Raw genomic sequence first — 72,089 nt, 5'->3', positions numbered from 1 at the left:
CAGGTGTGGCTGTAACAGCCGAATCCAGTAATTTAAAGGGGTGTCCGCATACTTTTGTATATATAGTGTACTATCATCAATAGGTGCTAAAGCAGTTCGCATCTATGAATGGGTTAACAAAAAACTATTTCCAGCAAAGATGCTGGGAAATTCCTGATGTCCGGCAGCTAAGATTGCAAGAAACCTCCTTCCGCTGTACAAAAAGTTTTACTATCTTGGAGTTCTCTCTGGTGTTTGTAGAATTACCTGCAACTGGACACAGACATTTTACGGTGCCTTCAGAATAAAAAATAGATTGAAAATATATATTTTTTCCTCACCCACAATACCCCATGACAAAATGCAAATGTATTGAAAATTAAATACAGAAATCTAATTTACATAAGTAATCACACCCCCTTGCAATGACACTACAAATTGACCTCAGGTGCATCCTGTTTCCATTGATCATGTTACTACAACTTGATTGGAGTCCACCTGTGGCCAATTCAATTCTTTGGACATGATTTAGAAAAAAACACACCTGTCTATGTAAAGTCCCACAGTTGACAGTGCATGTCAAAGCAGAAACCATACCATCGAAGGAACTGTCCGTGTGCAAAGCTGTAAAGGCAAAGGGTGGCTACCTTGAAGAATCAAATATAAAATACATTTTGATTTGTTTAACACTTTTTTGGTTACTACATGATTCCATATGTATTATTTCATAGTTTCGATGTCTTCACTATTATTCTACAATGTAGAAAATAGTAAAAATAAAGAAAAACCCTGGAATGAGTAGGTGTGTCCAAACTTTTAATTGGTACTGTATATCAAAGTTTTACATAAACACACACTTCAATAACTTGTGCAAAAATTACTTCTTTAAGTCACAAAATACACATTCATGAAGTAATTCACTTTGGTTATTTCCGTCAACCAATAAAATGTTCCTTGATGACTCGTAGACTAATTTGCACCATGCATAATGCACACCAGCTCTTCAACAAACACAGCAGGTAGGTTAAATTAAATGACTATTTTCTACCAACACTTCAATCGTTATTCAAATAATATATTTCACATTGTTAGAGCTTGTATGTTTAAATGGGCTGCTTTATACACGGTTGAAACATGGTTATGAAGTTTCATTGTTTTAATAACTGGCGTGCAAAACAAACACTAAACTTTGGCACCTCATGTCAAAGTATCATTGGCAAACGGATTTTGCAACTCTATCCAACATATGTGACCGACCACCTTGATTCGGTCTTAAAACCTGTTGTGGATAGGGGGCAGTATTTTCACAGCCGGATAAAAAAACGTACCCAATTTAATCTGGTTACTACTCTTGCCCAGAAACTAGAATATGCATATAAAAAGTAGATTTGGATAGAAAACACTCTGACGTTTCTAAAACTGTTTGAATGGTGTCTGTGAGTATAACAGAACTCATATGGCAGGCAAAAACCTGAGATTCCAGGCAGGAAGTGGCCTGTCTGACAATTTGTAGTCCAACTGTTGCATCTCTATCGAAATTACAGCATCTGTGCTGTTACGTGACAGTTTCTAAGGCTTCCATTGGCTCTCTAAAGCCTTTAGAAAAAATAGCATGAAAATTGATTTTAAACAGCGTTTGACATGCTTCTAAGTACGGTAATGGAATATTTTGAAATTTGTCACGAAATGCGCTCGCGCGTTACCCTACGGATAGTGACCTGAACGCACGAACAAAACGGAGGTATTTGGATATAACTATGGATTATTTGGAACCAAAACAACATTTGTTGTTGAAGTAGAAGTCCTGGGAGTGCATTCTGACAAAGAACAGCAAAGGTAATCCAATTTGCATTTATGGAACAATGGGAAAGTAATTCTGCTTTGAAAGATGATAAACGTGTAACCTCATTTTTCAGAAAATGTGAATGTTTTGGTCTTTGAATGTTTTGGTACCTACTGGAGAGCTCTTCTTTGTCTACACCCATTCAGCATCGTTCACACCCTCTTAAGCTTTAGCCCCACCTATCTCTTTAAGGGTTGATCCAAGCATTCTGTCCTAACAACTGCAGTCAAGCACCCAAGCTAACGTTGGCTAGTTTGCTAGACACAAATGAGAGAACAGCTCACAGATCATTTTACTCACCCTAGTATAGCTGGTTAGGCTGCTTTTATGATATCCAGAGCGTTGGTGACTGCAACTGTGCTGCTGGCAACATTTATTTATTTTTGCCAATGTTTACTGACACCAGTCATATCAACGGGTGTTAAGCGTTCGTAAATTCGTCAGATATTCTGCGCTCTGGCACACTCAGACGAGAGTGCTCTGAAATCGAAGTAGACAGCCAGAGAGAATTTACCAGCTACGTCTATCAACAGTTCTATTGAAATGGTTACTTGCGTAGTGGAGTCTTTTGTTAAGACATGTAGCTGGCTAGCTAGGTAAACAATGAACCATAATTCCAACTCATGACGTTACTACCCTACATGAATCTGCAGGTACCTAACCAACCAGGTTCAAATGTTAGCTAGCTAACATTAGGCTATAACTAGCAAAGCAAATGGCTCTGAGATACGAATAAGATCATACACGTACCATTAGCTAGCTAGTTAACAGTACACTTTGAAATGAAAACTGTAATATCTGAAAATGCAGCTAGCTAGATTATCATGGATGGACGCTTCTCTCTGTCATGGATGCTATGGTTGAAGATGTAATCCAGAGACAGGTGTTCTCTTAGCTATCACTCTAATTCCACTGATTTCAAAACTCGTCCTCCAGAAAGTGGAGAACAACACTTACGCAGTTCTACTACGAGATATATTTTTTAAAGCTGCAAGATTACCTACACTTACTGACCATCTCAAATAGACAGAAGCGTGCTATATGGCAGACCAATCCAAACTCATCTCTCGGCATGTCCAGCGCACTCATTATCTCAGCCAATAATGGCTAGTGAGAAGGTTGCTGACTTTTTGTGGCTAAACCAACTAGGCTTGTAATTTAACAATTGTATTCGTATTTACAGATGGCATACAAGTTTGTTAATAAAGCACATGAAAGTTCACGTTCCAGAAGACATTTCTGCCCCCCAAAAAAACAAATTTTAATAAAAATAAAAAAAGGTTTACATTCAAAATGGCTCTCCTGTGAAGTAGTGACCCGCGACATATGCCTAGTTTCATGAAACGAGTCACATTCTCTATTCTTTCAGTATTATTGGTTATACCTTGAAGAGATACAATAGTCTTTCTCCAACCAATAATTTGTTTCAGTGTCATTGTCTAGAAGTCAGGGACATGCGCTCCATGACACCCACCCAGACTTGAATCCCATTGAAAATCTGTGGAAAGACTTGAAGGTTGCTGTTCGCCGCTGCTCCCCATCTAGCTTAAAGTAACTTCTGATTTTTTTTTTGCATCAAAAACAAATGTTTTAGGCTTAGTTATAGTGAAACACTGCAATTCAGGTCTTAATTTTGACAATTCATTGCAAAAGTGATATTTTGGTCCTAGTTGTAAATCTAGCTCTTTTTGCCCCTAGGTGCCTCTACGTCATCTCAAGAGAGGGGTTTTGAAAAAAATTAAGAAAAACCCTTGAATGAGTAGGTGTCCAAACTTTGACTGGTACTGTACATCTGAAAGTACACCCTTAGGATGCTTGTTTAGCTCAAAGATGCTCTCTATTGCTGTACTCACAGGGCTATTGGGAAATTCAGATTTGTTAGCTCTAACAAAGTTCCAAGTCTGGAGACAGCGTAAGAAGTGGGATAGGGGATGCACTTTTCCTGTAGCTGAACAAAAGAGGCAAATTTATCAAAGAATAATTGGAGTACAGTATATTCATAATGTGTCTAATATTGAAAACACAAATGCCTATTTCTCATAAAGCCAGTCTGGTCAGAGTGTATTACTTGGTGCAGCGAGCCTTCGATACGGATGGCTAAGATTTTGTCATCCCAGTTTATAAGCAAGATTGGGCGATAAGATCCACATTCCAGGGGGACCTCATTGGTCTTCAAATAGTAATAAAATTGAAGCCTGATAAAGACTTGGGGGGGGGGGGGGGGGGGGCAGCATTGATGTATTAAGGCACTCCGCAAATAATCGAGACAGTAATGGGCAAAGTAGACCAGAAAACATCCTGTAAAATTTGATTGGAAAACCGTCTGGACCCGGTGATTTACCACTTTTTATTGTGGACACTGCAGTTGCAATCTCCTCAGGTGTAAATTCTTCTTCTAAACCATCATGGGAGTCTATCAATTGAAGGCATATTCAGACCAAAGAACAAATCAATCAACAAAGGGTCTTGAGGAGATTGACTCCTGTATAGCGCTGAATAAAAAACTGTTCTCTTTATGTATAACTGTGGTAGCACCAGACAGGGTCCTTATGTGGGATTAAACGTGAGGCCTCAGATTTACGGATCTAATGTGGAAGGAGTTTATTGGCCTTGTCGCCTTGCTCAAAACACTGTATCGAGCTCGTAAGAGTAATTGTTCAGCTTCTCTGGTAGAGAGCTCGTCAAATTCAGATTTGAGTAGCTGGCGTTCTTTATATAGATCAGAGGAAGGATCTGTAGCATACTTCTCATCCAATGTAGCTATGGCTTTGCTCAGGTCTCAAAGAGCGAGAGAGCGAGATTTGTTTTTGTTGGCTGTATAATTTGACCACGTAGGTATGCTTTGAGGGACTCCCATGTGGAAGAGCAGGATATACCTGGGGTTGAATTCATTTCTAGGAATAAGGTGATTTCAGAAGAAATGAAATGGACAAACTCTTTATCTGAGAGTAAAATTCAGTTAAGACGCCATTGAGAACACATACGAGGTTGCCCTTTAAATGTCTCAGCACCCTCCAACATTTCACATGGTTGTTAGCCCCTTTGATGTTCAACAAAATATACTTGAATTATTTTGGCCACCATGAGCACTCCCGTTATACAACCCTGTCATTAGAGCACAGAGTGGAAAAGCAATGAATACCCAAAAACCCCAGGATAAATTGTCTCGGTAATAATGTACGGTGTAAGGCACTTGGGGAAAAAGACAGAATGACAACATCAGAACTGAACAATTCAACCTCCTTCCTCCCCCCCATCCCAGACAATATCTCCCCAATGAGGTACAAGACTAAATAGAACATATTTTCTTCGCACAGAATGTCTGAGAGTGTGGTGATAAACCCACAGTACCGCCTTTTAAAGTAGAGTTTTTTGTTAGAGAAACAAGCAGCAAATACATTAAAAAAAAGTAAATCCCATGTGCAAACGAAATTAGAAAAGCACCACTTGTAGATGTATAAAATTATATTCCCAGTCTTATAACTTGTATTGAGAGAAAATAAAAACATATCAACGCTCTCAGCCAAAAACCTCTCATTTGAAGTAAGAAGAACATAGTAAAATGACCCAAAACAATTCATTAAAACAGAGTCTAGTTGGACGATGTGACAACGTACATTCAAGACCACAAAACTACGTCTGTACAACGTTGAAAGTTTGCTGCGTATAAATGACGTTCAAAATCTTCAACATTGAAGTGAAGAACCCCCAAAAACGTGTAGCCTCGGAACATTTACTGTTTACTCGGTCAAGACAAACGGATGCGGTAAACAAACAACCAAAAATATTTTTGGGTCAATGAGACAATACGTAAAACAAAGGAATTACGTAAACCCTTAATACAATGAAATAAAAATGACAATGTTAAGGCAAGCACACTAGATGATCAAAACATTAGATCACATCAAATAAGCCTGAGTGGGTTCGCCAACTCTCAAACAGGAATATTACAGTTATAACTAAAAATAGTTGTACCACAGGTAGGCTACTTACTTACTATCCACAGTTAGCAAGCAACAGTTGCTGATCAATGAGCAAGTTCAAGACTTCTTGATGTGGAGTTGAATGGGACCCGTAGCCTCTTCCGGAGAATCAAAGGTGTAGTCTTTTCCATCATGAGAAAGCCTTAGACGAGCCGGGAATATCGGTCCCTACTTCACACCTGGATGGTCCCGTAGTAGTCGTTTGGCCTGTCCGAAAGCTGCGCGCTGCCTGGACACAGTGGGGGAGTAGTCCTGGTAGATAAAGAAGCTCTGTCCTTGAAAGCTCAGAGTGGTATTGCGGGCTCCTTGGAGAATCTCCTTCTCATGGAAAAAGTGCACTCGAAGAATGATGTCACTGGGCCTCTCACTGTACCGGGGCTTCTCACCCATGGCAAGAACATCCTTCAGTAGCCCAGAGATTATACCCGTGGCGCGAGGCATTTCCGCTTACTCTGGGACCGATACAAGTCTCAGGTTATTGCGGTGAGAAAATCCCTCTAAGCTCACACAGCTCTCCTGTACCTTTTTCAGATCCACAGCCAGGCGTTCGCGTCAGCCTCCAGGTTGGTAGTCAGGTCGGAGACACTGGTAGCGGAGGTCTCCAGTGCTGCAATCGTCATGGTGTGCAACTCTGTTGTTGTTTTGTGTGATGTGATAGCTGGCACCGTCTCGTTCCACAGGATAGTTAAATCTGCTTTTAAAGTATCAGAAACCTCTTGTATCCAGGCCTCAATCGTAGCAACTACCTCCGTTTTCATGATGGCCTCGAGAATGTTAATTTCAGCGCCGCCAGGCAAAGCCGCACCCCCGGGTAAAGTGCGAGTATCTGGGCCCTTAGACTCAGGAACGGGCGGTGATATAAATGGGTCTTATAGGCCGGGTTCTCTCAAAGTCGTGTTTTGTCGACATGCTGACATTTGAAAGCAAGTAGTCTTGGGTATTACGTAAAGGGATCACCAAACTAATATTTGAAAATAAATATGATTTTGCTGCAAAATTCCCATAAACTTTAAGAATACTGCGGGAGCAAACGGAAAACACGTCAGTTGCACATGGCGCCCCATTTCAATGATTTTTGTGTCCTATGGAGGATTCAAACTTACACCACAAGTGGCGATAGATGTCAGGAACTTGGTGCCATACCACTGTGAGCAAACTGTCCAGAGCCATATTTGCTCGAGAGGCACATAATTGTATTATCAGAACATACCAGTGGTAAGTATCGTTTAGTGAGAAAGTGTTGGGATGAGGTACAAATATATGTTTACCCACCCCCAAAATGAATATTTATGAGCCACCCCCTTCTCACTTGAATGCATTTTTCAGAAAATTTGAAGGAGTTGGGCAAAGGCTGAAATTGGGGTTGAAACTTACCCTTTAATAGTGCTTGAGAAAATCCGTAAGGAAGAATGGGAGAAAATCCCCAAATCCAGATGTGCAAAGTTGATACAGACATACCCAAGACCACTCAAAGCTGTAGTCGCTGCAAGGGGTGTGAATACTTATGTAAATTAGTTATTTCTGCATTTCATTTTCAATACATTTGCTAAAGTTTCTAAAAACATGTTTTCACTTTGTCATTATGGGGTATTGTGTGTGAATGGGTGAGAAAACCTTTAATTTAACCATTTTGAATTCAGGCTCTAACTATAAAATTTGGAATAAGTCTATGGGTATGAATACATTCTGAAGGCAGTCGATAAGATAACTGTTTTCCAGAATTGAGAACGAAGAGAGTATAGCCAATAACAGGTTAGTTGACAAATCTATGGCTGCTTTTATATTGGTAAACCTGTAAAATCAGTAATGATATCAAAAATCTTTGGTTATATTACATTAACTGGTGTACAATCTGTAACTAAATTGAAGTAGGATGCAGAGCGCCCTGCCTCTATCCTTATCCTAGCTGTTGTAATTTCTTCATTTCAAGCTCATCAACTACAATCCTTTGCAGTGATGATTTCTTTGATTTATTCTTCTCTCACTTTTGTCTCCCATGATCTAGTCAGCTCTCCTCTCCTGTGTCCTGTTCCCAGAGATCAACCAAGTGCTATTCACCAAGCATTGGCTTAGCTGATTCACTCACCTGTGAGGAGAACCATCCTACTGCAGTTTGAACTAGCCCTGCTGTCACTATTAGACATTGAGACCACATGCATTTGTCTGTCTTTTTTCATTTAATTGTATTTATTTAACTAGGCTAGTCAGTTAACCTGTTGGGGCTAGGGGGCAGTATTTTCACGGCCGGATAAAAAAACGTACCCGATTTAAACTGGTTACTACTCTTACCCAGAAACGAGAATACGCATATAATTAGTAGATCTGGATAGAAAACACTCTAAAGTTTCTAAAACTGTTTGAATGGTGTCTGAGTATAACAGAACTCATATGGCAGGCCAAAACCTGAGAAGAGTTTGCAGTGGGTATGCTAGTTCTGAACATCACATGCTAATGTAAGAAGCTGTTTTTTGATATAAATATGAACTTGATTGAACAAAACATGCATGTATTGTATAACATAATGTCCTAGGAGTGTCATCTGATGCAGATCATCAAAGGTTACTCAAGCCCAGAAGCTAGGATATGCATATAATTGGTAGTATTGGATAGAAAACACTCTAAAGTTTCAAAAACTGTTACAATAATAATAATAATAATAATAATAATGTCTGAGTATAACAGAACTGATATAGCAGGCGAAAACCCGAGGAGAATCCATCCGGAAATGTGTTTTGGAAGGTGACACCATTTAAAATACCTGTCTATGGGGAAATCAATGGAATACCTCCCAGATTGCAGTTCCTAGGGCTTCCAGTAGATGTCAACAGTCTTTAGAAAGCATTTCAGGCTTGTTTTTTGAAAAATGAGCTAGAATTTGTAGTTTTTCTAAGTGGCTCCCATTTTGGCTGTAGTGTTGTGACACGAGTGGATGAGGGCGCGCACTTCATCGATAATGAACATAATATTCTCCATCTTAAATTTGATCTTTTATTTACATATTAACTATTTATCTGTACATGGAATTGTATTTGTTGTTTTGTTTACAATTTTTTTCCTACTCTTTACAGGAAAATGCCACAGGGACTATCTGATATGTGGAGACATTTCAATGCAGCTAATGTAGAAGGAAAAGCTGTGTACATTTGCATATACTGTGCCAAATCATATGTGAAGAATGCAACAAAGATGCAGAATCACCTGGCCAAGTGCATAAAGTTCCCTCAGCGCTCACAACAAGCAACCTTTCAATAGAAGTAGAGGGATTTTTGTAGAGGTGAAAATGATGAATCAGACACCTTATCGATAGCAGCAGCTCATGGTCCTCCTGGAATCATACGTTTTTTTTTACTCAATGGAGGAACGTAGTCAGAGAAATGCTGATGAATGTCTTGCTCGAGCTGTGTATGCAACTGGTTAACCTCTGACGCTCATAGGAAGTGTATTGGAAGAGATTTCTGAATGTTTTTCGCCCAGCATACACCCCTTCAACCAGACATGCTTTATCTACTCATTTGCTGGATGCAGAGTTCAGAGTTCAAGTGACGGTCAAGAAAATCAGAGAAAGCAGACTGTATTGCAATCATCTCTGATGGGTGGTCGAATGATCGTGGGCAAGGAATAATTAATTACATCATCTCCACCCCTCAACCAGTATTCTACAAGAGCACAGACACACCGGTGTCTACATTGAAGATGAGCTGAAGGCAGTCATCAATGACCTTGGACCACAGAAAGTATTTGCACTGGTGACAGATAATGCTGCGAACATGATGGCTGCATGGTCTAAAGTGGAGGAGTCCTATCCTCACATCACACCAATTGGCTGTGCTGCTCATGCATTGAATCTGCTCCTCAAGGACATCACGGCACTGAAAACAATGGATACACTCTACAAGAGAGCAAGTGAAATGGTTAGGTATGTGAAGGGTCATCAAGTTATAGTAGCAATCTACCTCACCAAGCAAAGTGAGAAGAATAAGAGCACCACATTGAAGCTGCCCAGCAAAACCCAATGGGGTGGTGTTGTCATCATGTTTGACAGTCTCCTGGAGGGGACGGAGTCTCTCCAAGAAATGGCCATATGACAGTCTGCCGATATTGACAGCCCCATCAAGAGGATCCTCCTGAATGATGTATTTGGGGAGAGAGTGGTAAGCAGCCTGAAACCTATAGCAGTAGCCATTGCACGGATTGAGGGAGACAATGCCATCCTGTCTGATGTTCAGAGTCTGCTTGCAGATGCAGGAGAAGAAATACATACTGCCCTGCCCACTTCATTGTTGCTCCAAACAGAGGAAACTGCAGTTCTGAAATACATCAAAAAACGTGAAGACTTCTGCCTGAAGCCCATACATGCTGCAGCGTGCATGTTGGACACCAAGTATGCTGGCAAGATCATCCTGTCTGGGGCAGAGATCAACAAGCCCTATGGTGTCATCACTACTGTGTCTCGCCACCTTGGCCTGGATGAGGGCAAGGTTCTTGGCAGTCTGGCAAAGTACACTTCCAAGCAAGGGCTTTGGGATGGAGATGCAATATGGCAGTCGTGCCAATATATCTCAGCCACCTGGTGGAAGGGACTTTGTGGATCTGAGGCTCTTTCCCCTGTTGCCTCCATCATCCTCCAAATCCCACCAACATCAGCCGCCTCAGAGCTCAGCTGGTCCTTGTTTGGGAACACACACACACACACCAAAGCACGCAACAGGCTGACCAATACAAGGGTTGAAAAATTGATGGCCTTTTGATCCTGACAACGAGCCACCCTCAACAAGGTTGGAAAGTGACAGTAAAGATGATGCCTCAGAGTATGATGTTCAAGAGGTGGACATTGAGGAGGTCCAGGGAGAAGACATGGAAGCCTGAGAGGAAGACAACCAAAGCTTTAGTTTCTAGAGTATCATTTTACAGATGTATGTTAAAAACGTTTTGGGTAGATGCGATGGATCATTGGGGATCATTCAATATTCCCTTTTTGGTTGTTTAGTGAAATCATCCCATGGTAAGAGTCAACTCATTTAATTAAAGTTCAATTCATAACTAAATTGTTTTTTTTTATTTCTATTGGAAGGATTTAATAATTTGCAATTACACTATCATTCAAAAGTTTGGGGTCACTTAGAAATTCCCTTGTTTTGAAAGAAAAGCACATTTCTTGTCCATTAAAATCAAATTGATCCGAAATACAGTGTAGCCATTGTTAATGTTGTAAATGACTACTGTAGCTGGAAACGGAATTTTTTTTTGTGGAACATCTACATAGGCGTACAGAGGCCCATTATCAGCAACCATCACTCCTGTGTTCCAATGGCACATTGTGTTAGCTAATCCAAGATTATCATTTTAACCTGTCTGGGCTAGGGGGCAGTATTTTCACGGCCGGATAAAAAACGTACCCGATTTAAACTGTTTACTACTCTTGCCCAGAAACGAGAAAATGCATATTATTAGTAGATTTGGATAGAAAACACTCTGAAGTTTCTAAAACTGTTTGAATGGTGTCTGTGAGTATAACAGAAGTCATATGGCAGGTAAAAACCAGAGACAATTCCAAGCAGGAAGTGGCCTGTCTGAGAATTTGTAGTTCTTTTGATTCTCTATCAAAACTACAGTATCTGTGGGGTTACGTTGCACTTTCTAAGGCTTCCATTGGCTCTCTAAAGCCTTCAGAAAGCTGATTGAGGCGTCTTCTGTCTCTGGGCAGTATAGTAGCTCAGTTTCTCAGTGGTCTGCCTGGTGACAAAGAGATTGGATATGCGCATTCACGCGTCCACGCTGTTTTTTCCTTTTCCTCTTTGAATGAATACACTATTGTTCGGTTGGAATATTATCGCTATTTTACGCGAAAAATACCATAAACATTTATTTTAAACAGCGTTTGACATGCTTCTAAGTACGGTAATGGAACATTTTGAATTTTTTGGTCTCGAAATGCACTGGCGTTACCCTTTGGATAGTGACCTGAACGCACAAACAAAACGGTGGTATTTGGACATAACTATGGATTATTTGGAGCAAAAACAACATTTCTTGTGGAAGTAGCAGTCCTGGGAGTGCATTCTGACGAAGAACAGCAAAGGTAATCCTATTTTTCTAATACTAATTCTGAGTTTAGTGTTCCCCGAACTTGGCGGGTGTCAAAATAGCTAGCCTGTGATGGCTGAGCTATGTACTCAGAATATTGAAAAATGTGCTTTCGCCGAAAAGCTATTTTAAAATCTGACATAGCGATTGCATAAAGGAGTTCTGTATCTATAATTCTTAAAATAATTGTTATGTATTTTGTCAACGTTTATGATGAGTAATTTAGTAAATTCAACAGAAGTTTTTGGTGGGAATGCATGTTCTGAACATCACACGCCAATGTAAAAAGCTGTTTGTGGATATAAATATGAACTTGATTGAACAAAACATACATGTATTGTATAACATAATGTCCTAGGAGTGTCATCTGATGAAGATCATCAAAGGTTAGTGCTTCATTTAGCTGTGTTTTGTGTTTTTGTGACATATATGCCTGCTTGGAAAATGGCTGTGTGATTATTTTGTACTCTCTTAACATAATCTAATGTTTTGCTTTCGCTGTAAAGCCTTTTTGAAATCGGACAATGAAGTTAGACTAACGAGAGTCTTATCTTTAAAATGGTGTAAAATAGTCGTATGTTTGAAAAATTGAAATTATTGCATTTTTTTTGGTTTTTGTATTTTGCGCCACGCTGTTCCACTGGCTGTTGAATAGAGTGGGACAGTCACGTCCTTTTAACCTCATTCTAAGCAGAGTTCCTCTGTCCAGTGTCTGTTCTTTTGCCCATCTTAATCTTTTCTTTTTATTGGACAGTCTGAGATAAGGCTTTTTCTTTGCAACTCTGCCTAGAAGGCCAGCATCCCGGAGTCGCCTCTTCATTGTTGACGTTGAGACTGGTGTTTTGCGGGTACTATTTAATGAAGCTGCCAGTTGAGGACTTGTGAGGCTTCTGTTTCTCAAACTAGACACTCTAATGTACTTGTCCTCTTGCTCAGTTGTGCAACTGGGGCCTCCCACTCCTCTTTCTATTCTGGTTAGAGCCAGTTTGCGCTGTTCTGTGAAGGGAGTAGTATACAGCATTGTACGAGATCTTCAGTTTCTTGGCAATTTCTCACATGGAAAAGCCTTCATTTCTCAGAACAAGAACAGACTGACGAGTTTCAGAAGAAATTGCTTTGTTTCTGGCCATTTTGAGCCTGTAACCGAACCCACAAATGCTGATGCTCTAGATACTTAACGAGTCTAAAGATTGCCAGTTGTATTGCTTCTTTAAAAAGCCCAACAAGTTTTCAGCTGTGCTAACATAATTGCAAAAGGGTTTTCTAATGATCAATTAGAAATGTCCTTGTTTCTGAAAGAAAAGCATTTTTTTTGTCAATTTAAAATAACATCAAATTGATCAGAAATACAGTGTGGACATTGTTAATGTTGTAAATGACTATTGTAGCTGGAAACGGCAGATTTGTAATGGAGTATCTACATAGGCGTACAGAGGCCCATTATCAGCAACCATTACTCCTGTGTTCCAATGGCACGTTGTGTTAGCTAATCCAAGTTTATCATTTTAAAAGGCTAAGTGACCCCAAACTTTTGAACGGTAGTGTAGGTCTACTTATAACAAGGTAAAAGGTTTATTTTTCTATCCACATATGATATGGTAAATATATCCAATGCAGAAAAACATTACATTTAAATGGTATCAATATCAATTTCCGTTAATTCCCATATATTCCCGTTAATTACCACCTCTGAATATTCCCCAAAATGTGGAACCCTATACACTGAACAAAGATATAAAATGCAACATGTAAAGTGTTGGTCCCATGTTTCATGAGCTGAAATCAAAAATCCCTGAAATGTTCCATACGCACCAAAAGCTTATTTCTCTCAAATATTTTGCACAAATTTGTTTATGTCACTGTTGGTGATCATTTCTTATCTGCCAAAATAATCCATCCACCTGACAGGTGTGGCATATCAAGAAGCTGATTAAACAGCATGATCATTACACAGGTGCACCTTGTGCTGGGGACAATAAAAGGCCACTTTAAAATGTGCAGTTTTGTCACACAACACAACACCACAGATGTCTCAAATTTTGAGGGAGAATGCATGCTGACTGCAGGAATGTCTACCAGAGCAGTTGCCTGAGAATTTAATGTTAATTTGGCAGTACGTCCAACCGGCCTCACAACCCAGCCCAGGACCTCTACATCCGGCTTCGTCACCTGCGGGAGGGGGGGGGGGCTTATTCTCATTAGCTGGGCCTGGCTCCCCAGTGGGTGGGCCTATGCCCTCCAAGGCCCAACCATGGCTGCACCCCTGCCCAGTCATGTGACATCCATAGATTAGGGCCTTATGAATTTATTTCAATTGACAGATTTTTGAAATTGTTGCATGTTGCGTTTATATTTTTGTTCAGTATACACAGATTGGTATGTTACACTATACTTAGATACTTAAAATACTGCCTGATACATGTTCGCCATGTCTCCGTTCTCAATAAATGGTGAAACACTAAATGTGATGTGTTCTTTGTTTGAAGGTATATGCATAAAACGTGCACATTATGGAAAACATGTCTCACACTCATAGTTAGTAGCAGAATAATGGATTGGCAAGAACTTGCCACTGTCAACTTTTACAAGGTTAGTTACAAAGTTAGGCTAATCATTTAAACCACCTAAATATAGTCACATTCACTGAACATGTAGTATTTGAAACGCAAACATTAATTTCCCAACTGATTTTACTATAATCCTGCAGACAATTAATCCTTCTCATACTTTATATTCCAATGCATCCAACATCACGCATGCCGACCATGATATTGTGCAGCTGCTTACATTTGTGAACTCATCTGGTTTAGAAATCAAACAGTACAAAAACCAAACGGTTACAGATTGTCATCACTATCCAGGATTAGGATTTAGGAAAAAAACAATTATATTAAAGTCAGGTAAATTATTACTCCTCTGAAACCACAGTACAATACAGCATAAGTGTGTGTGAGTTTTGTTAAATCCAGACGCTCCATCTGAACATTAACACGCATGGCTTGCGATACGGTTTTGATAGCATAAGGACCTTATCGTTCATATCAGCGATTAAAAAAAACGTTAAAATTGATACACACCTTTTATAGGGTTAGTGTTCCCACACGGCCCTATCTCCATGTTACAGAACTTTACAGAAGACAGACCAAGGGATCACCTGTGTTAATTACCTTGCTATCTAGCATGCTCCAGAAACTTCGTCACTGAAAAATAATATCGGCTGCAACTGTGATAAAGCCAGATGAAACAGTGTCCAGCACAGGAAGTTGGTGGCACCTTAATTGGGGAGGACGGGCTCGTGATAATGACTGGATAGGAATATTGGAATCAAATACATCAAACACATGGTTTCCATGTGTTGATGCGCCGTTCCAGCAGCCTCCACTGGTGACAGTAAGTGCATTTTTTTTCATTTGTACAATTATTTTTGATATGATAAGAAAGTAAAGGGCTTTATGTTTCTAAAATCATATCGCAATTGAGAATAGATGCACGTTTAGATGGAGTACTTGGCTGTTTACCTCTGAAAATAACAAGGAGCTCGCTACTTGGTGGCTACGCTTACTACCCTGTTATTGACGATGACATAACATAAACACAGCACGAACAATTTCACAGCCAAGAACACGCTTGGTGAAGATAGCTACAACTTCAACAGTAGTCCCTGCATGACAAAATACATGTTTTTTCCCACATCTTTGTTGTGCTACTAGTCGCTAACTTAGCTAGCCATTTAGCTAGCTAACAGCTACAGTAGAGTTTGCAAAAATATATATCTTAAATTTGTAAACTAATATTACACTCTTACCTTAGTTACCTTTTTCAGATGACAAAAACGACACCCAGCAACCCGAGAATTTAGTAAAAATAACACCATGAACCGAAGCCCTTTGCAGAAATGTCAGTCGAGTCGAGCCAGGGCCAAAATTGAGACAGCCAGAGACCAGGCAGAGGTCTGTTGCTGAGAGGCAGGAGTCAGAAATAAGGTTTTAGCATATCCCAAATACCATGCCCTGCATTTAAATAGTCCACATTTAGCTTTTAAGGATTATGTGTTGAAATAAGTCTACGTTCAGGTTAGCTATTCCTTTGAAAATCAAGATTAAAGCGCTCCCACGTACAAGTGCCACTGCTCGATTTCTATCGAGCTTGTTGGGAATAGAAATATGGGAGAGATACATTGCGCATGCGCCGCAGCTGGAGCCTGGAAAAAGGTGTCCCACCATGCAACACAATGTAAATGGTACGCAAGCAAGGTTTAGAGAAAGGGTCAGTGCTATTCGGGATCCTTGGGACGTCCATATGCCATTGAAGTTTAAATGTAGTTATTTAGCAGGAGACATGTAGAAACATTCTTGTATCTTCGAAAGTATTATGGTGCATGCATTCCTTAATGCAGGCATATTCTGATTATTGAATAAATTGTGATTATTTTGTACTTATAGTACACCACTGCCAGACAGCTGTTCATAATGCATCCATTGAATGCATTTTGTTTGAAAGATTTTCCCCACAACGTTCTATCACAATGTATGGCCTTATTGTAGCTTCTATAGGTAGTGTAGATTATAATGTGCGTACATATTTAGTGTATCAGGCCCAGGATGTTCAATTCATGTTCATGCATCCCAAGGTGTGACAAAGGGAATCTGAGATGCAATGGGCTTTGCTACCATCTAGTGATCAGATGGAGCTCTCCAGCTCCCTAGGGCGCTGAGATCTACCAAACCACATTCATACTGTACTTCAGCACTGCATCAAAAATTCTGCCAGCTTGGTAGATGAGGGACTGCACGAATCATCCTATTCTCACAATCTATCCTAAATCAGCAGCACAGTTGTAACATTCATTCACAGCCATATGCACATTAATGGGTTTACACAGGTGGTGGGTAAACATTGGATGAATGTTGCTGCCTCTTCTTCAATGCTCCCAGGATAGTGTAGTCTCCGAAATCCCAGACCTCGGGCTGGAACATTGTTAACTCTTAAGGATCTGCCCCTTTTTTTTTCAATTTTCGCCTAAAATGACATACCCAAATCTGACTGCCTGTAGCAAGGATATGCATATTCTTGGTACCATTTGAAAGGAAACACTGAAGTTTGTGGAAATGTGAAAGGAATGTAGGAGAATATAACACATTAGATCTGGTAAAAGATAATACAAGAAAAAAAATGTTTTTTGTCTTTTTTTGAACCATCATCTTTGAAATGCAAGAGAAAGGTCATAATGTATTATTCCAGCCAAGGTGCAATTTAAATTTTGGCCACTAGATGGCAGCAGTGTATGTACAAAGTTTTAGAATGATACAATGAACCATTGCATTTCTGTTCAAAATTTTGTATCAAGACTGCCCAAATGTGACTAATTTGTAAATTAGTCAACTTTTCATGTTCAAAACTGTGCACTCTCCTCAAACAATAGCATGGTATTCTTTCACTGTAATAGCTACTGTAAATTGGACAGTGTAGTTAGATTAACAAGAATTTAAGCTTTCTGCCAATATCAGATATGTCTATGTCCTGGGAAATTGTCTTTTTACTTACAACCTCATGCTAATCGTATTAGCCTACGTTAGCTCAACCGTCCCACAGGGGACCCACCGATCCTGAAGGTTTTAACATTGTGGGAGGCAACCTGTCTGCCTCGGAATATATATATATAAAAAAAATGTATATATATATATATTTCTTTATTTAACCTTTTGTTTAACTAGGTAAGCCAGTTAAGAACAAATTCTTATTTACAATGACGGCCCACCCCAGCCAAACCTAACCCGGACGACGCTGGGCCAATTGTGCGCCGCCCTATGGGTCTCCCAATCACGGCCGGTTGTGATACAGCCTGGAATCGAACCAGGGTCTGTAGTCACGCCTCTAGCACTGAGATGCAGTGCCTTAGACAGCTGCGCCTCTCGGGAGTAAATGCACCTGCGTTTTCATACTCAGAACCCCAAAAACAGACAGTGCACATTGTTCAGAGCAGTCACTATACTTTATTTTAGTGGGAGAAATAGCATACAATTTATTCTGTACAATATTTAACAATCACTTTCAACCAAGCCCTGAAACTGTTTGTTAAATACTTGCAAAACAAAGGAAAAGATGGCATGTTTATTTTGATTGTAGGATGGCCATTTATGCTTATGGTGAGAATATCGGCAGAAAACACAAACCTCAGTTAAGTGACACCATTTCTATTGTGTGATGACAAAGTAATGTCAACGTAACATAGAAAATAAAAACGCCATAGCTGATCAAATCTCAGCTCATATTCCCACAACATTGTTAATTATACAAGTCTATGGTTGCACCATACAACTCGCCTTCAACACTGATCAATGTTGTGGGAACGTTGAGTGACAGCTAGGATGTCTGTCTGAGGTAAATTATGAGCCAATCCAGGGATTCTTTACTAGCATAAAGATATATAATAACAATACTTCTTCTTCTGAAAGAGAAGTTAGCATTGTCTGGGCCTTGACATAAATTAATAAAACCATTTTTAAAATACAATTACATATAAAATAAACAACAAAAATATTTTTGGGGAATATTATTAACAATAGAAAGGATTTTTTTATTCATTTTTTGCCTTGAGACCATATAAAACAACATCATGCTAAAATCACAATCTAAAACAATATTCATATGTACATACTGTGCATTTTCCATCCAGTCATCTACTAATGTCAGAGGGGTTTGGCTTTTAAGGGGGTATAATGTAGGCTAAATGTAATGTGTGCCTCCTTAGAAACATAACGGTGTCATAGAAACAAGTAATGTACTATTGTTTTACATCAAATAAACCTAGGAACCTTCTGAGGCAGGAGGGAGAGCATCTGTTTAGTGAGATGGAGCATTTGCACAGCAGCAGTGTTTTTAAAAAGTATGGAAAATATGGAAACATAAAGATTGGATTTGACTTTCCTCCTTGGCATCAGTGCTACAGATAATACAGTAAGTATATACCAAAATGGCAGCAGTAGCAAATCTGTCTCCCCTGCTTTTGAAGATTGCTCTGTTGTTGGCTCCCCATATCTACACTCCTGAATCAGTGGCTCAGGTTAGAGAGGAATAGCAAGAGTAGCATAGATGTCGGTGAGTGAGAGAATAATAAACCCTCCGAGCTACAGGCTTAGTCCTACAGATGCAGTGACCACTTTAAATCCATAACTTACATATCATTGTACTATTGAGATGGCATACAGTTATTGCCAGAGAGGATGTGCGGGTTTATAGTCAGAGAATAAACAAAAAACAGCTGATTTCATTGATTAAAAAACAAACGCTACATAGAGATTGAAAGTTGGTGCCATGGCAAGAAGCCACTGTCAGCCTCAACTTTGATTGCATACAGTTAACTGAGTAAAAGCGTAGTGTTACTATATCCCTGAATGTTATGTGGTAGGCTATAACAAAATAAGTCTGATGGAGAGAAGCATATAATTGAGTCACCAATGTTTGAGTACAATAGGACTACTAACATAACATATTCCGGGTTAGAATCTGAAAGCTGCAATTGGCCATTTGAATCTTTTTATGTCTTGTCTAAGGAGCACATAGCCAAAGTGGTGGACATGCTGTTAGTGTTGGGGAATACAAGATTGGAGGGGAACATATAGATTTGATCATGATGGCTACTTTAGTAATGTAGAACACCTGACATGATCTGAATAACCCCTCTATATGGACATCTACCTGAAAACCACACCAGCTGTAAAGGGTATGCACCCCTTGACTAAGTTGTCTCCAAAATAATGGCACGAGAATCAGTCAGCGCCTAAAAGCAGAGAGGACGGGGTCATAGAGTAACGTGTGCTTCCTGAGACGTATGTAAATATCAGACTACAAACAGAAAATACTACAACTAGGCCAGGGAGAAAGAGCATTACCGTTACAGCGGATTGTAGACATTTTACAGCGGATTGTAGAACACCTGACACCAGTGTCACACACTTTTACATAGAAAAAAAGGGGGGGGCATGCTTTTTAAATATTTTGTGGACACCGCAAATCTAATAAGGGAAATGCTTTTTAAATATTTTTTCTCTAATGTATTCATATTTTCAGGGATTTTCTTCTCAACATGTTTAAACGGTCTAAAAATGTTGGTAAAACAACAACGCTCACAGTCACATTTGAATAGCTGGGGCAACATATAAAATACACAAACAAAGGACTTAACAAGGCAAAAACACTGATTTGTGAATGGCCATTTTTGTTGGCATACTCCAGAATTTGAAAAAGCTTCAATACCAAACATGTCATCTGAATGTCGATGTCCTGTAGTGGTTTTAGTGTTACGAAGGAAAACATCATTTGTAGGATGTGAAACTGAGGTATACCTTGTTAAGAGACTCAAGAGGTTGATGGTTATTTTTATAGAAATGCTGTGAGGCAGGTCCGGATAAATAACCTTGATTACGCTATTTTCTCTCTTTCTCTGTTGATATATGTACAGCAGCGATACACAGACATTCAGAAGCTGTTTCTTATTGGCATTACAATAGTCATTCATAGAAACACAAAGAGCAAATGTGTTTAAAAACCAAGTTGCCCTTTTTTATACTGAAATTAAATTAACTGTGTTTGTGTCGGGATTCTTCTTCTCCCCTGTTCCTCCTTTTCTTAGAGAAAAAACTGAAGTCATTCCAGGAAGTACGTTTTCCTTTCTTTTACAAAAAAATTGTAATATAGGCCAAAAGGTCAACTTTAAAATGACTTTGTCCATTGTCAAGGTGTGTCCAGTGAGGGATCTAGATGATTGCTAGTTTGTTTTCCCATCACGCCCTCCCATTTTAAAATGACCCAGGCATGAGGAAGTCTTTAGGCACACATGTAGCTAAACGCAATAGGAACCAATTCAGACCTGGATAGTTCTCCATGAACCTAGGTCCACTGAGTGATTTTTGCCGCCACCTTGTGTACAATCACAGCGACGGATGTGGAACGAGTCTTGACCCTCTGCTCAGGGAGGTGAGTCTCTGTGGGGTCTGTTCTCCTGTCATTTGTTAACTCATACGCCTAGTCATAGGCTGGATTCTTTAGGGGGGTAGTCCACGTTGGTCACCATGGTGACAACTGTGACAATCTCCTCGGGCGCAGTGACGTTGTTGAGGCGCTGCATCTGCACGACGCGCTCCTCCACGCACCCCGCCGACAGGCGCGCCTCTGCCTCGTGGTCCCAGCACTCCTCGATGGTCTCACACAGCATGGTCAGACCCTGGGAGGGACAAAGCACACACATTAGCACACACACGTTTACCCTCTGCGACACAAGGGCACAATGACACACAGCAAACGAGGCCCGTGTGGCAGCATGGTGGACAGAGAGAACAGACGCCATTAGCTTAACTAATCTACTGTTACAGATCCACAGATTCGATAGGAGACACTAATAGTGCAGAAACTGTGAGAAGGAGGCTACTCAGCAGACATTTCAGAAATGTCCGCTATCTTCTAGACTGGGGGGGAGAGAAATCAGGCCACAAAGATGGTATCATTCTCCGATCAATAAGTGTCTGCGTTGGGTTCGAGTTAGGATGCTCTGCAGACAGTAGGGATTCCGACAAACCGTCTTAGCTAACCGTAGTCAAGACATAAACAGATGAGGTAAGCAGTGGCCTGGGCCATGGCAGGAAGAGACAGGTTTATACAGGGAAATTAACATGGAGCTATATTTAGCTATAATAGCCCATTGTAATGTTAATGTCAAAAGCTGTTCAGTATTTGTACTATTTTTTATGCTCTGCAGAGCTTCTCTGTACTCGATGTCCTTACTGTTCCATGATGATGGGTTTTGGTAGTCACTGTACTGCTCCTTCAGTCACATTATAGATTAAGATACATGGTGTATATATGATCTACTCACTGCGTGTTTCTGCCAGCACTCCCTGAGCGTGGGCCTCAGCTTTTTGTGGACCACTACCTCCTGCATGTCCTCCAGGGACGGGTGCTGGCCAATCTCCTCCTCAAACGGCAGCATGTACTCATCCACTGGGCCTGAACATACACACAGCACAATGTTACACACACATCTCAACACCACAGTGACCCATTCACAAAACAAAATGCAATCAATATAACAATAGTTTCTTTGAGCTAATAAAGAACATAAATCAGTGGTCAACTCAATCAGTGCTCTGAGTTTCTCATAAGGAATTCAGAGCTGATGCTTTCTGTGGTCTAATTAAGCAATAAGGCACGAGGGGGTGTGGTATATGGCCAGTATACCACGGCTAAGGGCTGTTCTTACACACGACGCAACGCAGAGTGCCTGGATACAGCCCTTAGCCGTGGTATATTGGCCATATACCACAAATCCTCAAGGTGCCTTATTGCTATTATAAACTGGTTACCAACGTAATTAGAGCAGTAAAAATACACGTTTTGTCATACCTATGGTATATGGTCTGATATACCACGGCTGTCAGCCAATCAGCATTCAGGGCTCGAACCACCCAGTCTATAACAGCTCTTGACCAGTGGAGGTCTCCCTCTGAGCCGGTGAGTTTCTCTGACCAAGCTCTAACTCCGAGTTGACCTCCAGTGATAACCACAGAGTGTTCCACATGCTGACCACAGACACTACCCAGGCTATGCCAGGTCACTACTGCTCCATGGAACCAGACAGACATAATCTATAACAACCGACTGGCCCCTGCTTAGACAGTGGTGGCCCTTGACCAGGACTATGCTAGTACTATGGCATTAAAGGACAATCCTCCTGGAGAGCTACTGGGTATACAGGCTTCTGCTTCAGCCCTACACTTGCACACCTGATTCAGCTAATCAAGGTGCCGAGTAAAGTTAGAACTAAATCCTGCGTTAGGGTAGCTCGCCTGAGAGTAGGGTTGGAAGATAATCGTGCTATCCAGGAGAAGGATTGGTCACCCCTAATGTATGGTCCTTCAAGGGAGTGTGCTCTTACCGTCGGCAGCCTTGCAGCGTGCGGCCAGCTCCCACAGCACCAGTCCCAGAGCATACATGTCTATCCTCAGGAATGAGTCCCGCTGGAAGTTGATCGCCCCCTCCAGGACCTCAGGGGCCATGTACCTCCGGGTGCCCACCTGGAAATGATAGTCAAACACACACTGATTTGTTCGATATCAATCTAAATCAATGGTCATGCTTGTTTTGGACAGTTTACAGTCAATTGTGGAATACGGTGTCTATTTTGGCATCAGGCAATACAAAGCTCAACTATTGACAAGCGGATTCTATGATGTAGAATGATCCAGTCATTTTGACATCATGGAACCATCAGACAGTCTCTCCACAACCTACATCCCATCACTCACCTGTCCGTGCGTGTCCCCAGCTGATTTCCCAGCCTCAAACCTCAGGGCCAGGCCAAAGTCGGCAATGCAGGCCGTCAGGTTGGACTTCAGAAGGATATTCTTACTCTTGATGTCCCTGTGGCTCACAGAAGAACAGAAACACACCAATGAGACAACAGACAGCGTGGGAGAGGAAAGCTACCCATCACTTACCATAATATTGTATAATATCTGGAAGCAGAGACATTTTGTTTGTGGAGGAAGGACGTGGATATAATACAATATATTTATTGGAAGACAAAAACATGGAGGATAGATAGGATAGGTGACCGGGGAAGATAGGAGAGCAGGGAGCTGACCTGTGGGCGATGGCAGGCTTGTGTCCATCCTTCAGACCAGGAATGTCTTCATGGAGGTAAGCCAGGCCTCGGGACATGGTCTGGGCTATGTGACACAACTCGTTCCATGACAACACATTGGCCTTCAGATAGTCTGTCAATGAGCCCTGGAAATGGAGGCAAGGTACAGCCAGTTAATATAACATAATTGTTAAATTCTAGCATGAGAACGTTGAATGAGTTCGGCTGAATGTGCTGTGGTCCTTTGGCCAGCAGGGGGGGGGCTGTACCTTCTCGTGGTAGGCTGTAATCAGCCACAGCTCTATGTCCATGTGGGTTCCCCTCTTCTCCGCTCCGAGGAAGTGGAGAAGGTTCTCATGCCTCATCCCGCTAAGATTGTAGATTTCATACTCATTGTGCCATGACTGCTTGTCCTGAGGATGACAAACAAGGCCACAGATTCACTACAAAGTCAAATGTATAACAACTAGTGAGTATTGGCTTTCCCCCCATTATTAGATTGCAAAGTATTTGGTAGGGTAAACAAATTGTCAAAGACACCAAAAAAACATTTCTTTAACTGGTTAAAACAGTATAATATACAGTCAGGTCCAAAATTATTGGCCCCGTTGATAAAGATGAGCAAAAAAGAGAAGCGAGCGTTGCGACTTTTCCTTTTCAATTATGATTGCATTTTTTAGTTACACCTCGATTCAAGTTGGTTCAGTGCCCTCCACTTCTTTCCAAAAATGACAGTATAAATAAATAATTCAAATAGTGAGCTATATTGTATGCTCAATTATTTTTGAAAATTATATAGTTTTATCCTAATACAATTGCTAAGAGAAAGAGATTTTGTTTAAAAAGTTATTAAAAAAATGATCTATCTAAAACAGATAGGGGTCAACATGATTGGCACCCCTGTTTCAATTATCCAGCACCCTCACATTGTGAGGATAACGACACTGAGGCTTTTTCTAAAATGTTTTACGAGATTAGAGAACACATTGGGGTGATCTTAGACCATTCCTCCATACAGAATCTTAAGATCCTTGATATCCTTTGTCTGCACTTATGGACTACCCTCTTCAATTCAAACCACAGGTTTTCAATGGGGTTCAAGTCCAGAGACTGAGCTGGCCATTACAAAAAATGTATTTTGTGGTCAATTAACCTTTGGTGGATTTTGATGTGTGCTTAGAGTTATCGGCTTGGTGGAAGATCCACTTTCAGCCAAGTTTCAGTTTCCTGGCAGAGGTAACCAGGTTTTTGGCTAAAATGTTCTGGTACTTGGTAAAGTTCATGATGCCGTTGACCTTAACAAGGGCTCCTGGACCAGTGGAAGTAGCCCCATAACATCAAAGATCCACCACCATATTTTGCAGTAGGTATGAGGTTCTTTTCTGCAAATGCATCTGTTTTTCGACACTAACCTACCACTGCTGCGTGTGGTCAAAGAACTCTATTTTCAAGTCATCTGACCATAGTACAGCCTGGAGTTTGCTAAACGGCATTGGCACTTGGATTGGAACCGGTGCTATGATGGTAAAAATAGAGCTCTTTTGACCTGTCTTTTTTTTTTTTTATGTTTGCATTACGCGTTAAACAAAATCTCTTTCTCTGAGCAATTGTATTAGTATAATATAATTTCCCTTTTTTAAATTATTATAAAAAAAATGTTTAGCATACAATATAGCTCAGTATTTGGATTATTTATTTTATAGTCTTTCTTGCTCATCTTTATAAAGGGTGTCAATAATTATGGACCTTGCTGTATGTATGTTCTGTCATTATGTCAGTTGGTGCTTAGTGGTCAATCGAGGCCACTGTGGGTTTAGTGATTGGCCTCTAAGCTAAAGGGCTGGTCAGCCCAGGAGGATTAGTTAGGGCCTGGAACTTTAAGACTGACGACGCCTCCTCTCTCTCCCAAAGAAGCAGGGAAAGCCACCCTCCCCTAGCCCTGCATTCTGCTGCAGGTGGTTAGTTAGTGGCTAACAGTACTGTACCTGAATGGGGAAGATTTTGACAGCCACATAATCATTGAGTAGCTGAGCCTTCCAAACGCAGCCGAAGCGCCCCCTGGCTTTGATCTCAATCAACTGCAATGGCTTCTGACCCAGGATGGGGGAAGGAGGCATGGGCCCTGGGTCCTACAAAGGAGAGGAGAGAAAAAGACACATCAACCTCACTGTTTATTACACAGAGGCCAAGCATCAAGTGCAACGCTTTGCATATCGGCATACTACAGTGACTAAAGAAGTAGGATACAAAATGGCTGCAGTGTAGCAGGGTCAATGGTTGGGCCATAACCTCAAGTCAAAGAAAAGGGAAACTTTAGAGCAGCTGCTGGGCTGGGCGCTATGAAGATTTGACAGAAGGGGCTTATGGGGGCTAGGGAAGTGGTGAGCTTGTTAAACTTAATCACCAACCTCTGTCTCCTCTCTGGACTACTGGATGAGGCCTGACCTACATAATGTAGAGTAGCAGGGGACGGACTACTCTGACTGACTGACTACTGCAGCACGTAATTATTCAACAGGGATGCACAGCCCTGGTCTGCAAGGAATCTAGCACCTGATTCACACTAAAGGGCCGGGTCAAACCGTACCGTGCTGGCTAGGATATTTTCTTTTCACATTGTTCTTTCTGGCTCGGTTTGGCTCAGTAGTGTAAAAAGGATATACCAGTCCAGGTGCGTCAATAGCCCCTTTGAAAGATAACAGAGGTGGGTTGATTTTTTAGTTTGAGGTAAAGTAATGGGACTACAGTTCCTGATCTGGAACTAGGAGTTCACATGGACTAGTCTGGGCCTTTCATGTCTATACAGCTCTGGTCTGTGCTACCCATAAATCATGTTTTATAGGCATATCCTTCATAGCTCCAGACAGTACTAAAGAGAGACCTTTACCTTGATTCCATCAAGGAAGAGAACTACAAAGGCAGGCTTATGATGTTGATGACAGACCGATAAAGGGGTGTTCTGGTCGCAATACTGACTGAGCATGACCTTTATGTGTCTACAGAATGTGTTGTAGGTCTATAGACTATTGTATGTTGAACCTATGGGTTTATGTCCGGAGGTGTAGGTGGGGTGGTCATATGGCTGTGTGTGTGTGAATGATTCTGCCCAGGACCTATGGTGACCTTTTCCGTTAGCTAAAAAACATTTGTCAGCAGAAGCGATTGTCTGTTTCCTGTGTAAACTGGCTGTGTGGGGTGGTGAGTTTCTGGGCCTCTAATCAAAGCAGAACATCTCTGCTGCTACCTAACTCACTCACAGACCTGAAGGACCACAATATCTACAGCCTGCAGGTCACATAATAATATTGTGTTTGTTATTTGTCCTCTAATGGTTGAGTTGAACAGCAAGGAAAGTAGTGAACCTCTATATCTATACAGAATGGTTGTCTTTCCCCATGGGGTGTACACATAATGGCCTGCGTGCACATTGCTACTGTATGTGTACAGCCACAACGGGAAGGGAACAAAGAATACACTGATTAATGACAGCAAAGGGTGGAACAGGAAGGAGGAGGGACACCAAGTGAAAGAGGAAAACATATCAGGCAGGATGTATAGGCTTGGCCTAAAGCATGCAGCTCAGGCTTAACTCCAGCTACACCCTGCACCTCCAGCTGCGTTCACAATGTTCAAGGTCATGTTTACGTTTCCATTCTCTCAAGTGTCAATCATTGCACAGGCACTGCTGAAAATGAAAACAATGCAATTTTATGGTCCAGTTGTCCCTGTAGGCTAGGACAGGGTGGAGAGGCCTAACATTTATCATCTTTATGAGTCATTCTTTTGTCTTCAACAGGCGAATCAATACTGTTGTTTACAAGATATTGAGAATGGTTATCCTTGTACTGACTTAGTTATAAAGCAAACCAGCAGGTGGTGGTTTGCTTCTGTTCAAAATGGTTATTTGGTTATTTTATATTTAAGAAGCCTATAACTGTGTGTCTGTGTGTGTGTTCTTAGCCACCATTCTCCCACCCCTCCCTTCCACCCCATATTGATATAAGCCACCATATCAATCATTTCACCATCACGTTCTTTGGCTGCATTCATAGCATGCTCGGTCTCTTGCGTTCCAACCACTGAGGCATCGGTCCATGCACTGCGACTCTGCTGCAGAATCCCAAGCAGGACAGTGGATTTAACATATATCCGTGCACTATAAAACACCATTAAGGAGCATCACAAAAGTAAAATATAGTGCGCCGTTACAACTGAAATAGAAATGAATAGTGTATTTGAGGAAGTGGCAGGCTCAAGCTTGAGGGATATGATAAATCATATTCATAAGAGATGCAAAAACAAATCCAACCAATAAACAGTCCTCAGTGAACAGATTGTACCCAATTGCTGAATGAGAGAGACTTCTCTTACCTCTATCATAATATGAAAGGCGTGCTAGTTAAGGAAAGAAAACAACATTTCCAGCATGAGAGACATGGAAGCACAGAGAGTGGCAAAATAAATGACAATTTAGCTGATGACCTATGGACCGAGAATATAACACCACTCCTCTCCTTGTTATGACCTGACCTAGGATCAGGGACACCATGGTTTGTCCTGGGAGTCAACCATGCCTTCAACTGACCTCAATTCAGTTCACTGGAAGCTGTGGAGGCGAACAACAAGAGTGGGCCATTTTTACAAAGCAACATCTGGAATGAGTAACCAGTCAACCGTGAGTTCCGCTGCTCACCTGCAGCCAAGTTTTCAAGTCACGACAGCGTCTGAGAGTCCATTAGGCCGCCTGTCTGCCTGAGAAAGCTTTCTATTTCTCTTTACTTTACACCCCGTTACAAAACCATCATATTGAAGCGCCAGCCAATTCATTCCTACACCATTCACACACAACTGGCTAAAGGCAATAGGGGTGAAGTGAGTGAGTGACAGTACTCACGGCTAAGGCAATAGGGGTGAAGTGAGTGAGTGACAGTACTCACGGCTAAGGCAATAGGGGTGAAGTGAGTGAGTGACAGTACTCACGGCTAAGGCAATAGGGGTGAAGTGAGTGAGTGACAGTACTCACGGCTAAGGCAATAGGGGTGAAGTGAGTGAGTAACAGTACTCACGGGGTAAATCATACATACTAATGGTGTGTCACAATGGCACTATGTTTAGCGTGTGTGTGAGGAGAGAGGCTACTGCTAACTCCAGGTTTTCAAGCCCAGCTATGTGTGCATATTACAGAGTGTTCAGCCCCAGGATGCTATAAAAATGACAAGTTGACGGTAAGCATTTCAGTGGCTGCCAACAATTCCCCCAGAATTCGCAATGGCTATTAGAGAGTGTGATTACGCTTCTGGTCCCTTCCCTCCCCTGACACACCGCCAAGCGAGCACACGCTGTTCTCACAAGCACAGGAGCATGCGCACACAAATGTGCACAAACACATACACACACACACATCCCTGGCAGCACTGCTGCAGCTAAATGCTACTGTAGCATGTACATTTATTTCAGCGAGTGTGTGTGACTCAGTAATAAGTGTGTGAGTGAGAGAGCAAGTGATGCATGTGTATGTGTGTGCAAGCACGTAAGAGCCTGCACAAGACATAAAGCCCATGAGAATGTCAGAGAGTCAAGACTAGAGTATAAATAAGAGTATAAAATTCCAAGCAATGGTAACGCCTGTGAAATAAAGCTGACCAAGGACTTAAAAGGACCCAGGTGGCAGTAAGCGAAATACGACAAGACAGGTGCACTCTGCTTGATTTGTCTGTCTGTCACTTCAGTGAGACCTTGGTAGTGGAGAGAAAGCAAGTGTTGGAAGGACATTAAGTAGGGTTAAAAGCCCTTGCGCCCTCTCTCCTCTCCCTCTCCGCTGAAGGACATGCTTACTCAGAGGGTGCCTTTAGAAGGCTGATGAATAATGAACAAGCATTCCTCTCCTCTCTTATCCCGCTCTTTTCCTCTCGGATCACATTGCACTCCGGGAATGGAGGTTGAGCCCTAGCCAAACAGCAAACCAGAGGAATGACCAATCAGTGTGTGTGTGTGTGTGTGTGTGTGTGTGTGTGTGTGTGTGTGTGTGTGTGTGTGTGTGTGTGTGTGTGTGTGTGGGGACCAGAAGTCCCCACAAGAATAGCAAACAAACAAAAATGTGATCAACTGGGGACATTTTGTTAGTCCCACAAGGTCAAATGTTATTTTCTAGGGGGTATAATTTGTGTTAGAATTAGGTTTAGGAGTGTCATGACTTGCCCTGGGGGGAGGATCATAGCCCTCCGTCCCCTACAGTTTTATGACTTTACGACAGGTCATAAATACCTGGTAGAAACTGCCATGCAGTATTGAGGGAGAGTCTACCAGAACAAAGAGCTTCTCTTAGTTCAAAACTCCTAATCACCAAAATGGGGGAATTAAACAATATTTCTACTTTTGAGAATGTGGGAACGGTCCATGGACACTTAACTTCTTGGGGCTATGTGGGACGTTAGCGTGCCACCCGTGGCGCACCCTATCAACAGCAGGTGCATTTCAAGAGCGGCAAATTTGAAACCTAATAAATGTCAAAATTCAAGTTTTTCAAACATACAACTATCTGACACCCTTTGAAAGATAAACATCTCCTTAATCTAACCACGTTGTCCGATTTCAAAAAGGTTTTACGGCGAAAGCATAAAGTTAGGTTATGTTAGGAGAGTACATTGACAATAGCTGTGTGTAATGTATTGTCGATTCAAAGACAGGCGTCACCAAAACCATAAAATCAGCTAAAATGATGCACTAACCTTTTACAATCTCCATCAGATGACACTCCTAGGACATTATGTTAGACAATGCATGCATTTTTAGTTCTATCAAGTTCATATTTATATCCAAAAACAGCGTTTTACTATGGCGTTGATGTTGAGGAAATCGTTTCCCTCCAATAACCGGCAGTCAAGTCATCGCAACAAAATAATGAATTAATATTAGAAAACATTGGTAAAATACTATATTGTCATTCAAAGAATTATATATTTACATCTCTGGAACGCAATCGACTTGCCAGATTTAAAAATAACCTTACTGGGAAATCACACTTTGCAATAATCTGAGCACTGCGCCCAGAAAAATACGCATTGCGATACAGACTAACCGCCATGTTGGAGAGATCTAAAATCGAAAATACTATGTAAATAATCCATTACCTTTTGATTCTCTTCATCAGATGTCACTTCCAGGAATCCCAGGTCCATAACGAATGTAGTTTTGTTCAAAAAAGCTCATCATTTATGTCCAAAAAGCTCCGTGTTGTTAGCACATGATCTAAGCCAGCCGGACTTCACTTCACATTGTTTGAACGAACGTAAATATATTTTTTCCGTTCGTTCAAACATGTCAAACGTTGTATCGCATAAATCATTAGGGCCTTTTTTAACCAGAACATGAATAAAATTCAAGGCGGACCATTGGGTTCTCTTTTAAAACGTTTCGGAATGAGAGTACCCACCATGAACTCGTGCGCCAGGTGTCTAATGGGCCATCACCGTTCCAAGGCTCTTCTTCGGTCAGATCTCAGAGTAGAAGACTCAAAACACTTTGTAAAGGCTGGGGACATCTTGTGGAAGCAATAGGAAGTGCCAAAACATTCCTCAGCCCCTTTGTTTTTCAATGGCATAGGCTTAAAGTCAATTCAACACATCAGGTATCCACTTCCTGTCAGAATCTGTCTCAGGGTTTTGCCTGCCAAATGAGTTCTGTTATACTCACAGACACAATTCAAACAGTTTTAGAAACTTTAGGGTGTTTTCTATCCATATATATATATATATATATATATATATATATATATATATATATATATATATATATATATATATAAGTATATGCATATTGTAGTTACTGGGTAGGATTAGTAACCAGATTAAATCGGGTACATTTTTTTATCCAGCCGTGAAAATACTGCCCCCTATACCCTAACAGGTTAACTTCTCTAGGGCCAGTGAGACGATTTCCACCCACAGTGGAATCCTGTGGCGCGTTATTCAAATACCTTAGAAATGCTATTACTTCAATTTCTCAAACATATGACTATTTTACAGCATTTTAAAGACAAGACTCTCGTTAATCTAACCACACTGTCCGATTTCAAAAAGGCTTTACAACGAAAGCAAAACATTAGATTATGTCAGCAGAGTACCCAGCCAGAAATAATCAGACACCCATTTTTCAAGCTAGCATATAATGTCACAAAAACCCAGAAGACAGCTAAATGCAGCACTAACCTTTGATGATCTTCATCAGATGACAACCCTAGGACATTATGTTATACAATACATGCATGTTTTGTTCAATCAAGTTCATATTTATATCAAAAACCAGCTTTTTACATTAGCATGTGACGTTCAGAACTAGCATACCCCCCGCAAACTTCCGGTGAATTTACTAAATTACTCACGATAAACGTTCACAAAAAGCATAACAATTATTTTAAGAATTATAGATACAGAACTCCTCTATGCACTCGATATGTCCGATTTTAAAATAGCTTTTTGGTGAAAGCACATTTTGCAATATTCTAAGTAGATAGCCCGGCATCACAGGGCTAGCTATTTAGACACCCAGCAAGTTTAGCCTTCACCAAACTCCGATTTACTATTAGAAAAGTTTGATTACCTTTGGGGTTCTTCGTCAGAATGCACTCCCAGGACTTCTACTTCAATAACAAATGTTGGTTTGGTCCCAAATAATCCATTGTTATATCCAAATAGCGGCGTTTTGTTCGTGCGTTCAAGACACTATCCGAAATAAGGGTTACGAGCACGGCGCATTTCGTGACAAAACATTTCTAAATATTCCATTACCGTACTTTGAAGCATGTCAACCGCTGTCTAAAATCAATTTTTATGCCATTTTTCTCGTAAAAAAGCGATAATATTCCAACCGGCAAAGCCTGTTTACATTCAACGAGAGAGAAAGTAAAAGCATGGGATCCCCTCGTGCACGAGCCTTAGTCTGATGGCCCTCTGATCGGCCACTATCCAAACGCGCTAATGTGTTTCAGCCTGGGGCTGCCTCGATATCATTCAGCTTTTTCCCGGGTTCTGAGAGCCTATGGGAGCCGTAGGAAGTGTCACGTTACAGCAAAGATCCTCAGTCTTCAATAAAAAGAGCCAAGATGAACAAGAACTTGTCAGACAGGTCACTTCCTGTATGGAATCTTCTCAGGTTTTTGCCTGCCATATGAGTTCTGTTATACTCACAGACACCATTCAAACAGTTTTAGAAACTTTAGGGTGTTTTCTATCCAAAGCCAATAATTATATGCATATTCTAGTTACTGGGCAGGAGTAGTAACCAGATTAAATTGGGTACGTTTTTTATCCGGCCGTGTAAATACTGCCCCCTAGCCCTAACAGGTTAAGGGACAGTCATGATGAGTGTGTTTCACTTGGTGATCTCATGAAGGACAGGAAACACACAACTGTATCTCTTAAAGGATACATTTCCCAGCTGTCAGGTTTACATCTAAATATTGTGAAACGTATGTGAATAAACATGAAACTATTTGTGAAAAGATGTAATGTGATGTTAACCCATATTTTCTCATTTAGAAGGTTTTCATATAAAGTTAACCAAGTCAGTAATTACGCCCATGTGAGCATAGACATTAAGTCGGCATCATGGACCACCCTTTTCTCTGAAGTGTATAAAACCCACTCTTGACGAAATTCACACCAGACCAAAACATGCTGGGTGACGTTGGTGTGTGAAATGGTTTAAACTACAACTCTACCAAAGGACAAGTCAGAGATCGCTGGGACAGGAGTCCCCACGTTGGAATGGCTACAATTCTATAGGCCACAGAGACCATACAGCTGTAGTTTTGGCTACACGGCTGAAAACGGTTAAACTCTGAGACTATCGATCACTACAGAATAAGAGCAAATCTTACACGTATAATTACTAGTCTGCAGCTAGAAGTCTAGAACGAGAATACCGACAACCACCGAAGCATCTATTCTATGAGAATATTTCCAAATGGTACTCTGAAGTATCCATTCTAACCACCTACAACCACGAAAGACATTGTGACTTCTGAGAAAGTTAAGCAGAGACTCTGATGATCTCTACAGGACGATTGAGTGTTTTCAACAGAGAGACAACAACGGCATACGGGCGTAAATATATACATTGCAATTATTCTCGAATGAGCGGCCGTTCATGTGCAAAGGATTAGCATTTCAATGATTATAATTATCCACTGTGTGTAGTGAATCCATTTTGTCTTTCCCACTCTTTCTCAGTCCCCACCCCTTTCCTTTGTCTACTAAGCCGTCATATCGGCTTAGCCCACTAGGGTCTTTTCTATCATTGTTAGTAACCAATATCTACTGTTTGTTTGTTATGTAATTCTGTGTGATTATTTAGTTAGTTAGTAAATAAATAATTAAGGCAATTTTTATATATTTGATTCATGATTTTAACTAGGGTTCGTGCAGATATCCAAGGGTTTGCAACGTTCAGTAATGAGAACTGATGAGGCAATTAATAATCATTAATGGAAGACTAATTGATAAGATATTAAAATATCTGAAGAATTATATTTCGGGAAATTATAACTCTAATGCTAAACATTTTCCCGTGGTGCCCTGACTTCCTAGTTAATGTTTACATGATTAGTTTAATCACGTAATAATTAAACCTAGAGAATTGTATATTATCAAATCAGTCTTCACGTTTAATGATAGTCCAGACACAACAGGAGTTATGGTTAGTTTTAGGGTTAGAGTTAGGTTTAGGGTTAAGGTTAGGTTTTGAGGTTAAGGTTTGTGTTAGGGATAAGGAAAATAGAATTTAGAATGGTTATAAATTGTGTCCCCGCAAGGTTATTTTAACAAGACTGTGTGTGTGAGTATTCAGCTAGTCGCTAGTGCATGCAATGCAGAGATTTGGTGTTAATCTTTACCGTGGATCTCCTTTGTCGCTGCTGTGCAATCGATGTGATATATGGTAATGGACCAGCATGCATAGTGTAAATGCATAGCTCAACTTGTTTGGGAAGAATGCATGGCATGAAAAGCACTTCATGTGCAGCTATATATATATATATGACTCCTGCTTGCTGTAGATGGTCCAGTAGATAGCGAGAGAGCTGCAGTATGGGTGTGGGAAGCCAGCATTAACAAAAACATAGCTTGTTATTGATCAAATTCAGGCATGTCTCATTGACCTGCGTGCAGCAAGCCTTTTTATAACCGGGGGGGGGGGGGGGGGTAGTAGAGATGAAGCGAGCGAGCGGGCAGATGGAGAGAGTGAGGGAGGAAAAAAGAGAGCGAGAGCATGCATTATTAATCCAACCCTCCCCCTCTCCTCTCCGAACGAGCGAACGCTTTCCTGTACTCAGTGTTCTGTGCTGTGGTGCGGGTGATGATGAGTGGGCGAGGACCACACACACACACTTTAAACCCCAATGATTATCAGGTACTGTACTTGCATAGAACGGCCAGGCCATACTGAGAAAGAACCACATATCATAGGAGGCCTAACCAGCCTTTCTTCTATCAGAATTGCACTAACAGATACACACGTACCAAGATATTCTGTACATGAGATACTGACTGTCCATCTGTGTCTTCTAACTATTATAAAAACCCATGAAGTGGACTGGACATTGGTTCTAAAAGCAGCCCTGATGCTCCATTGTCAGAGAAGTCAGTCGCATTGTAAAGAGAGATTGAGGAGCCTCAAAAGGGGTCAATGTGACCTCTGAACTTACGGAAATGGGCATAACTGTAAAGGACAATTCTGCCACTTTATAACCAGTTATTATGCTGTTAGTATACTGTATATGCATTACTATTTAATGCACATTTTGATGTTTTATCGTTTTTGTTAGTCATACTGCACGATTCCTAGTTTTTGTAATTTTGAAGCTTCTATACTGCCCTCGTCTACAGCATACTACGATTCCCAGGGTACATTTTGTCACCTATGAAGCAATGCTCAGCTTAGTCAGCCACTTAGCTAGCTGGCTATCAAGCCCAGAAGAAAGCTTAGTCTAAATATATTGCTTATATCATAAGTTATAAGGGCATTTCACATTACTTTTGGGTTGAAAATATATTATAATGCATGCATAAATGCCGTACTGAATATATGCTCATGTCATTGTCACCAAAAAACTGCAATACACCAAAAATAATTGCATGTAGATTCTGACTAGCTAGCTACGCTAACCATAACACTGAGTTCCTTCAACTAGCTAGAATGCAAGCTAGCCTGACTGCTGCATCCAAAATAACAGTTTAATCTTAGTGGCTGTCTTAAACAACATGCAAGCCTGTTAAAAAACACAACATTTATTATGAATTTTACAGGCAAATCATTACAGAATCCTAGTATCTCTCAGCCTGTATATTTGGTGCTTTTTTTATCTTATTTATTTAACTAGGCAAGTCAGGTAAGAACAAATTCTTGTTTACAATGACGGCCAAACCCTAACCCAGACGACACTGGGCCAATTGTGCGCTGCCCTATGAGACTCCCAATCAAGGCCGGTTGTGATACAGCCTGGAATCGAACCAGGGTCTGTAATGACACCTCTAGCACTGAGATGCAGTGCCTTAGACCACTGCACCACTCGCGAGTGCAGCAAAGCTAGCTAGCTAAGTAGCTAAAGTGTTTTCTACGATAACAGAAAAATACAGCCTCAGTGACCAAGCTACCATCCAACACTGGAGGCCTATTGTAACTAATAAAAAGTATGACGTTTACAAGTAATTCAATTAGAACAAATTTGGAAAGGGCACAATGGCTGCTGGAGCTGCAACTTCAGTCGGTGATTGTGGAAGTAGTTTTGTAGAATGGAATCATGGGAGTTTGAGTCTTGAACAACAGAAACATTTTGGAATAGGCGGACTATAAATACACTACAAGTATGTGGACACCTTCTTGTCAAACATTTAATTCCAAAATCATAAGCATTAGTATGGAGTTGGTCCACCTTTTGCTGCTATAACAGCCTCCACTCTTCTGGAAAGGCTTTCCACTAGATGTTGGAACATTGCTGCGGGGACTTGCTTCCATTCAGTCACGAGCATTAGTGAGGTCAGGCGCTGATGTTGGGCGATTGGTATGGTACTATACTGTAAAGAAAGAGCGTCATCCTTGTGTTCACTGGGCTCTGTGCAGACCAGTAAAGTTCTTCGACATTGATCTCAACAAACCATTTCTGCATGGACCACGCTTGTGCACGGGGGAATTGTCATGCTGAAACAGGAAATGACCTTCCCCAAACTTTACAGTGGGCACTATGCATTGGGGCAGGTAGCGTTCTCCTGGCATCCACCAAACCCAGATTTGTCCGTCGGCCTGCCAGATAGTGAAGCGTGATTCATTACTCCAGCGAACACGTTTCCACTGCTTCAGAGTCCAATGGCGGTGAGCTTTACACCACTCCAGCCAACACTTGGCATTGCGCATGGTGATCTTAGGCTGCTCGGCCATGGAAACTAATTTCATGAAGCTCCCGACGAGCAGTTCTTGTGCTGACGTTGCTTCCAGAGGCAGTTTGGAACTTGGTAGTGAGTGTGGCAACCGAGGACACACGATTTGTATGCACTACGCGCTTCAGTACTCGCCAGTCCCATTCTGTGAACTTGTGTGGCCTACCACTTCGCGGCTGAGTCGTTGTTGCTCCTAGACGTTTCCACTTCACAATAACAACACTTTCAGTTGATCGGGGCAGCTCGAGCAGGGCAGAAATTGACATCCTATGACGGTGCCACGTTGAAGTCTCACTGAGCTCTTCAGCAAGGCCCTTGTACTGCCAATGTTTGTCTATGGAGATTGCATGGCTGTGTGCTCGATTTTATACACCTGTCAGCAACAGGTGTGGCTGAAATAGCCGAATCCACTAATTCGAAGGGGTGTCCACATACTTTTGTATATGTAGAGTATCATTCTATAGGTTCTTGACCGTCTATTTAAAAATATTTACAGATGTTATTAGACAGACAACCAGAGCAACATATAGCAGGGAGTTCCAGTATGATCAGAAAGCTACAGACGGGTTACATAGATCGCTGAAAATGACTGTCCATAATTTCTTGTATTAGTCAGCTCCTACTTGAAAACGTAACAGAGAAGCAATTTCCTGTTTTGCTAATCACTAAACAGTCATGAAAACATAAAAATACACTAAAACTATGCAGGACATCACTAAATAATTCATAATAACAACCCACATGTTAAAAGTGGCGGAGTTGTCCTTTAACTTGAGCCTGATGCTGTTGCAGCTGTGGCACAGCCTCAGTAAAATCTGAAAGGACACATCGAACACAGCCAGCCACAACACTGCTGGGTAAATAAAGATGATAGCGGAACATAAAAAAACAGCATGGTTTCTCACATCCACTTCACAGCTCCCACTAACTCCAACATGAGCAGAATACAGTGGCCTACTTGAATGGCTTCACTGGCTTGATGCCAAAAAACTGACCATGTGTGAAAGGTGTCCATACTTTTATGCATCCCTATCACACCCAAGAAGGTAGAGGTGGGATGGTATAGTACTATACTGTAAAGAAAGAGCATCATCCTTTTTTCAGGAATCATTGTGTTCACTGATTTTGGATGCTAGTTGAGGCAATGGAAGACGTTATAATAGACTTATGTTATTAGAATTCACTTCTTTGAGTGCGTCATGTACTAACATTTCTGCCAAACTGCCAAGTATCTGGAGCCTTAACTTTGGCACTGCCAGGCTTTCATGGAGATTTCACATGCTACTTTGTGAGCATTCGTGTGTGTGTGTGTGTGTGTGTGTGTGTGTGTGTGTGTGTGTGTGTGTCAATGGCAGATAGATTACCTAAACACTCTGTCCCATCAAAGCAAGGGAACTACCTTTCCTGAAAAGGTGTAATTTCTCAGAAGATTTTCCAAAAAACGGATGGAGAAAAAAAAAAAAAGAGAACATGAGCGCATTCTCCTCTACAGCTGCCAAATACAGACTCTCAGGCTACCAACAGCACAAGCTCAAGTACAAATACAACTCATAGCAACTGATCTGTGTCATACAGGTGATTTTAAAGTCCTAGTACTGCTCTCACAGACTTTAGTCATGATGGAGAAAAAGTTTATCAACAAAGCGGGCCACAGTCAAAACAAAGAGGTGTTGCGTCTACAGTGGCATATCTGTGGACACTTGGAATACCTTGCTTCCGCCACTCAGCCAACATAGATCCAATGCTAGCTACAGGTGAACTCAAATGAGAACAACCCTCATTGATATACAGTAGCTAGTCTATTAAATAGTCATTGCATAGCTAGCTACAACAGTTTTTGCAACTAAAGACGGTTTAGTGCTGTGTGTTTTCTTACCTGTGTGGGTACCAGGACTGGTGGGTATGCCAATTTGTGATTGCGGTACATCCAGAAGGAGAAGAGGATGATGGCAGTGATGCCTATGATGGGCACCAACGAGTACATCAGGGTGGTGAAGAGAGGAGGCTTCGGAGTAACCGGGTTCGACGTTGCTATGGAGGGAAGGGGAGAGCAAGGGAGGGAGTGGGAAAGAGAGTGAAAGAAGGACAGAGAGAGTAAAATTAGATCAATCTAGATTATGCCTGGACAAAAGGACTATTGTAGGATGTACTCAAAATCAAGGAGTGCTGAAAGAGTATTTTGTTAATAACTTTGCCAAGAATGTGAAAAACTAAATGGGTTATGTGTTGCGGTCTCTGTGTTCATAATGTAGGGCTGATATGGGCTCAACTCTAGCTGGCTGATGTCATTTTTATAAAATGCATTTCTAGCTGGGTCTCTCTGGGGCTGGGAATCAGCCAAATCTATCCGGGCTTAGTGTCAATGAGTGTGACGGTTAAATCAAGAGGATATCTCGCTCTCAGTCACACACACACACACACACACACACACACACACACACACTAGCGCTGGGATGATAAACCGACCAAACCGACCATTTATCGTGGACATAGTGCTGATATTTTTCATTAAGATAAATAACCTACTAGAGAAATGCGAAGTTTGAAATGAAATACGTTTGCTAATATGGGTGCTTGTTAATGGGACAACTGATAGCTACAACATTCAAAGTAATAGTAGTAGTTTAAAGGGTAATGTAATAAAAAAAATAACTTTGGTGTACATCGTTATAAACTTAACGTTTCATTGTGATAATTCAGTCAATTTATCGTGATATGGGTTATGTCCATATCGCCCAGCTCTAACACACACACACACACACACACACACACACACACACACACACACACACACACACACACACACACACACAGTTTTGTATTGCTATCCTTGTGGGGACCAAAAAATTGATTCCCAGCCAAAATCCTATTTTCCTTAACCATAACCAAACCGCAAACCCCTAAAACTATACCTAACTCTTACTCCTAACCGTAACCCCTAACTAATTCTAACCCTAATTGTAACCCTAAACCTAAGCCTAAAATAACATTTTTCCTCGTGGGGACCGGCAAAATGTCTCCACTTGTCTGAATTTTCCTTGTTTTACTATCCTTGTGAGGACTTCTGGTATTCACAAGAATAGTTAAACGAACACACACGAACCCTGAACACAGAGACAGTACTCTGAAGTCAGATGATTTGATCCCTAACGATTCAGTAAAAACTAGCTTTAATCTAGTAGCCCTGTTAACTGTGGTGCCACAGGCTTGGTGATTGAGTTAGTGTATCTGTCTAAAGCCTGTTTGGTTCACAGGCACCCATCCTGGCACAGTCCCTTTACAGGGCTTCATGAAAGAGAGATAAGGTTTGATTGTGACTCGTTGCCAAAGCAGCATCTCCGGTAATCTCAACACGGACTCGTTTCACCGCTGCGGTGGATACCCCTTCCCTCGCCTGCCAGCGTGACATCCAGTGTGTGTATGTGCGTATCGTTACTGCTCTATGTGGGGGACCTCAGCTGAACTGGCAATAGGTAGTAACATTGCGTGGTTAAAGAGGGGGCACTGTTTGTGATGCTGCTGTTGCCTGCCTGCCACAACCCCCCCTTGCCATGCCCCTCCCCCTCTATATCCATCGCTCCCCTCCCCCTCTCCCAGCTCTCTGCCCAGTGCTCCACTTTAGCTGCAAGTGGGATAAGAACCCGGATTAGCCTCTTTGAGCTGAAAAATACATCAGACCCAAACCCCCCCCCCCCCCACTCTCCAACATGCCTCCTCTTGCCTGCTGTGTGCTCCCTGCTCTCCACGCCCCCACCTCGCCCCCAGGGCAATAGGATCACCACACTGTACACGCCACTCAGGCATGGAGCCGCTCTGGTCAGAAGGTCAAGCTCTCTCCCGTTCTCTCCCTCTTTCTATCCACTCCTGCATGGTTGATCCCCAGATAGGCCCTGTTGCTAGGTTAAAAAAAGCAGCTGGGAGCATGTGCAGAGCCTTATGCTCGATACGATAGTAAGGCTCCGACCGAGCTTTTCATTCCAAATATCCAGGGAATTCCACATCTAGTTAGTCCCTGCTGCAAATACGTACATGTTTAGTTGAATAAGCAGAGGGAGAAAGGCATGCCTAATGTACTCTAGTAGAGCCCATCTCCCCACCCAAAGCTTTAATATACAGTCAGTGGCCAGTTTATTAGGTACTCCCCCCCATTCACGAAAATGTACTGCTACTACAGACAGTGAGTCACATGGCCGTGGCTTGCTATGTAAAGCAGGCAGACAGGCATTGAGGCATTCAGTTACTGTTCGAATGGGCAAAATTAGTGACCTAAGCGACTTTGAGTGTGGTATGATTGTCGGTGCCAGGCGCGCCGGATCCAGTATTTCAGAATACCTGATCCGGCGCACCTGCCAAGCGGCCACCCTCCTGGGCTTTTCACCAAGAATGAAGCGACAAACAAAAAACATGCAGTCCGCAGCGGTCAGGTAGGCGAAAACAGCTCGTTGATGAGAGAGGTCGAAGAAGAATGGCATGAACCGTGCAAGCTAACAGGCGGGCCACAAACAGAAAATTAACAGCACAGTACAACAGTGGTGTGCAGAACGGCATCTCAGAATGCACAGCTCCTCGATCCTTGTCACAGATGGGCTATTTCAGCAGACACCAGGTTCCACTCCTGTCAGCTAAAACCAAGAAGAAGCGGCTCCAGTGGGCATGTGATCACCAACACTGGACAATTGAGGATTGGAAAATCATTGCCTGCTCCAACAAAGTCCGGTTCCTTTTGCGTCATGCTGATGTCAGAGTCAAGATTTGGGGTAAGAAGCATGAGTCCATGGACCCATCCAGCCTGGTATCAATGGTACAGGCTGGTAGCGGTGGTGTACTGGTGTGGGGAATGTTTTCCTGGCACATGTTAGGTCCCTTGATACCAATTGAGCAACTATTGAACGCCACACCCCAAAGAATTCAAGCTGTTCTGGAGGCCGACCTAGTACTAGATGGGTGTACCTAATAAAATGACCAGTGAGTGTCTATTGTATAACCTCTATGTGACTCCAATGCAAGAACACACAAATGTTTTCCCCATGAATTAATATGACTATACTGAAAAGGGCAATTCTGTTCATTGTTGAGCAACAATAGCACAAGAGGAAAAGGAGTAACCCAACTACAACATTAAGGCATTTCTGATCACTGATTAGATTTCTCTTTTCTTTATACTCAACTGAGGATATGGTAATAAAAAACATGTTTTGCCAGGACCAAGAAATTCCAGAACCAAGGAACATTAAGAGATTTCTGATTAGATGTTTCTATTCTGCATTCTTTGAGGACGTGCTCAGATTATTATATATCTTTTTTTTTTAAATCAACAATTACGGGAAGAATGTAGATTGAGTTCCAGGAAGGATTGTTGCTTGGCGGAGCGAGCAGCACAGTGAAGAAAGATGATGTTAGTGTGCCCAGACCCAGCTAGCTACACCTCCTCTGAGTCACTGCATTCCTCCTCCTGCTAAGAGGATGTTTAGCAGTGAGGCCCGTTAGCTCAACGGGGATAAGGAGGACAGATCATCCCCTTTTAATCTTAAAGACACAGCAATCCCTGATGAATGACACACAGGAAGCCACACAGGACACGGTCAGACACACCATGGCACATGCCGGAGTTCACTGCACACTCACTGGAACTAGGAACACCACATCACGCCGCACACTTCCCGGAATATGGAGCAGATTTGATGAAGCAGAGCGGTTACGCAGAGCGTCCGCGTTATGTAACGTGAAAGAATAAAGATGACTAACATATTGGGTTATTTATTTTGTTTCATGTCGTAACAAAAGTCAAAAGGTCACGCTTCGGACAAAGGCAAGGACGTCAGATTTGAGCATAACATATTTTTCAGTTGATATGGTGTTACTACATACAGGAACTCAAGCATGCGCACACACACAACTTACTCTGAACAGCTTGTGTGTTGTCGGGGGTGTAGAATAACTTTTGGTTGCACATGTTTCCTTCACAGCAGCAGAAGAACACATCTGGACTTTCCTTCGTCTCCACACATTCAGTTCTGGAAAAGAGAGAGACAATGCTGTCATAACAATGTAGCAAAATGTTGGTCCCTTCGGGCCCCAATAGCTTAGCAAACCTTCCCTTTTCTAAACTCTTTTTGTAACTTATTTTGTGGGTTACAATTGTATATCTAAGGAAAATATGGAATTTCGGGAACTGTCCTTGAGCTTTGGACTGGAGCTCTACAGGAATAGTAATATAATAGATGTAAAAATATGATGTTGTAGTTCATGTTGCTGTAGGTACAGAAGGCTACTTGCTGTAAAAAAGTATTTTGTGTTCCACCTCGTAAGTTTTGGAACTCAGTCAAATCAACAAAAAATGAAGGAAAAAAAGAATGAATTCTATATTTAACTGACAAACTTACATTCCATGGCAATTAAACCATATCAAAGCTACACTTCGTTCTCTAAACATCCCCGACTAGATAAACAAGCTTATTAGCCCAAGCTGAAACAAAATGAGCAGTATTCACTCCAAACTATGTTTGAAAAAAAACTTTGGCTGTTGTTTACGTAGAGTAGAGTAGAGTAGAGTATACACGTGTTGGTAAGTTGCCGCACGGTCGGAGCTACCTGTTGCTCTACATTGCTCTACATTGAGTAATCTCATGGCAGCATGCCACACTTCAAAAACACCGATTTGGTTACTGCAGATGGAAGGTAAACGGGTTCAACGGCATGCTAAGACAAGACCCGCCGTGTAAAACAGCCTTTCTGGGCCTGGGTTCTCGCACGCTATGACAGAGAATGTTTCTGGCAACGCTAGCTGACATGCTGGATGGATAGCTGGGCAGATAACATCACAATTTGGTGGAATGGAGGGGGAGCAAAGCTTAACAGCAATAACATGTTTACACAAGTGAAGAGGGGCTAAAGTGTTACACTTAAACATCCCTGAGTGAGGAAACATTTTATCCATCTCTATCTGTCTGTTCTGGCTCACAGGGCAAATGTGCAATACGCAAACATTTAGGCCTAGCTTGTTTAAAAAAACACTGCAGGTGTTAAATTACTTGAAGAAGAAGCTCAATTGTTTATTGCAGTAGTGTAGCTGTTAGAACAAGTTGAGACTGCTAATGCTGCCATTTTTGAAAAATGTGTAGCTTGCAAGGAACCACGTTCATGATGATTTTTCGTCCTCCCCATTCGACACCTTTCACATCATCTTCATGGGACGACCAAGTCCTCACACAGAATGGAGCTACTAGATAGGTCTATAAGAGTCGTCTTCACTGATTATACTGATAACATTTGTCATCCATTGCAAAACACCAATGATACACTTAGTTATTCCACCGTGTGTCATTGGTGTGTTGTAACAGATCACATATGTTATCAACCCACCCCCACAGAGCCCTGATGCAATAGGCCCTACCTGTCATAGCAGTTGGTATCATCCAGCCAGCAGCCCTGCTTGACGATATCTACGGTTCCCGACACATTCCTCCAGGTGGCGAAGCAGTGTCTCCGCTTGTCCTTCTCCCCGGCACATGTCTCGATGCCACTGCGGTTACCCCGGTTCTCCTGGATGGCAGCAGGGTTGGGGTTGTAGTTGTAGTGGACACACTCCTGCGTCTCTGACCGGCCCAGGATAGCCCCTGAGGAACAGAGAGATGGAGACACTAGATCAAAAGACTTTGAGGTGAAGGTCGAACAGCATTCCTGTTGTAAGGTGAATGTGTTAATAAATCATTTGTGAGAATCGGTTGAAGGGCGTTCAAACACCAAACCACAGACATGAATGAATACATAAAAGAAGCCTACTGTGTCCTGCACATCAACATAGTTCATTTTGGGACAGCCCTGTCAACAGTGTAACATCATATGTCCTTTTATTCTACTACTAATCTATTGCTCTCATGAAGCAATGCATGGATGATGTAACTCTCCACTCAGTGCAGGACAATTACAGGACGGAGGCATTAAAGGCCACTTCCAGGGCTGCACTGATCACTAACAGAGCCATCTCTCATCAGCCAGCCTCCCTCCACAGTGTGAAGCCTTACCACAGCCCTGTAATTAACCAGTGGTGACGACTCGAGTGCCTCTAGAAACTGACACACACACACACAGTCTTCAAATGCTGTGTGGGAAAATCTCTGGCCCTGGCTGATTGTGATATGATTTGTTAATGATTATGTTTGATAGGTCCAGGAGGGTAATGGGATAGAATTCCCATTCAGAGAGAAGAGTCTCGTTTTCAACCGAATCAGCAGGGGTGAAATAAGTTGAATGTAATTTACTATACTGAATCACAACACGACAATCATTTAGCCCACTGCACCCCCACCCCATCCATTTTGATAAGTAACCTAGGCATGAAATCTAGTCTGCAGCTAGTAAAATACAGCCCCTATTGACAGTATGCTCCGAGCTGTACAAAGCACACTACACACAAGTCAATCAAACAATTGCCAATAATGTACTGTCACGCATAGTTGACCATAGAAAGGTCAGGCTATCCTCATTCACCGAGCCATAGACATGACAATGAACACAAAATATAAACATGAACCTGCGAGGCACCAGGCACCACAGGTTGATTCATCCCTGGATAAGATTTAGGGCCTACTGCTTAAGGAACTGATTCACTATATAAATCTCAAACACCAAAAAGGCTAAACAAAAATAATTTATATTTTAAGTATAATCCTTGAGACTTATCTAAACAACAGGAAAAAGGATTTTGAATTTAAAGTGCAAAACATAGCCTGAGAGTGCCATATGGTTTAAGAAACCACAACAATATGAGCTTGTGGTTATGGTTAACCCTGACAAAACCTCAAGTGGTAAGTGTCTGAAAAGAAAAGGATATGGTGGGTGTGGTTTGACAATGGTGACACTTCTGCTTGTTAAGGCAGGGAAGAGAGGCTCTGACACACCAATGAACATGCAAAGGTCTTTCTCTCTCATCTCTCTATGTGTGCCAAATATAGAACTAACAGTTTAGAAAGCTTTCTGTAAATAGGCTTGTCGGCTTGATTCAGCTCAGATAGGATAAAATGCTACTGTTTAGCCTACGTAATCTATTGTAAAGTCTATTAACACATTTTGTCTTCGAGGTGTAAAAAGACACACACATCCTTAATTAAAAAGAAGAAATGCATAATTTAAAAAGTACAAAGAGATATTTTGAGAGAGAGAGTGAGACAGAAAGACAGAGAGAAAAGGACTGAGAATCAGAGACAGCGAGAGACAGAAAAAGAGAGACAGAAGAGAGAGCCTGAGAGCGAGAAGAAAGAAAGAAGTCACCTGCCACATGTTTGTAGAGCCAAGGGCCCCCTGAGACACAGAGGGGCCTCTCTTAGTCTCTTCATTCCGCTCATATCTAACAGGGCCAGGGACAAGGGACCTACAGTGCCATTTTGTTCTGACAATCAATTATGAGGGACAACTAAACATAGGATAGCTAAACATGGAATACTCTGAGCCCAGGGGCCAGAGATCTGGAAACTGGTCATGCAAGTTGAGTAAGAGAGACTGTTGGCGCCAAGGAAGAAACAAGCCTGGGGATGAGTTGGAGCGCCACAATTGGTTGTGCTGAACAAGCTGGAATGGGCATACAGTACAGACACCATTTACTGTAGGCTACCTCTGAGGGGTCACAGTTTGACCATGTGTTTACAGTCTGTTCACTAATGTTCCTGACAATGGGATATCTTAGACACTTATTCCCAAACATTTCTTCACAATTTTTTTGCCTTAACCAATGATGAGAATAACATCCTCACAGAGATCAGCACTGCTATGGGGAAGAAGATAGCATCTGACTTAGGGATGGGCGCGGTTAATCGAATATCCGAACAGACGTTCAGTATTCGAACACTTGTGAGAGTATTCATTTTATATATATATTTTTTAAACATTGTAACATATTTGTCTAAATTAAATGATCCATGATACATTGTTAGACACAAGGATATACCATGACATTTGACATGCCTAAATTAAAAGGGGCAGAGCAGTCCAAAATGTAATTTCCTTGTTTTTTATATATATTTCCACACAATAATACTGTGAAATAGTGAAAGTTATGATAATGTACTTTTAGTGTAAGAGCTGTTTGAAAATGTCTGCTTGTTTGGCTGGATGGGATTTTTGGACCACCTGGTGATTTCACTAGATGTTATAAGTTAATAGACCAATAACAAATAGTTTGCCCTCCTCTCTGCCAAAAACAGCTAGTTTGCAGGTTACACATCCCTCCCATTAGGCCTCTGTCTCAAACCACCCCTAGCAAAATGTATCTTTATCTTTATTTTTGTTTATTTTTTACCATTTTAATTGAAAACAATAACGGTAAAGTACTTAATTGTTACCCAGAAATAATTTGATATTAAGATAAACATGGCTGCATTGGGCCTTTTAATGAAACAACAAACTTGTATTTGAATGTAGTGTTTTGAATGTAGTGTTTAGCTATGTAGCCTACGGTGCATTGAGCTACTGCTGCTTCAGATGTTATGTGGCTTTGATATTGTTTTCAGATGCATAAAGTAAATGTAGCCTACAGTTCTGAGGACGGACAAAGTGATTTGTTTTATTTTTCAAGCTAATTTTCTCTCTCATGGGCTATAGGTTATGGGGTGCATTTTATATAAAAAGGCATTTTACTATCATACTGAATTTAGCCCTCCAGTCAGCCCTGACAACAGTATGCTATTTTCCCCACCTCAGCGATTAGCCTACAGGCGCACACCAACGGAAGGTCCACAAGACCTGACACAGATCAATACAAAACACTCACCAGAAAATGTTGAAACAGAATCAGTTCTATGATGGCAAACATCAGACTTCTCTTTCACTGTTGCTGTTAGCCTAGGCTACTGTTATAGCACCCTGTTCCATGTCTTTTTTGGGGGGGGGATAGTAAAAAAATATATATATATTATTAATTTCAAATGCCCATCCCTAACTGACTGTATGCATTCCAAAATAGCCCACATGAAGACATTTTGCTTACATTGAACACATCAAATCCATTACTCAGTCATGGCCCTAGTCCAAGAAGAGACCCATTTTCCTAATTCATATTCATAAAAGTGTAAACGTTACAATAATAACAGCATAATGCCTCTTTAAAAAACAAATGGTGCTGTGGAGTGTCTGGCGGCATGGATGAAGAAAATTATTTGTGGGGGGAATTAATTTGCTAATTGCCCCTCGTGGGGATAAATCCAGGGGATTAGTTCCGGGGACACAAATCGCCATTATCAGGATTACAGGGAATCTGCCGGAATTACTGTCACATCCATGCCTGGTGGAGGAGGAAGAAGGCACAGCCGAAGATGCACATCATTCGTCAAAGCCCCAATACCATGATTACAGATCTGGGCCAGCATAAATCACAAAAGGGCCCTGTTCAAAAGTCTGTTTTTTTATTGGATACTGGGGGATAGTTGGATTGGGCAGGACCTTTGACAATGTTGTACGGACTGGGAGCCAACACATAAACATCATTCCATCTTGACAATCTCAAATAGGCTTGACTAGACTCACTCTAGACAACCCCTAGCCTAAACCTTCTTCCATCATAGGAGCTTCTGTATCCACTATACTCCTCGAAATATTTGGCCCAGAGAGGCATTGGGAATCACAAGCAGCAGGTTTACTAGGGGTTAATCCATTGGTCCAAACAGGGAGTCGACAGAATATCTAAATAATCTTTCAAAACCCTAATTGAAAACTACAGCAATGCAATTAGAATGCCCAAGTGCTGGTTCTAAACAACTGAAGAGCCATACTGTAGGCATTTTCCTCAGATTTGGAGGCACAACCAAGATGGCTTAAAAAAAAACTTTGCCAGCTCATCAAGTCTGCCTGTGGCAGACTCCTCTGATTATCTTGTCCATTCCAGCACAGGCTGGGCAACCCGGATTAAGTGGGAGGGGGGAGCAAAGACACTTTCTCTTGTGCTCCATCTCCACAGGGTGTAACAGGCACCCCCCCCATGGATGTGAAACAAGTACAGTTATAAATATAGCTCATATTTAGAGATCCACACATACAATCAACTACTGATATCAAAATAGATGACTCATCTTACTTTAACCTTTATTTTTACTAGGCAAGTCTGTTAAGAACAAATTCTTATTTACAATGACGGCCTAGGAACAGTGGGTTAACTGTCTTGTTCAGGGGTAGAACGGCAGATTTTTACCTTGTCAGCTCTGGGATTCGATTTCACAACCATTCGGTTACTGGCCCAACGCTCTAACCACTAGGCTACCTACCGCCCCATCTTATGGCTTTGATAACTTCATCAACTATAAAATTTGGCCTAGGCTATGTGGGTTGTTCCACAAAATCAGTGCCTTTTGAGTCCCCTAATATTTGAAGTAGAAATTGTGCAACATCAATATTGAATTTTAACAGCATTTTAAAGTGTTTCCCCTAAATGCATTTAGCAGCAGCGCACCGCTGCTTCTAAATCGGGTGCGCCACTGCAAAAAAACATAATTACAAAAAATTAAGAAAATAATAATAATAATGTAGATTTTTTTTGGGGGGTGGGGATGGTAAAACGTTTTCTGTTTAAACTTAACTTCTTACATTTAGGGGGCAGTATTTTCACGTTCGGATGAAATACGTGCCCATATTAAACTGCCTCCTATTCAAACTCAGAAGCTAGGATATGCATATTATTAGTGGATTTGGATAGAAAACACTCTGAAGTTTCTAAAACTGTTTGAATGATGTCTGTGAGTATAACAGAACTCATATGGCAGGCAAAAACCTGAGAAAAATCCAACCAGGAAATGGCAAATCTGATGCTTGGAATCTTTCCAAGTCATTGCCTATCTAACACACAGTGAGTCAGGTTTCATTTTGCACTTCCTAAGGCTTCCACTAGATGTCAACAGTCTTTAGAACCTTCTTTCAGCCTTTTGCAGTAAACAGAGTGATCAAGAAGGTGGGGAAGTTGGTGACCCAGAAAATGACATGAGTTCATTGGCGCGCATTCACGTGATGAGGTAGCTGTGTTCCATAACGTTTTTCAAGACATTGGAATTGTCCAGTTGGAATATTATTGAAGTTTTACGTTAAAAAGGCCCTAAAGATTGATGCTTTACAACGTTTTACATGTTTCAACGAACGTAAATATAACTTTTTTTGACTTTTTTCGTCGTGAAGTTTTCCGCGTGCTTCCTATATTTGGAGTAGCTTACTGAACGCGCAAACAACAAGGAGGTATTTGGACATAAATTCTGGACTTTATCAAACAAAACGACATTTATTGTGGACCTGGGATTCCTGGAAGTGGCTTCTGATGAAGATCATCAAAGGTAAGTGAATATTTCTAATGCTATTTATGATTTTAGATGACTCCAAAATGGCGGGTATCTGGTGTATTTTTCTGAGCGCAGTACTCAGATTATTGCAAAGTGTGCTTTCCCCGTGAAGCTTTTTTGAAATCTGTCACAGTGGTTGTATAAAGGAGATGTTCATCTATAATTCATTGAATAACAGTTTAATATTTTATCAACGTTTATGATGAGTATTTTTGTAAATTGTTGTGCTGATCACCGGCAGTATTGGAGGCAAATTATTTTCTGAACATCATGAGCCAATGTAAAATGCTGTTTTTGGATATAAATATCAACTTGATCGAACAAAAAAATGCAGGTAATGTGTAACATGATGTCCTAGGAGTGTCATCTGATGAAGATCATCAATGGTTAGTGCATAGTTTTAGCTGGTTTTCTGGTTTTAGTGACACATCTCCTTGCTTTAAAAAGGTACATTATGCAGAAATTGCTCAGCCATTTACTGGTTGCAAAAATTCTAATACAGTGAGGAAAAACGTATTTGATCCCCTGCTGATTTTGTACGTTTGCCCACTGACAAAGAAATGATCAGTCTATAATTTTAAGGGTAGGTTTATTTGAAGAGTGAGACAAAATAACAACAAAAAAAACCAGAAAAAAAGCATGTCAAAAATGTTATAAAATGATTTGCATTTTAATGAGGGAAATAAGTATTTGACCCCTCTGCAAAACATGACTTAGTACTTGGTGGCAAAACCCTTGCTGGCAATCACAGGGGTCAGACATTTCTTGTAGTTGGCCACCAGGTTTCCACAGATCTCAGGGGGGATTTTGTCCCACTCCTCTTTGCAGATCTTCTCCAAGTCATTAAGGTTTCGAGGCTGACGTTTGGCAACTCGAACCTTCAGCTCCCTCCACAGATTTTCTATGGGATTAAGGTCTGGAGACTGGCTAGGCCACTCCAGGACCTTAATGTGCTTCTTCTTGAGCCACTCCTTTGTTGCCTTGGCTGTGTGTTTTGGGTCATTGTCATGCTGGAATACCCATCCACGACCCATTTTCAATGCCCTGGCTGAGGGAAGGAGGCTCTCACCCAAGATTTGACGGTACATGGCCCCGTCCATCGTCCCTTTGATGCGGTGAAGTTGTCCTGTCCCCTTAGCAGAAAAACACCCCCAAAGCATAATGTTTCCACCTCCATGTTTGACGGTGGGGTAGGTGTTCTTGGGGTCATAGGCAGCATTCCTCCTCCTCCTCCAAACGCGGCGAGTTGAGTTGATGCCAAAGAGCTCCATTTTGGTCTCATCTGACCAAAACACTTTCACCCAGTTGTCCTCTGAATCATTCAGATGTTCGTTGGCAAACTTCAGACGGGCATGTATATGTGCTTTCTTGAGCAGGGGGACCTTGCGGGTGCTGCAGGATTTCAGTCCTTCATGACTATGGTCCCAACTGCCTTGAGATCATTGACAAGAACCTCCCGTGTAGTTCTGGGCTGATTCCTCACCGTTCTCATGATCATTGCAACTCCACGAGGTGAGAGCTTGCATATCTCCCCCAGGCTGAGGGAGATTGACAGTTGTTTTGCGTTTCTTCCATTTGCGAATAATCGCACCAACTGTCGTCACCTTCTCACCAAGCTGCTTGGCGATGGTCTTGTAGCCCATTCCAGCCTTGTGTAGGTCTACAATCTTGCCCCTGACATCCTTGGAGAGCTCTTTGGTCTTGGCCATGGTGGAGAGTTTGGAATCTGATTGATTGATTGCTTCTGTGGACAGGTGTCTTTTATACAGGTAACAAACTGAGATTAGGAGCACTCCCTTTAAGAGTGTGCTCCTAATCTCAGCTCGTTACCTGTATAAAAGACACCTGGGAGCCAGAAATCTTTCTGATTGAGAGGGGGTCAAATACTTATTTCCCTCATTAAAATGCAAATCAATTTATAACACTTTTGACATGTTTTTCTGGATTTTTTTGTTGTTATTCTGTCTCTCACTGTTCAAATAAACCTACCATTAAAATTATAGACTGATCATTTCTTTGTCAGTGGGCAAACGTACAAAATCAGCAGGGGATCAAATACTTTTTTCCCTCACTGTAGTTCGCCTAATTTCAGTTTATGTGACAAAACAAGGAGTCATTGTGTAGAGCAGGTATTCCCAAACTGGGGTACGCGCAATTTTTTTCTCCTTCACACACATTTTCAAACAGTCCATTTATATTTTCCAACATTTGGGTGAGTTTTTTGTCTCGCCTGAATAGCCTTGTTTCACTGCCAAAAAAAAAAAAAAACATCTAGTGTTCAGCGAAATAATAACAACACAATGTCAAATACATGTAGCCTAGTTAAAGAATTAACATCCAATCACATTAACCATTACTCACTCATGGGAATTCCACTAACGGTCCGTATGTAGCCAAGCATAGGTGCTGCTCATGTTGGTATCTGTACTGATGGCGCAAAAACCATGACAGGGAGACATAGTGGAGTGGTAATGCGTGTGCAAGCAGTTGCTCCCAACGCCACTTGGGTACACTGCAGCATCCACCGAGAGGCTCTTGCTGCCAAGGGAATGCCTGACAGCTTGAAACACGTTTTGGACACTACAGTGAAAATGGTTAACTTTGTTAAAGCAAGGCCCCTGAACTCTCGTGTATTTTCTGCACTATGCAAATGATACGGGCAGCGACCATGTAACGCTTTTACAACATACAAAGTAAGTTCCTTATTTTCTGTATATCGTGTTGTCGTTGGCGCATACAGTATGTATGTATGTATGTATGTATGGAGCATAATGCATTTACAGTTTTATTCAAATGTTTTCAAGTACTGGTGACAAATAATGCATTTTGATTATTGCATTGATTGTAATGGACACCTATGATGTGTGTAAAATACTTTTTTGAAGGTTGTACTGATTATAATGAGCTAATGCTAAACTATTTTCCAGCTGTGTGTGTGGTGCCATGTTTGTTGACATTATACAATGCATTCTAGGTGTTACGTAAACATCTGTCAGACCAAAGATGTTATAATGAGGTGAAGGAATGGTTCACTCATCTTTCTGGGTAAACTTCCGGAACTGAATGAAGGGAAGTGAATGATTGTAGACGACACACCCCCTTCAACATGCATACCATAAACCGATAAAACTCATCTTGTCTCCTCTCATCTTTGGTTGATGCGAAAAAACAAACATGGTGGCGCACACAAACTACCCATCGTCGGATTACTTTCGATTTCTAGAAAGTGTTTTACTCAATTATTTCGATCAATGGTGAGCTCACCCGTGATGTGATTAATTATAAATAGTAATTACTATTAGCTAATTCATATTGTAGTTTCTGTCAGTCGAGAATTAAAATATGGCCACTTGTGTTACATCAATATTTCCTCAGTTAGCGTTAGGACAAATGTAGCCTACATTTTCCAGTTTGGATGATTGTGTTATGCTGTAACTACTTCTCTGAACATTGTATCCAAAAATAAACTGGTCACATTCTGGACATAACTATGTAAGGACTGTGTTTGTGCAAAATGTTTCTGTGAAAAAACAGTGTGGCCAGCTCAAATGCTGATTGTTGCGTCAATCGAAACTGGACATTCTAAATAATCACACCGGTTTGAGCGTACGCTGCAGGGACCACTGTAGAATGATCACACCCGTGTGTTGGGTGAAAAGGTTAATAGGCACTATTTATAGTATTTTTTTAATTTACGTTATATGGGAAAACATGTTTTTAAAATTAAGTTTAACGTGCTCTTTGACAGAATGTTAAAAATAGGTGAAATCTAAAGTTTTTTTTCTACAGATCTCAAAAGGGACCGAATTGGTGGAACGACCCGTGAGTCCTCAATGTTCTTGGTAGAGTACTAACAGTCCAGAAACCCAAACAAGTAGGCTACATGGACATCTGTGTAGTACTTGTGCATTCTTTCTTCACCCTAGTAAAGTTTCAATTAATATCATGGCATTTGCATGAAAAGCATTCACCTCATTTCTTAACATTTAGGCCTAATTGTTACTCCTGGGAACAAACCAGGGGCCAAATAGTTGATCAAAGTAAACTGTAACAAAACAGGACTGTTTTCAGGTGAAAATTGGATTGTTTCCCCCTGATCTCTTTTAGAGCCCACATCACATTTTTATACAGTTGGAGTGATAAGCAGCAAACTGGTGCTGAGACCCATGAGGCTGCCGGAGCTGGACGGACATTCCAGCCAGGATTAAGGGATCTGACTTCATCACTGTGTTTAGCTGTTTTACAGTATGAATGAATGGGCCTGCACTCTACAGTCTTTGTGTCTGATGAACAACAGTAGGACAACATGGGCTTTAGAACGGGCCATTTGTTTTCAGAGGGGGGGGGGGGATCTTTTCCGTCTATTCAAGTTTGACAATTTTTTGGTCTTTCTGTGTATATTCTGTGGCTCCGCATTTCCAGGATATGCAGTTGTGTGTGTGTGTTCAAGTGTGTGTCTCTTTGTCTCTGTGTGTGTATTATTGTGCTTGGTTTTGGAGGCCTTTCAAAACAGCACCCTGTTGTTATTAAAGGGGTCCCAGACACAAAGGGCGGGACGCCAAAGTCTGACAGCTGGTTGTGGGGGTTTGGGGTAAGTACCCCTTTGACACTTTCATACCTGTTGGTGGGCTAATTACTAGCATAACGATTGACTGTAATTGCTACTCCAGTGCAGTCCATAGAGTTAAGGGCCCTAAAGAGTTAAGTGCCCTAAAGTTAAGTTTGAGTCACATCAAACTCCCTCTTGTGAAATGAGCCTGGAATGCCAACTCATAAAGCACTTCTCCATAGAAAACTTTCCTGTGTATCTCCAACTGTTGTGTTACATTTGGTCCCAGTGTGTGCCATGGGTGGCTGCAGGTTGAGTCTGATGAGTGCTTTAAATTCCATGCTCCTTTGGGCCTTATTCTAAGTTCAGATGAGAACAGAATGTTCTCTCTGACAGGAGGAACAACGGGAGAATGGAGGAGCAAACCATGGGGAAACAAGGCATTTGTAGGATTTCCAAATCATTTGCCCTTTTAAAGTGAACAATTTTGACTTCACAGTTACAACTGTTGAATGTAAATAATTCATACAAGCACAGTGCTATGGCCTGCAACACCATCTTGGTTACTGTAATCCACCTCAGTGAGCACTGCAAGATAATAAAAAAGTCAGATGATCTAATTTGAGGTCAAAGTATTTATCCGGTTATGGAACCTGTGTTAAAAGAAAGGTCAACAAACCAGTTGTAGAAAAGTCATCCTTGCACCTTTTTCGTTTGTGAAATCCGCAGTCGATTGCATCGAGCGAGTGCTGTCCCACAGAGCACACTGTAAGAGTTCTGATAATGATCTGAAGAAACAACAAACAAACCGTCCCGTACTGCTGTCTGCTATTTGTTATGGCAACTCTTTAGCATGCTACGAGTGGGATGGTGGTTCGTTTTGTTGACTGAGAGGCCAGGTCTTTTGTCGGACAAGCATCCCTTTTGTAGATCACAACCTGATATACAGGGGTATTTTTTGAGTTTTAAAACTCTTGAGAAAAAGGAGAGAGCAAACAAACCCCAGGAAACAATCTAACCGCAAGATGGGGGCTCTATGGTGGTATATGTGATATGGAGGCAGACGAACTTCCATCAGAGAGCCATTAATGAATCATGTTGAGGCAGGTCACATAGAGAGATTATATTTGGATAGCGAGCACATGGGGGTGGAAAGACCTTTCTGTAATTATGGTGAGGTACAGTGCAGTACACAGAATTACACCTGACAGTAAAGGGTAGAAAGATGCGGGAGATCAACCTAATATCACCCTACAGAGGGGGACACTTAGGGGAGACGGACAAATATGGTATGTGTTGGGTTGCAAAATTTTCCAGAAATCCTGGTTGGAGAATTCCAGATTTCCTGTTTATTCCATCCCAATTCCGGGAATTATCCAGCCAGGATTTCTGTAAAACCTGGGAACTTGGGGAATGTTACCAGAATTTTTCAACCCTAGGTATGTCGCTGGTTTTATGCCCAGAATCTTTGTGAAGACCATTTTCTACTGTAGCTTAAGGAGGCCTTAGCTTGTTTCTACTGCAGCTAGTCTCTACAGTCGCTAGTCTCTAACATAGCTCATCTCTACTGTAGCTTGTTTCTGGCTGGTGACCTTTGTTTGATCATTTGCTTGGAGGCAACAATAAATGGAATGGGGTGCTGCTCCAGTCCCCTGCTCAGGATTCAAGGTTAGGCCGTCTTAATGAGGGGCATTGTTGCCTAATGTGACCAGAGAACCTTTGGTAATGAGCAGTACACATTCTAACTGCGCTCTTTTGAGGGCCCCCTCTTGTAAGAGCCACTAAGGGTAGCCTAATGCGATAATTGTAGTCGAAGAGAGGAACTGCTTAAAATTCAAGATAGAGGAGAGGGCGGGATTTTGGGGCTTTTGTTGTACAATACAGAATAAAATTTACATATGAAACAGTGGAGGCCTATGAGTGAAATGGGCCTTTTCTGCATAGAAAAACACGCAGGTCACAGCACTTCAGAATATAACAACCAGTTCAATTTCTATGCCCGTTGCTTGGTTGTTGGCCCAATGGTGCATAGAGTTTGGTAGGATGAGCCTAAATGTGTTGAAAAGTCTGCTAGGTCTAGGTCTACATCAGGAGAACAAAGGGGATAACAACTTATCTATGACAAAACATAGCCAACCCCTTAAATACCAATTGTGTTTTTACCAAATATTAACAACAACCTATTTGTTGTACAACTGACAGATAAGAACATATGTTGAGCCCCAAAGGGAAAAAACACACCCTAATCCCCTATAGGCTACAATGTACATATCACCCTAATCCCTATATAGTGCACTACTACGGAATAGGGATACGGTTACATATGGGACGCAGACTGGCTCCCCATCCAGAGCCAGCTGTGAGTGACTGGGCCCCTTAGTCTGACACGCCTATGTGCAAAGCAGGTAATGCCCATAAAGATGGCCCTTCTGGTAATCCTTTGAACACGCATTATGACTTAACACACCATAGTCTAGTTGGTGTATTTCATGATGTGTGTGTGTGAGAGAGACGTAGGCCTATAGATGTAAGCCTATATAAAGAGAGAGAGAGACAAAGTGAGATAAAGAAAGAGAAAGCATGTGTGCACTCCCTTACTACTTTTTAACAAAACAATTAATTCTGGACTTAATTCTGAGAAACTGGCAAATTAAGATATAATTCAACAGACGAGAGTTTCTTTGAAAGTGTGACAACAACCCAGCAGACTTTATTTTCCTTCCCTCCAATCAAATGTACAACTAGTTTAAAAGATACAGGGGGAGTGTAATTAACTGTTCTCCAGGCACCCATCCAGCTATGGTATCCTTAGCACAAGCAATCTGTCCATGCCACAACCTTTGCATAGGGCCTTTCCTATCAACAGGCCACCACAATTCCAAACCGCTTGCATTATACTGTAGGGATGTGATCAGTAGGACAGTGGTGTGAAGTGTTCAGACAGGAATAGGCCTATATTATGTAGAACAGATGGCAGCTGCTCTATTCGTGATATTTCTATCTGCAACCTGCAGAACGTCACGACCCAGGCAATTGAGCAATGAAACTTGCCACTTCCTCAAAATAACATCAACATAGCTCCGCCACGACGGTGTGCCAGGTGCGGATCAAGTAGGATTGAGGTGAGGTGTTTGTGTAACTGACATTTACCCTCTGTTGAGGTCAAAGTCCTGCTTGGGGGAAACCCATTCAGGTAAAGCGAGTAGATTGCTTTAGTTCAAACTCATCTGTTATGTGGCCTAGCTAGGCCCTGTTTACTATGCACTGACTGTACTCTGCCTAATGCTAAGGAAATTAAGCTTTGACTCAGGAGATGACTTGAGTCTTTTCCCCCAACCTCTCCCTGCTCTGTGCAAAGGGGCTTTTGTGGAGTGCAGAGTGATAAGCACATATGTCTCTCAGGGCAGATGCCAGCAGCATGTGCCTTGTTTCAAACAAAACCGCCACACACACACACACACACGGAATCCTTGAGTGCCAACAAGCAATATCTAAAAACGTCCTTTTTGTCAAACTAACTGCTTTCTTTGGGATGTACCGAAAATAAACAAGTATCTGTGTTGTTGTTCAGTTAAAGAAAACAAAAGTGAATACTACTGTACAACAGATCATTATATAGGCCTTTGCATAATGATAGGCAAATAATATGCCATACAGTAGCTATGCATGAATGTATCAGAATGTATAGGTAACTGCCAAAATAAATGAAACACCAACAGAAAGTGTCTTAATAGGGCGATCGGCCACCACGAGCCACCAGAATAACTTCAATGCGCCTTGGCATAAATTCTACAAGTGTGTGGAACTCTATTGGAGGGATGCGACACCTTTCTTTCATGAGAAATTCAATCATTTGGTGTTTTGTTGATGGTGGTGGAAAATGCTGTTTCAGATGCCGCTCCAGAATCTCCCATAAGTGTTCAATTGGTTTGAGATCTGGTGACTGAAACACACCCTTTAAACCCCCTATGCTCCTTTGAGACCCCTCTTTCAAAGTCACTGAGATCTCTTCTAGCCATGGTTGACAAAATAATGGGCAACCGGGCACATTTTTATACATGAACCTAAGCATGATGGGATGTTAATTGCTTAATATACTCAGGAACCACACCTGTGTGGAAGCAGCTGCTCTCAATATACTTTCTATCCCTCATTTACTCAAGCATTTCCTTTATTTTACCTGTACTAGAGGTCGACCAATTAATCGGAATGGCCGATTTAATTAGGGCCGATTTCAAGTTTTCATAACAATCGAACATCGGTATTTTTGGACACCGATTTGGCCGATGTTTATTTTTTTTTACACCTTAATTTAACTAGGCAAGTCAGTTAATAGATTTTATTGATGTATTATATTAAGTTAAAATAAGTGTTCATTCAGTATTGTTGTAATTGTCATTATTACAAATAAAAAATATAGCAAAAAAAATTATGTAAAAAATAAATCGGCCAATTAATCGGTATCGAAAAATCATAATCGGTCGACCTCTAACCTGTACCCATCTACATAAGAAAATATCCAGGCAATACAACTGTGATTTCAGAGCCCAGGTCAGAATCACTTCATAAGCAAACCTATACTGAAACATCAACAACAAAAATAGGGTAAAATATAGCCTCATCAGATGTTCTGTTCTTACATCACTGAAATAATCTAGTGGAGGGGATTCTCATATTAACAATCTTCCTGCATAAAAAGACTGGTTTCATAGACTAGTGTAAATCCGGGACACTCAAATGAGTATGATATGTTACGTTAGGTATGGTTACACGAGACCGGTTACTTAACCCTTTGACACGTACGAACACACGGTTGTGATCATTCTACAGTGGTCCCTGCAGCGTGCGCTCAAAGCGATGTGATTAGAACACTTTTTTAGAAAGTCCAGTTACGATTGATGCAACAGTCAGCGTTTGAGCAGGACACTGTTTTTTCACAGACATTTTTTGCACAAACAGCATTTACATCGTTATGTCCTCAATGTGAGCAGTTTATTTTTGGATGCAATGGTCAGACATTCACAGAAGCAACAGCATAACACAATTCTCATCCAAATCCCAGAAAATGTAGGCTACATTAGTCATAGCGCCAACTGAAGAAAGAGTGACCTAACACAAGCAGTCATATTTAGCTAACTCTCGGCTGACAGAAACCATAATATGAGTTAGCTAATAGCAATTACTATTTACAATTAATCACATCATAGGTCACATCACCAGTGACATAAATCATTTAGTAAAACACTTTCTAAAAATCGATGGGTAGTTTGTGCGCGCCGCCATGTTTGTTTTTTCACGTCAACCACTGACATGAGGTTACAAGATGAGTTGGGTCTGTTTGCAGTATGCATGTTGAAGGGGAGTGTCGTCTACCATCATTCACTTCCACCATTCATTTCCGGAAGTTTACTCGAAAGAGAAGCGAACCCTCACTTCACCTCATTTTGTTATAACATCTTTGGTCGTAATGATGTTTACGTGACAACCAGAATGAATTGTATGATGTCAACAAAAATGGTGCCACACATAGTTCGCAATTAGCTTAGCATTAACTCATCATAATCAGTACAAACTTCATAAAAGTATTTTACACAAGGCATGCGTGTCCATTACAATCTATGCAAGAATCGGAATGCATGATTTGTCACCAGCACATGAAAACGTGAATAAAACAGTAAATACATTATGCTCCATAGAGTTGAAGTCGGAAGTTCATACACCTTAGCCAAATACATTTAAACTCAGATTTTCACAATTCCTGACATTTAATCCTATTACAATTCCCTGTCTTAGGTCAGTTAGGATCACCACTTTTATTTTAAGAATGTGAAATGTCAAAATAATAGTAGAGAGAATGATTTCTTTCAGCTTTTATTTCTTTCATCACATTCCCAGTGGGTCAGAAGTTTACATACACTCAATTAGGATTTGGTAGCATTGCCTTTAAATTGTTTAACTTCCGTCAAATGTTTTGGGTAGCCTTCCACAAGCTTCCCACAATAAGTTGGGTGAATTTTGGCCCATTCCTCCTGACAGAGCTGGTGTAAATGAGTCAGGTTTGTAGGCCTCCTTGCTCGCACACACTTTTTCAGTTCTGCCCACAAATTTTCCATAGGATTGAGGTCAGGGCTTTGTGATGGCCACTCCAATACCTTGACTTTGTTGTCCTTGAGCCATTTTGCCACAACTTTGGAAGCATGCTTGGGGTTATCCATTTGGAAGACCCATTTGCGACCAAGCTTTTACCTGTTTGGGATAGGGGGCAGTATTTTCACGGCCGGATAAAAAAACGTACCCAATTTAATCTGGTTACTACTCCTGCCCAGTAACTAGAATGCATATAATAAGCTTTGGATAGAAAACATTCTAAAGTTTCTAAAACTGTTTGAATGGTGTCTGTGAGTATAACAGAACTCATATGGCAGGCCAAAACCTGAGAAGATTCTATATGGGAAGTGCCCTGTCTGACCATTTCTTATCCTTCTTTAGCCTCTTTATCGAAAAAACAGGATCTCTGCTGTAACGTGACATTTTCTAAGGCTTTCATTGGCTCTAGGAAGGCGCCAGAACGTTGAATGATAGCTCTGCAGTCTCTGGGCGAAAAACAGCAGGGGTTTTGGAGAGTGGTCGTTCTGAGAACAATGACACTGGCGCGCGTGTGCATGTGACGACTCCATGTTTTTCTTTCTCTCTTTGAACGAATACGTCGTCGCCCGGTTGGAATATTATCGCTATTTTACGAGAAAAATCGCATAAAAATAGATTTTAAACAGCGTTTGACATGCTTCGAAGTACGGTAATGGAATATTTTGAATTTTTTTGTCACGAAACGCGCCGGCGCGTCACCCGTCGGATAGTTACCTGAACGCACAAACAAAACGGAGCTATTTGGATATAACTATGGATTATTTCGAACCAAAACAACATTGGTTGTTGAAGTAGAAGTCCTGGGAGTGCATTCTGACGAAGAACAGCAAAGGTAATCCAATTTTTCTTATAGTAAATCTGAGTTTGGTGAGTGCCAAACTTGGTGGGTGTCAAAATAGCTAGCCGTGATGGCCGGGCTATCTACTCAGAATATTGCAAAATGTGCTTTCACCGAAAACCTATTTTAAAATCGGACACCGCGATTGCATAAAGGAGTTCTGTATCTATAATTCTTAAAATAATTGTTATGTTTTTTGTCAACGTTTATCGTGAGTAATTTAGTAAATTCACCGGAAGTTTTCGGTGGGTATGCTAGTTCTGAACAAAACATGCTAATGTAAAAAGCTGGTTTTTGATATAAATATGAACTTGATTGAACAAAACATGCATGTATTGTATAACATAATGTCCTAGGAGTGTCATCTGATGAAGATCATCAAAGGTTAGTGCTGCATTTAGCTGTGGTTTTGGTTTTTGTGACATATAAGCTAGCTTGAAAAATGGGTGTGTGATTATTTCTGGCTTGGTACTCTCCTGACATAATCTAATGTTTTGCTTTCGCTGTAAAGCCTTTTTGAAATCGGACAATGTGGTTAGATAAAGGAGAGTCTTACCTTTCAAATGGTGTAAAATAGTCATATGTTTGAGAAATTGAAATTATAGCATTTTTAACCTTTTGGGGATAGGGGGCAGTATTGAGAATTTTGGAAAAAATATGTTCCCATTTTTAACTGCCTCCTACACCAACTCAGAAGCTAGAATATGCATATTATTGTTCAGGTTTGGATAGAAAACACTGAATTTTCTAAAACTGTTTGAATGGTGTCTGTGAGTATAACAGAACTCCTATGGCAGGCAAAAACCTGACAAGGTTTCAAGCAGGAAGTACCCTGTCTGACAAGGAGTCGTGCGTCTTGCATCTTTTTATTGAAAAGTAAGGATCTTAGCTGTAACGTGACAATTCCCAGGGCTCCAATAGGCTCTCAGAGCCCGGGAAATAACTGAAGGTTTACGAGGGAGCCTCAGGCTGAAACACATTATCACCTTTTGTAAGTGGCTGCTCAGAGGACCTTTGAATGAGGCGCGTGCACGATTCGCTCCTGAGGAGAAATTTTATTCGGCTGTTTAGGCTCAATGCATATTCCCGGTCGGAATATTATCACTTATCTACGAGATAAATGGCATAAAAATTGGTTTTAAACAGCGGTTGACATGCTTCGAAGTACGGTAATGGAATATTTAGACATTTTTGACACACCAATGCGCCATGCGCGACACCGTGATGAAGCATTCTGATAGTGTCTAGAACTCACGAACAAAACGTCGCTGTTTGGATATAACGATGGATTATTTGGGACCAAACCAACATTTGTTATTGAAGTAGAAGTCCTGGCAGTGTATTCTGACGAAGAACAAGCAAGGTAAGAACATTTTTCTTATAGGAAATGTGATTTTGGTGGAGGCTGACCTGGGTGGGTATCTAAATAGCTAGCCCTGTGATGCCGGGCTATGTACTTAGATTATTGCAAAATGTGCTTCATCCGAAAAGCTATTTTAAAATCGGACATATCGAGTGCATAGAGGAGTAATGTATCTATAATTCTTAAAATAATTGTTATGCTTTTTGTGAACGTTTATCGTGAGTAATTTAGCAAACTGTTAGTAAATTCCCCGGAAGTTTGCGGGGGTTATGCTTTTTCTGAACGTCACATGCTAATGTAAAAAGCTGTTTTTTTATATAAATATGAACTTGATTGAACAGACATGCATGTATTGTATAACACAATGTCCTAGGTGTGTCATCTGATGAAGATCATAAAAGGTTAGTGCTGCATTTAGCTGTGGTTTGGGTTTATGTGACATGATATGCTAGCTTGAAAAATGGGTGTCTGATTTTTTCTGGCTGGGCACTCTGCTGACATAATCTAATGTTTTGCTTTCGTTGTAAAGCCTTTTTGAAATCGGACAGTGGGGTTAGATTAACGAGATTCTTGTCTTTAAATAGCTGTAAAATAGTCATATGTTTGAGAAATTGAAGTAATAGTATTTCTAACGATTCAAAAATCGCGCCACTGGATTTCAGTGGCTGTTACGTAGGTGGGACGAGTTCGTCCCACATGCGCCAGAGAGGTTAAGGTTTTTCATATTTCGCGCCAGGCGCTACCATTGGATATTGGCGAGGTGTTCCGCTAGCGGTTAACTTCCTGACTGATGTCTTGAGATGTTGCGTCAATATAGCCACATCATTTTCCTCCCTCATGATGCCATCTTTTGTGAAGTGCACCAGTCCCCCCTGCAGCAAAGCACCCCCACAACATGATGTTGCCACCCCTGTGCTTTACGGTTGGAATGGTGTACTTTGGCTTGCAAGCCTCCCCCTCCCCATTTTTCCTCCAAACATAACGATGGTCATTATGGCCAAACAGTTCTATTTTTATTTCATCAGACCAGAGGACATTTCTCCAAAAAGTACGATCTTTGTCCCCATGTGCAGTTGCAAAACATAGTCTGGCTTTTTTATGGCGGTTTTGGAGCAGTGGCTTCTTCCTTGCTGAGTGGTCTTTCAGGTTATGTCAATATAGGACTCGTTTTACTGAGGATATAGATACTTTTGTACCTGTTTCCTCCAGCATCTTCACAAGGTCCTTTGCTGTTGTTCTGGGATTGATTTGCACCTTTCGCACCCAAGTACGTTCATCTCTAGGAGATAGAACGCGTCTCCTTCCTGAGCGGCTGTGTGGTCCCATGGTGTTTATACTTGCGCACTATTGTTTGTACAGATGAACGTGGTACCTTCAGGCATTTGGAAATTGGAGTTTTGGAGGTCTACATTTTTTTTTCTTGCCTAATTTCTTTTGATTTTCCCATGATGTCAAGCAAAGCAAAAAGTTGAAACATACCCTATAATTAGCAGGCAGTGTGCCTTGGTTTGAGGGCAGCTTGGGTAACTGTCCTGTTGCGTAACAATCATATTTTGGAACTGAGTGCATTCTGACATTACACGCAATAAAAAAAAAATCCCACTGGGGCGACGGTTAGAGATATTTGGAACTTATGCATGAAAAGTTAATGCAAAAACTAAAGTTGGCTGTTTGGTCGGGGTGGATGGGTGGTATAATGCGAACTTCTAGCAACCCAAAGGTTGCATGTTTGAATCTCATCACAGGCAACTTTAGCATTTTAGCAACTACTTACTACTTTGCAATTACTTAACATGATAGCTAACCCAAACCCATTAACCTAACCCCTAGCATAGCTAACGTTAGCCACCCAGCTAATGTTAGCATTAGCCACCTAGCTAACGTTAGCCACAACAAATTGGAATGTCATACGACATATTTGTAACATATATTTTACAAATTGCAATTCGTAAAATATTGTATGAATTCCAATTTGTAACATATCATATGAATAGTAATTCGTAACATATCATATGACATGGATGATGGACATCCCCAAATCAATACATATCATACGAAATGTAACATATCATACTAATCGTTGCGTCCCGGATTTACCTTTATGTTAAGTCTACCCCCGAGTTCAGGTTGTCATAAAATATGTAGCAATTTTGACATAGCTTGCAAAGCACACATTGCATTAATCATTGCACCATATGCATTATATATACAGCTTGCTGCTCACAATCTGATGCAAACGTTGCCTCCTTCCTCCACATAACCTCCCTTTCCATTTTATCTCACTATAGTGGCTAGAAATGGCTATGGTTGTATAGAAGATTAACATAGGCCTAAAAATAATCTAATAGTGGACATTGTGTACAGTCAGTTCCATTCAAAAAGCTGTCCTGTTTCATGAGCTATATTGTACATTCGATCGCGTTCCCGCGTCATATGACCCGCAGCACTGAGAACACAAAACAGGGACAGTAGCCTAGGCTATGTCATGCACGAAGTAGGATAAACTATAACATTATCATAGACCTACAATGTGATATCGATGCGTGTGAAGATATCCTGATTGCATGCCTGAAAACGTAATCAATTGTCGATATTTTAAAACAGTTTCCTATCTAATACCCACCTGAGGAAAATGAGATGAGAAAGACTCCGAATGCCAGTTTCGTTGCTGCTCCCATTTTCAAATCAAATGTCAAATCCTTTATTTTCGATTAAATCCCGGTGTCACAAATCCTAGGGATTAGCGTCCAACCTATCAGAGTACCTTTTTACAACAAATGCATCGGATGATTGACTGATTGAAAGAGCTGCAATGCCAGCAACATGGAGTAGGGTCACAGAAACGTTTGCATTAAAATATCCACATCAGAGTCCTTGGTGTTTATTGTATTCTTGTGGGATGTGACATGGCTTGCATCATATGGAGAAAAAAATAAAAATAACTTGTCTTGAATGGATCTATCTACAGCAGAAAGTTACTTCAAAAAAATACCAAATTACACCGACGAATAGCTTGTCTGGCTACTGGTTAGTGCACTTGCTGCATGGTGTATCCATTCCGCACACAATAATGCAACATTTTCGCATTTTAGAACCAATGTATCGCCTAGAGTAGTTGCTAGCAAAAATAATCACAAACTGTTACTTTGTTGCAACTGTCCGACTAGATAGCTAACAAGCGATAACCTTTCAGCAGGACTGCTATGGTTTGCATAAGTTTTTGATTGCCAAAATTGCTTACTGGTTACCTCACTAGTTATAGCTCCAATGCAATGAGTAGAGTTTGAGTAATTACACCTTAATGACCAAGATTCATGCATGTAAAATTGTTCCAGTTAGCGTGCTCCATGCTAACAACATTCCTCTTTTCCCAAATCACGTGCGATCAATCCAAAGGAAAGTTGACGCCGGAGAAAACATTAGCCAGAGATTCTACCGAAGGCTGTGTGGATTCCAAACGTTCTGTTTGTCCACAACATTAAAATAACGCAATAAGGAGTGTGGCATTCACGAAAAGGCGAACAAACGAAATAATCTAAGGAAATCCGTTAGAAGTAGCTAGTCTCTTTCGTCGAGTATTCTTGGTTTAATGTTGAGGTTTTCCTTGACCGACTACAGTCGATATAATTCTCATTCCTTCTTCCAGAGCGGACTGTACTCAAGATGGCTGCTTGCACAGATTGTTTTTGTTTTTTTCCATACTCATCTGTCACTAAGCGGCTAAAAGCCTTGACTGACATCAATAATGGCCAATAGGGAGCGAAAAAATATCACGATGCGCCACAGCTTTACAGCTCTACCAATCCTAGGCATTCTCTTTCTGTGACCATGAATGACAGACAATAAACACGCCCAGTGTACCGCGAGTAGAGGTATCGATGATGGGATGGTTGAAGATACCCTGATCAATACAAAGACTGTATTTCTGTGACAGGGCCGTAGGATCTATAGTTTTGGTAATTGTTTCCCACAATAACTCCACCCCTTTTGATCACGAATAATTTGATGGGGCGCGTGTGTTTTTGCCGTGCGGTTTCGTAGCTATCCTAGTCTTTATATTTCAAATATGTTTGATGGATGTCAGGTTTTGGTCAGCAAAAAGTGTTGTCCTATTAATAAAACCACTTATGTGCACTTGAATTATTATGAAGATAATCTGGTGGTCACAGATGGACAAAATGAACAAGCAAAGACAAAGGTAAGTTAGGACTATTGTTTACACCTCCTACAAGTGACCTTTAATGTAATTCCCTAAACAATTACCACAATATAGTATATTTACTCATTCCCCTTTATCAATGATAGGCCAAATTTAGTTCATGTGGCACTCCGTCTTCCATTTTGGAGGCCTAGGCCAATTCAGAAATGGATTTTTTGCAAACAATGAGTGAGTTATATGTAATTATTATTACAGAATCTACATATCACATTAGGAATTTTATATTTCATTAGATCTAGATGGTATAGTTGAAGTTGAGATAAACAAAAAAAACGATCTTACAGATGGTAATGTTATGCAATGGCGCCGGAGAGAATGGCTGCTGTTTTACTGTCTCCTAACCAATTGTGCTATTGTGTGTGTTTTTTCACATTATTTGTAACTTATTTTGTACATAATGTTTCTGCCACTGTCTCTTATGACTGAAAAGAGCTTCTAGAAACCAAGACAGCGATTGCTCACCTCGTACTGAAAGATTACTTTTTCTTTAACGAGTTTGACCAGATGGATCTACTCCAGACACCCAACAAGGCCCTCATCCCCATCATTCGCAGGAGAAAGAGACGGCGATATCAAGGACGAAGATCGGGGTGCCTTGTGAGGATACGGCGGCGAGTGGGTAATTCGCCTTTACCGTAAGTCCTATTAGCCAACGTAAAATCATTGGATAATAAAATAGACAAACTACAAACACGTATATCCTACCAACAGGGGTTATACACTGTGTCGGCCGGATAGAACAGTAGTCTCTGGTAAGACAAGGGGTGACGGTCTATGTATATTTGTAAACAACAGCTTGTGCTCGATATCTAAGGAAGTCTCAAGGTTTTGATCGCCTGAGGTAGAGTATCTCATGATAAGCTGTAGACCACACTATTTACCAAGAGAGTTTTCATCTATATTCTTTGTAGCTGTCTAATTACCACCACAAACTGATGCTGCCACTAAGACCGCCCTCAATTAACTGTATACGGCCATGAGCAAACAGGAAAACGCTCATCCAGAGGCGGCACTCCTAGTGGCCGGGTACTTTAATGCAGGGAAACCTAATTTCTACCAGCATGTTAAATGTGCAAAAGGAAGGAAAAAAACTCTACACCACCTTTACTCCACACACAGAGACGCGTACAAAACTCTCCCTCCATTTGACAAATCTGACCCTAATTCTATAATTCTATCCTGATTCCTTGTTAGAAGCTAAAATTTAAGCAGGAAGCACCAGTGAATCGGGTCTATAAAAAAGTGGTCAGATGAAGCATATGCTAAACTACAGGACTGTTTTGATATCACAGACTGGAATATGTTCCGGGATTACACCACATCAGTCCCTGGTTTCATAAGTGCATCGAGGGCGTCGTCCCCACAGTGACTGTGCGTACATACCCCAACCAGAAGCCATGGATTACATGCAACATTTGAACTCAGCTAAAGGGTAGAGCTGCCGCTTTCAAGGAGCGGGACTCTAACCCGGAAGCTTCTAAGAAATCCCGCTATGCCCTCTGACAAACCATCAAAAAGGCAAAGCGTCAATACAGGACTAAGATCAAATCGTACTACACCAGCTCTGACGCTCGTCGGATGTGGCAGGGCTTGCAAACTATTACAGACTACAAAGGGAAGCACAGCCACGAGCTGCCCAGTGCCACAAGCTACCAGACGAGCTAAATTACTTCTATTCTCGCTTCGAGGCAAGTAACACTGAAACATGCATGAGAGCATCAGCTGTTCCTGACGACTGTGTGATCACGCTCTCTGCAGCCGATGTGAGTAAGACCTTTAAACAGGTCAACATTCACAAGGCCGCAGGGCTAGACGGACTACCAGGACGTGTACTCCGAGCATGCGATGACCAACTGGCAAGTGTCTTCACTGACATTTCTAACCTCTCTCTGTCTGAGTCTGTAATACCAACATGTTTCAAGCAGACCACCATAGTCCCTGTGCCCAGGAACACTTATGTAGCCATGAAGTGCTTTGAATGGCTTTTCATGGCCCACATCAACACCATTATCCCAGAAACCCTAGACCCACTCCAATTTGCATACTGCCCAAACAGCTCCACAGATGATGCAATCTCTATTGCACTCCACACTGCCCTTTCCCACCTGGACAAAAGGAACACCTATGTGAGAATGCTATTCATTGACTAATGCGCAGCCATACTGCCCTCAAAGCTCATCACTAAGCTAAGGGCCCTGGGACTAAACACCTCCCTCTGCAACTGGATCCTGGACTTCCTAACGGGCCTCCCCCAGGTGGTAAGGGTAGGTAACAACACATCCGCCACGCTGATCTTCAACACAGGGGCCCCTTAGGGGTGCGTGCTCAGTCCCCTCCTGTACTCGCTGTTCACTCATGACTGCATGGCCAGGCACGACTACAACACCAACGATGAAACAGCCTATAGGGAGGAGGTCAGAGACTTGGCCGTGTTGTGCCAGGACAACAACCTCTCCCTAATCGTGATCAAGACAAAGGAGATGATTGTGGACTACAGGAAAAGGAGGACCGAGCACACCCCCATTCTCAATGAGGGGGCTGTAGTGGAGCAGGTTGAGAGCTTCAAGCTCCTTGGTGTCCACATCACCAACAAAGTATCATGGTCCAAGCACACCAAGACCGTCGTGAAGAGGGCACAAAAAAAACTATTCCCCTTCAGGAGACTGCAAAGATTTGGCATGGGACCTCAGAGCCTCAAAAAGTCCTACAGCTGCACCATTGAGAGTATCCTGACTGGTTGCATCCCTGCCTGGTATGGCGACTGCTCGGCCTCCGACCGCAAGGCACTACAGAGGGTAGTGGGTACGGCCCAGTACATCACTGAGGCTAAGCTTTCTGCCATCCAAATCAAATCAAATGTATTTATATAGCCCTTCTTACATCAGCTGATATCTCAAAGTGCTGTACTGAAACCCAGCCTAAAACCCCAAACAGCAAGCAATGCAGGTGTAGAATCACGGTGGCTAGGAAAAACTCCCTAGAAAGTTTTTCCAGAAAGGCCAAAACCTAGCTAAGTCTTCCCTGTGTCTTTCCTGTGGCTCAGTTGGTAGAGCATGGTATTTGCAATGCCAGCATGGTGTGTGCAATGCCAGGGTTGTTGGTTCGATTCCCACGGCGGGCCAGTACCAAAAAAAATGCATGAAATGTATGCATTCACTACTGTAAGTCGCTCTGGATAAGAGCGTCTGCTAAATGACTAAAATGTAAAAGTAAAGGAAGAAACCTAGAGAGGAACCAGGCTATGAGAGGTGGCCAGTCCTCTTCTGGCTGTGCCGGATGGAGATTATAACAGAAGATGTTCAAGTGTTCATAAATGACCAGCATGGTCAAATAACAATAATCACAGTAGTTGTCGAGGGTGCAACAAGTCAGCACCTCAAGAGTAAATGTCAGTTGGCTTTTCATAGCCGATCATTGAGAGTATCTCTACCGCTCCTGCTGTCTCTAGAGAGTTGAAAACAGCAGGTCTGGGACAGGTAGCACGTCCGGTGAACAGGTCAGGGTTCCATAGCTGCAGGCAGAACAGTTGAAACTGGAGCAGCAGCACGGCCAGGTGGACTGGGGACAGCAAGGAGTCATCATGCCAGGTAGTCCTGAGGCATGGTCCTAGGGCTCAGGTCCTCAGAGAGAAAGAGAGAATTAGAGAGAGCATACTTAAATCCACACAGGACACCGGATAAGACAGGGGAAATACTCCAGATATAACAAACTGACCCTAGCCCCCTGACACATAAACTACTGCAGCATACATACTGGAGGCTGAGACAGGAGGGGTCAGGAGACACTTTGGCCCCATCCGATGATACCCCCGGACAGGGCCAAATAGGAAGGATATAACCCCACCCACTTTGCCAAAGCACAGTCCCCACACCACTAGAGGGATATCTTCAAACACCAACTTACCATCCTGAGACAAGGCCGAGTACAGCCCACAAAGATCTCCGCCACGGCACAACCCAAGGGGGGGCGCCAACCCAGACAGGAAGACCACATCAGTGACTCAACCCACTCAAGTGATGCACCCCTCCTAGGGACGGCATGGAAGAACACCAATAAGCCAGTGACTCAGCCCCTGTAATAGGGTTAGAGGCAGAGAATCCCAGTGGAGAGAGGGGAACCGGCCAGGCAGAGACAGCAAGGGCGGTTCGTTGCTCCAGAGCCTTTCCGTTCACCTTCACACTCCTGGGCCAGACTACACTCAATCATAGGACCTACTGAAGAGATGAGTCTTCAGTAAAGACTTAAAGGTTGAGACCGAGTCTGCATCTCTCACATGGGTAGGCAGACCATTCCATAAAAATGGAGCTCTATAGGAGAAAGCCCTGCCTCCAGCTGTATGCTTCAAAATTCTAGGGACAATTAGGAGGCCTGCGTCTTCTGACCGTAGCGTACGTGTAGGTATGTACGGCAGGACCAAATCGGAAAGATAGGTAGGAGCAAGCCCATGTAATGCTTTGTAGGTTAGCAGTAAAACCTTGAAATCAGCCCTTGCCTTAACAAGTAATATGATCAATTTTTTTGGTTCTAGTCAGGATTCTAGCAGCCGTATTTAGCACTAACTGAAGTTTATTTAGTGCTTTATCCGGGTAGCCGGAAAGTAGAGCATTGCAGTAGTCCAACCTAAAAGTAACAAAAGCATGGATTCATTTTTCTGCATCATTTTTGGACAGACAGTTTCTGATTTTTGCAATGTTACGTAGATGGAA

At 41.6% G+C, this 72,089-nt stretch overlaps 2 protein-coding genes across 4 annotated transcripts in view; both read right to left on the bottom strand.

Moving 5' to 3' along the window:
• Positions 1-16,152, bottom strand: part of LOC115160847 (methyl-CpG-binding domain protein 5) — a 61,453-nt gene extending 45,301 nt beyond the window's left edge. Inside the window, exon 1 of one of the 3 annotated variants that reach the window (XM_029711327.1) lies at positions 15,695-16,152. The gene's annotated coding sequence lies outside the window, so the exon portion shown is untranslated. The remainder of the gene's footprint in view (positions 1-15,694) is intronic. The other 2 variants (XM_029711325.1, XM_029711326.1) reach the window with 2 other exon arrangements.
• Positions 16,153-17,862: 1,710 nt separating this feature from the next.
• On the bottom strand, positions 17,863-66,854 carry LOC115160846 (activin receptor type-2A). The gene is made up of 11 exons (XM_029711324.1): positions 65,788-66,854; positions 44,351-44,573; positions 42,859-42,971; positions 38,834-38,988; positions 25,513-25,656; positions 23,797-23,940; positions 23,528-23,673; positions 23,190-23,304; positions 22,820-22,958; positions 21,761-21,891; positions 17,863-21,112 (listed from the first exon to the last, which is right to left on the bottom strand). The coding sequence occupies exons 1-11, from the start codon at positions 65,840-65,842 to the stop codon at positions 20,918-20,920; spliced, it is 1,560 nt and encodes a 519-aa protein (XP_029567184.1). The 5' UTR covers positions 65,843-66,854; the 3' UTR covers positions 17,863-20,917.
• Positions 66,855-72,089: the final 5,235 nt, after the last annotated feature.

Source organism: Salmo trutta, chromosome 24 (genome assembly GCF_901001165.1).
Source record: "Salmo trutta chromosome 24, fSalTru1.1, whole genome shotgun sequence".
In the NCBI taxonomy this organism is placed as follows: Eukaryota; Metazoa; Chordata; class Actinopteri; order Salmoniformes; family Salmonidae; genus Salmo; species Salmo trutta.
Note: the sequence above shows the minus strand (reverse complement) of the source record. Positions and strands in the feature narration are given on the sequence as shown.

Excerpts from the sequence above, each read along its gene's own strand:
- LOC115160846 (XM_029711324.1), bottom strand. The coding sequence starts at position 65,842 with ATGGGAGCAGCAACGAAACTGGCATTCGGAGTCTTTCTCATCTCATTT. Across the intron at positions 44,574-65,787 it reads TCTCATCTCATTTTCCTCAG|GGGCTATCCTGGGCCGGTCA; the intron begins GTGGGTATTAGA and ends TCTGTTCCTCAG. Across the intron at positions 38,989-42,858 it reads CAACACACAAGCTGTTCAGA|CAACGTCGAACCCGGTTACT; the intron begins GTAAGTTGTGTG and ends TTCCCTCCATAG.